The sequence below is a fragment of the Papaver somniferum genome, chromosome 5 (genome assembly GCF_003573695.1).
Source record: "Papaver somniferum cultivar HN1 chromosome 5, ASM357369v1, whole genome shotgun sequence".
Taxonomy (NCBI): Eukaryota; Viridiplantae; Streptophyta; class Magnoliopsida; order Ranunculales; family Papaveraceae; genus Papaver; species Papaver somniferum.
In genome coordinates, this window is record NC_039362.1 from 24,172,009 (window position 1) to 24,244,097 (window position 72,089).

Consider the following 72,089-nt stretch of genomic DNA (forward strand, 5'->3'; position numbering starts at 1 on the left):
CTCGCCTTTTCAATTACTATATAAATATTAAATACAAAAGTAGTATTAAAAAAGAGATAAAACTCGATAATGCGCAATTATCTACGCTAATGTATTTACTATGCGCATTACTACTAATTTAATTGCTGAAAATATCACTGTGTGTTAAAACTTTAATTCGTCATAATATTTTATTACATGTAACTTTTTAAGTACAATATGATTTTTTTTTGTATTTTTATATATATATATATATATAAATATATATATATGTACATATGTTTGCATACAATATTTTTATGATTTTTTTGGTAAGTATTTAAAAAAAAATTCTCTAATTTCAAATAATCCATCTAAGAAACAAATATGATTAAACAGAAGAGCCTTTGTCAACGACTTATCTATATCTTGTAGCAAGATTGATTAGATTGGTTACCAAACATATTATTCCTTTGCTTTTTGGAATACGATCCAAATGACTTGTTATTCACGTTCTTGACTTTAAAAATTGAAGTCGCATGGATACTGAGGGAACTAAGTATCTAGGGGTAGTCTGCTTGGTCTCAACTATACGAAGTTGGTATTAGATTTTGTATAACGACTTAATTTTGAGAGTATTCATAATTGGACTAGGTCCAAGGGTTTTTCTGCATTTGCAGTTTCCTCGTTAACAAAATATTGCAGTGTCTTTTACTTTGATTTCCGCATTATAATTGTTATTATAATTAAGTAAAATAGCCAAGTACGTTAACTCCGTAATACTTAATAGTGATCCAATAATACACTTTGTTGTCGCATTGTCTCGATCTCGTATCCATAGAAAATCACACGAAGCATGATATGAATTTTCGTATTCTCTCGACTTTGTTCATAGACGATCACTTTCGGTAGAGGGCTTATAGGTTGAAATAAAAAGATTGTGGTGTTTAGGTACCCTCGTCTTTTCACATCTAATGATGTGTTGAATTTTTTCGTTATCGAGGTTGTTTTTTCCTATATGGTTTTGTTACTTGACAATGTTTTTAATGAGATAACAACAAATACCAGGAATACAATTTCCAAGTTAAGGATGTTCTTTTCCCACGAGGATTTTCTATCTTAGGAGTTATAAAACAACAAGTCAACTTCAACTGAGAAATTTTACTTGGATTATCATCTTGTTCTCTTTTCCCTTGGTCATGATTTTGTTCCACTGGGTTTTCCTTGTCAAGGTTTTAATGAGGCAACATTTATGGTCCAACTCTGTTATGAGTTTAATAAATATTGCTCCTTTTTCGTAGTTCAGTTTTTTCCCTTATGGGTTTTCCTAACGAGATTTTAACGAAGCAATAACTTAGACTCGGTGGGCTTTGAAGACCGTAATACATGTGATGAACTACGTGTAAAACAATGCATAAGAAGTTCTATTGGACCGTACAAGGGGGAGTGTTACTGGGCCTACGACCCATGGATGTGCGACCCAACTGGATACTTAGGGTTTCCGTTTAATGTATTTACGCCACTAATGACTCTTCGAAGAAGATAACGACTCTTTTATAAGCAATAACGACTGTTTAAAGTCGTCATTGAAAATTAACGACAGTTTAGAGTCGTCACTGAAACGATAACAACCCTTGAGGGTCGTTTTTGAAACAGTGACGACTGTTTAGAGTCGGCATTGAAACACTTCAATACCATGATGACTTTTCATACAAATCTGGGCAAATAAAATTTTAAAAAAAGAAAAATAAATGCAAACAAAAAGTTTGAAAAAAGAAAAAATTAAAATCACATTAAGTAAAGTTAATACTAATTAAGTAGGATTACCACTAATTAAACAAGGGCAAATTAGCCATTACCTCAAGTATTTGGATAAGGGGTTATTGAAATTAGGTTTGAGTGACCTTTTTTTGTCTTCTAGTGTGAAGCCCATGGTGTTTTGGGACCCCCAATTAAACTACTGAAATTTGACATGATTAAACTCCAACTCCGATGAAGAGATGATTTTAAGGTCTTTTTTGCCAACTTATCTGCAACCTGGTTACAGTTTCTTGGTGTGTAAATAAATCCCAAAAAAATTATCACAACCGAATGAATTGTCACACTCGTTTTTAGAGAGGTTAAAAAGGAAGGCTGTTATTAGGGCGTCACACTCCAATAGAGGGGCTTCACTTGGATTTTTAATGTCCAAAAAAGTAGTTATGGGATATCCTAACACATATACAAAATGTTTAGCTTACCCTTTAACTAAAATAAAACTTAAAAACCGTAGAAGTGATTTTACGTCCAGGTTAGGATTAATTCCAACCGTAAAATTTTATTTGCATGTTGTTTAACGTCCAGGTTTGGATTAGTTTCCAACCGTAGAAGCTCATTTTACGTCCAGGTTTCTTTTAATTCCAACCGTAAAATCCGATTTTACGTCCAGTTTTCTTTTAATTCCAACCATATAAGTGATTTTACGTCCAGGTTTAGTTGAATTCCAACCGTAATTTTCAATTTTACGTCTAGGTTTAGTTGAATTCCAACCGTAATTTTCAATTTTACGTCTAGGTTTAGTTTACTAAATTTTCCTTTCGTCAACCTAGCCGTAAATTTCAATTTTACGTCCAGGTTCCTTTTAATTCCAACCGTAGAAATTGATTTTACGTCCAGGTTTTAATTGATTCCAACCGTAGAAATAGGTTTTACGTCCAGGTTTGGATCGATTCCAACCGTAGAAATTAATTATTATCTAATTAAATTAAATAAAATTAAAATTAATTAAAGGATTATTTGGTCATTATAAAATTATTTGAAATAAGAAATTTTTAATATTACTTCTGGGTGATCCGTTTTTATCCTATTAGGTAATACTCCTCTAATTGAATGTGACGCCGCAGTAATAACCTTCTTAAAAAGGCAGCCAGGCAAGAAATTTTGTTTGGTGAGTGCACAAATGTGTTCACAGGTGTCATTATACCCTATGACACGTTTAGTAAGGGCAACGGCCCCAGTTTACTTGGAGAAGAAGGGTTTTAGAAAGTCACTCTCTTTTGACTTTCTATTTACTTTCGTTTTCATTTTCCTCTCCGAGAGAAGGTTCTCACATTTCTTTACTCGTCTCTAATTTGCGCACTTTCTTATATTACTACTATCCTGCGCACACCTCTGCTTAACCTGCACCTTTAATTATCAGTTTTAATGGCGCCAACAAGAAGGAAGAAACGTATGAGAGAAGAAGAAGATACTCAATATCAACACTCTAAAACTAAAAGAAAGCTTTTACTCGGATCTAGAGTTGAGGTGATTTACTTACTACTAAATTTTTCTAGGGCACACTCATTATTTTGACTTTGATCTCTGTTTGTGGTGGTGGTGGTGAGGATAATGCTGGTTGTAATGTTTGCATTTTTTTAGGGATAAAATCATTAGCACCACTATCAATACCACCGTAACCAGCAAAAACCACCGCCATTACTAGCTAGTGGCTCTGATTTTTTGATTTTTTCTGCTGTTGTTATTGTTGTTGGTGGTGGCGGTTTCAAGGAAGGTGTTGGTAGTATTGTACACCACCACCACCATCGTAAAAGTGGTACCAATCCTGATTAACTACTATTTACCACTAAATTGATCGATTTCCTATCCTCCCTAGTTTATGGGTAAATTCGAGATTTCATTTGGTCCAGTGGCAGTGGTATGATTGTTTCTTAGGGTGCCGAGAGGTTACGAGTTCGATTCTTGCAGTTCCCCAGCTCAAGCACAATAGGAGATTTAATCATTACTGCTGAAAGAACAGTCCGATTTTAATGCATAGCAAGTGGTGTCATTTGTGCAAAGGATTCTACTAGCCGGAGTTATAATATAGTTTTATCTTAATGCTTCATTATGATGTTAGTTTGCAGTTAATTTCTTATGCGCCTTTGGTTTTTTACTCGTCGGATACCTGTGTGGCTGTTGTTTACTTTAGGAATCTACTACTGAGTTGCATTAATTTTAAAGCATGCTTAATTGTTAGTTACGCTGGTATGCTTATTCTTAGTTGTTGATGTAACTTTCTGGAGAGTATGTTTGAAGGCTACAAGATGTTCGAGCCGCAGTATTGATGAAGTAGAGGTTTTTCTTTTTTGTAGGTTAGAAGTCTTGAAGAAGGCTTTGCTGGTTCATGGCATTGTGGTACGGTCATTGCATGTAGTCATCTCTGCCGTGTTGTTGAGTATGATCATTATTACGTAGATGACCAGGGTTTAGAGAAGCTCAAAGAAAAGGTTCATGTTTCCTCATTACTTGAAGGAATCTTATTACCTGAAGGTCTTAATTATCGTGGTATAATTAGGCCAATTCCTCCTCCTTGTAAACATGAAACCAGCTGTCTAAATTTTGGACTCTGTGTTGATGCATTCATCGATGATGCATGGTGGGAAGGTGTAATTTTCAGTTACGAAGATAAATTATTAGAAAGATTAGTATTCTTTCCTGATTTTGCTGATCAGCGGATGATAAAAATTGACGAGTTAAGAGTAACTCAAGATTGGGATGAAATCGGGGAATGTTGGATAGTAAGAGGAAATTGGAAGTTCCTTGAATTGATTGAGGTATTCCCAAATGCTGTAGTTTCAGCTGCACAGATCTGGCATGACCTAAGACTAAAGGAAGGCTTCAAGAATAATATTAAAGAGTGGACTTGTAATTTAAAGTCAATGTGGGTTGATTTGGTTGTTGAATCTGTTTCTCAGAATTTGGATATATCTGCTGAGCTTGCTTATGAAGTTATCTCTGAAAAAGTTGGTATTTATTCAGTTAATGTCGAGGAGTGCTTGACGAATGGTGTGCCTTTCGGTAATGAAGAAGCTGTAACCACACAAATACAAGATTTGTCGGTTTTCCATTCTAACAACTTGAACTTATTATCAAAAAATGATATTAGTTCTAGATTGATTCGTGAAATAGATGATGGTGCTCAGGAAGCAAGGGGAGTTGTTATGTTTTCAGGTAAGGGTTTTTTCCAATCTTGTTATACTGCCGGTGAAGAAGATGATGTTCAAGGTGTTGGAGCTGCTGTTGAATGTCCTGTAAAAGGTTCCTCGAGTGATGATGAAGACCCGACTTACAATGACCCAAGCCTTGGATGCCCCAGAGGTATGGGGTTAAGTCAGAAAAGAATACATGCACCTACAGATTCAGGATCAACAGGGAAATGGATGTGCTTACCTCTGGGCACAAATGAACTTCCTGAAGCTAAATACTTCCCTGAAGCATTAGAAAAATATTTAGTGACAGACAATGATGTATGCAATCATGATTTACAATTAAAAGCTAGGATGCATCTTTCTTATATGGGTTGGAGAATTGAGTGCAGAAGTAGAAGGTATATGTGTTCAAGTAGTAGGACTGATTTTCGCTATATATCACCAAGGGGTGGCACACCCTTGTATTCTCTTCGCGGTGCATGTCTGCAGGCTATGGAATTTACCCGTCATTGGCGGGTTCCTTTATCAAAGATCTGCAGAAACGATCAAGGTTGTGCTTCTCCTCCTCCTTTTTGTCTGAAACCTGATTCACTTTATTCAAACACTTATGGAAGTCATAGAACACCTTTTATTCGTTTCAAATCGGATGTTCATGTTGAACCCGAATATTGCCCTCAAGCTGTGTGCGATTATCTGAATGGATATCAGAGTAAAGGATGGCGCTGGAAACATGATAAAAATGTAAAGGACTTGCGTGAAAAGGTAAAGAAGCACCTCTCAGCTGAAGGTTGGACTTTCTCTCTCCATTTTCTGAAGGATAACCGGAGAGATCTTCGTTATACTAGTCCAAGTAATTCTGCATCATTTAAATCTCTTGTGACTGCTTGCATAGGATATGTTAAAGAGGTATGTGAGTGTATGAGCCCATCTAGTCATGATAAATTCCTTTCTAATACTATGCACCCTGAGGTCTTAGGCAATATATTGGCTCAGAATGGGCTGCTCTCTAAGTGTTATACTGAGCCATCTGGCTCATCACAACAGTCAAAAGACAATCCAGAAGTTGGTATTATGCAGGAAAAGAGATGTAGGGATGAGCAACGGAAGGGACAAAGAAACAGTTATCCCCATCTTGATAAAGAAAATATGGTGAATGCGAAGGTGTCTGAACTTCAATCGGACGACAAGTATAATAATACCCATGTTCCACGTTCAATCAAAAGGGCACGACAGGTTGTGGTACCGAGTTCTGGACATTGCAGCCCTCAAACTATTCTCTATTGGTTGATCAAAAATGATGTGGTTTTGCCAAGGGCAAAAGTACGTTACTTAAGTGTAAGAGATGATTCTGCAATTGGACTAGGAAAGATAAACCGCAATGGAATCAAGTGCAATTGCTGCCAAAATGTTTTCGGTCTGTATAAGTTTGGACTTCATGTTGGTAGCTGTTATACCCCGCCATCAGCCAGGATTTACTTGGAAGACGGAAGATCGTTGTTAGATTGCCAGAAGCAGCTGCAGGAAAAATGCTCAAATATATATGCTCAAAAAAGAGATCTGGTGCTCAAAATGAACGATTATATATGCTCAATTTGTCACCATGGAGGTACATTGTTGCTGTGTGATCAGTGCCCATCCTCATTTCACTTGAACTGCCTTGGGGTAGAGGTGCGTTTCATTATTCGAATATCTACTTCAAATTAAGTTTAGGGTGTTTCGTATTTGCTTCTATCTTAAACTTTTGGATTCAATTTAACAACTGGTGATGCTGTTTAGGATGTGCCAGACGGCAAATGGTTCTGCCCATCTTGTCAATGTAGAATATGTGGCCAACAGAGCAAGCTTGGCAGTGATTCTGAAGAACATCTCGCTGAAGAGAAAGTTCTATGCTGTGACCAGTGCAATCATGAATGTAGGTTAGATGCCTTTGTTATCCAAGAGCATGTGTTTTGTTTTGCCTAAGTGTTTAGTATTTCACCATTTTATCTTTACATCTTATGTAGATCACATAAGGTGCATTAGAAAAAGAGGATTGAGTAAGCTGGACCATAACAACCTGATCATTGATTGGTTTTGCAGTATGAGATGTGAAGAGGTATACACCCTCCTACATTTCTCGTGAAAGTCTTATTTGCTGGTTATTTTATTTCATGTTGGCCAACATTGTTACTTTTGTGATTCGTCTAATTTTTAAAGGGAGTTTCATCAATGTCCTGAAGCATGACACAAAGAAATGGCGATACCTAACAGTTTTATATAGCAGAAAAAAAAGACTTTTTGTTATAGGACTTGGTTTAGATGGAGCTCTTTTTTTTCGAACTATTAGTTCGTTTCTGGAAGTGATTGCCTGTAAACTTGGGCGAACATTCTTGTAAGGCAAGGTTCCACATTCCGCAGGGTGTTCATTTGGCTTTGCAACAAATTATCATCACAATATTCTGTATTATTAAGAGTTTAGTGTGGATAGTTAGTATGCATTCTCATTTTACAATTTTTGCATGCAGATATTTGCAAGTCTCCACAAACTTTTGGGCGAATCTGTTCCAGTTGGCAAGGATAATTTATCATGGACGATATTGAAATCCGCAAGAGATGCTTCTCAACCTTTTGCTACGTCTGAAAATGAGGCTGCGATGGAGTTTCAGAGCAAGCTCAACGTAGCGCTCGCTGTAATGCATGAATGTTTCGAGCCCATTAAATATATGAGTAGAAATCTTATTGAAGATGTCCTTTTTAACAAAACGTAAGGCATCCTCATTCTTAATTATTCAGATCAGTAGTTATTAGATTGATGAAAAAAGCAGATTAAGGAAGTAGGTAAAATGTTGACAATGACCCGCACTCATCAACTTCTAGATTTTTTTGTTTGTTTGTTTTTGTCAGAGGTGCTTGGACTACATGCTACTTTGGAGGATGGATTCCATCCTTCCTTTTCTCCACTAGTGATTAGCTATTCTTTTAGTTTTTTAGGTTCTAATTATATCTTGCTCTCCGGTATCATTGCGTTGATTATTCTTATTTATCACAATATCCAGGTCAGAGCTGAACCGATTGAATTTTTGGGGATTTTACACTGTGCTTTTGGAGCGAGACGATGAGCTCATCTCTGTCGCAGCAGTCAGGTATGCTATTCTATATCATAGTTACTAGTGAGTCGACTGGTATAATAGTCCACTATCTAATTGGTTGAGCTCACAAATCTTTTCCAGGATACACGACGAAAAGCTTGCAGAAGTACCACTTGTTTGTACGCGTGTCCAGTATCGTAGGCAAGGGATGTGCCGCATTCTATTTGATATTCTTGAAAAGGTAATTTATTCCTCTTCTTTTTATTATTTTTTTTTAAAATTTTTTTTGCTATAGCTTCACTTGATTCAGGTTCTGCTTTTATAACCACAGGGGTAGTAGTTACTGAAGGAAAGTCCGGTCCAAATTGTTTGAATTTCCATATTTTTCGCTGGCACTACTATTTTTTTTCTATCGGAGTGCTGCATATTCTGGTCCTGGAATTCTTTTCTTTTGAGAATTCATAACAGAATGATTCATTTTGTTTCTCGCTTTTGTTTTTGCAGAAGCTCAGACAATTAGGAGTGGAGAGAGTGATTTTACCTGCTATACCTCAAGTTCTAGGCACATGGACTACTTCCTTTGGTTTCTCTAAGATGACAAATTCTGAGAGATTAGAGTTTCTCCACTACACTTTCCTGGATTTCCAGGACACCAGAATGTGCCAGAAAATTCTAAGGATGTCGTCACCTACATCTGCAAAACCAACAGCAGAAGCACCAAAAGGTATGCAATTTTTCCCTTCTGTCAATCAAAAGTAATAATTCTCATCTGAACTAGATTTGTCCACAAAACCTTGCTCCTGGACATGTTAATGATGTAGAAACAACTAATTTTAACAGAACTAGCGAGAGAATCAAATGCAAACGTGCAACAGTTTGCTAGTACATGTACTCCTGTGGATGCTGTTGCTACTACAGAAGAATCAGAACAACCAAGACCACAATGTGCGAGACTAATAGCAGAACCAAGAGGTGCATAATTTACCTCCTTGTCAACGCAAGTAATTCTTATTTGAAGTCGATTATTTGTATTGTTCTAAAACAAAGTTTTGCAAATTTCTCAGGGAACCGACCCAAACTTATATTAAAGATTAAACGAAGGAAAGAGAATGATGTAGAGTCTATCAGGTATTGTTATGGTGCTGTCCCAAAACTGGAAACAAATCAATGTTGAATTATATAATAAACTTCAAGTATTAAGACTTTCTTGGTTTCTTCTTGGGTAATTTCCAATTTCATCACTCTTAATATCTTATTGCTGAGAGACTACAAGAACCTTGATTTCGTTGGGTGACAAACATGTTATTATGTCTCTATAGATACGAATGAATAAGAATAATCAATGTCATGATTTATTGGTTACACACATTAAGAGAAATGAATATCATTGGAAATTCAAAATATCCTGGTGGATTCGTATCTGCATCCATGTTGATCGTGTTATAGACTCATCATGTACAGACCATGGAACTAGTATTATGTTACCAAGGCTTCCTTAACTAGGATCACTGGAAATTCAAAATATCCTGGTGGATTTGGATCGCGTCCATGTAGATCATAACTAGGATATTCTGTGACTAAGTATTTCCTGAACATCTTTTGGTTTTTTATTGATGTATGTTATAATTTTCTTGTTTGGAGTTAGTTAAATCTAGTTCAGAATACACCTCACAAAATTTTCTTTTGTCAAAAGCGGCGCAAAAAATGTTGTTCCTGATTTAGCCGTGGCTGCTCGTCCTCTCGATGTGGTATGATTTTCCTCACTGAAAGAAAAAACTCATTACTTTCTTTTTCCATATCACATTATTTTGTTTTTACTTTTTAGTGTTTACCATGTGTGTGTGACAGAAGAAGCCACTGCAAGACGAGTCTGACCGAAATTGGCAAATCTGTGAGCCATGCATTGCTAAGAGCTTGTCGAATGGTAAACCACGTGATTATCAGTGCACACAGGAAACAACACTACAAGTTGATTCTGAGCAAAATCCGAAAAATACAGAATTGGGTGATTCTGAGAATTCTGCATTGGCAGTTTGCAATGAAAACCAGCAGGAAAAGAGGGGGTCCTGTGTCAAGTTCTACACACGAAGAAAGGTATTAGAAGCTTATGTAAATACTCTTCCTGCATTGGCAGTTTACAACGAAACCCAGCAGGAAAAGAGGGGGTCCTGTGTCAAATTCTACACACGAAGAAAGGTATTAGGAGCGCTTGTAAATGCTCTTCCTGCTGCAGAGAAATCAGAGCAATCGCCGCATATTGAAGAAGATTAGTACGTAAAGTTACTGTTGCGCAGGTTTCTAAAAGATCTTAATGTGTACTCTGAAACTTAATGCGGATTTTTTGTGAACCCTGATCCATCAAAGTTGGGAAATACTGGTAATTTAGTTTCTCCCAGTGATCCATCATTTTGTTCTAGTGTTTTCCATCTCCATCATTTACTTGTAAGGCCTGAGCTTTTGGCAAGGGTTTGACAAGAACCTTGCTTTTTTCTGAATGATGCTAGCTCAGTGTATGATTTTTGCTTTTGATGTTTTGGAAGATTAAAAATGTTTGTTTGTCAGTGATCCTTCCTGCAGCATAAACTTAATTGATGGATTGAAAAATATACAAACTAGAAAGTACAGTAAGTTGAAAAAAACGGGCCTAGATTTGTAGCTCTAAAAAGAACAGGCCTAGATATCTTTTTACCCATTTTTATCCTGGCATTTTTAGGGGCGACCCAAAAGGAATTAGGGGCGACACTAAAAGACAAAAAAGGTCACCCAAACGTAATTCTAAGCTACCCCTTATCTCTGATTTTTCGAAATGGCCAATATGCCCTCATATAATCGGGAGCCTACACCATAATCGGTAGGTTGAATTGAAACTATACCTACCGATTATAGTGTAGATACTTCGACTAATAATCCCTTGTATAATCGGTAGGTTATTCAACTTGTAAGACTACCGATTATAAGGAGCCCCATATTCAACCTTGGCCAAATTCCATAGGTTCTGAGGGGGGCAGAGCCAACCATAACCACTTGGCTTAAGTTATGGATGTAGCCATAATAGGAAACTAAATAGGTTACAAAAAAAACCGATTATAAGTTGCCCCAAAATGAGTTTTTTCTAAAATCCTTCACGTAATGAATTTTGAAACCTGTTATAATCGGAAGTTTGTACAGCTTCACAACCTACCGATTATAAGGAGCCCTAAATCGAACACTTGCCAAATTCCATAGGTTTTAAGTGTACACAACCATCCACAACCACTTGGTTCGTGTTTTGGATGCAGCGGTAATCGGAAGTTTAATATGTTCCACAACCTTCCGATTATAAGTTGCCCCAAAATGAGTTTTTTCAAAAATCCTTCATGTAATGAATTTTGAAATCTAGCCTAATCGGTAGGATATATTACTTCTTACCGTCCGATTATACGAAGCGTCAAATCCAACCTTTGCCAAAATCCATCCGTTTAGAGGGTACAGAGCCAGGCATAACCATGTGGCTCGTGAATTTTTAAATCTGCTATAATCGGTAGGATATACAACTTATAAAGTTCCCGATTATACATATAATCGGAAGTGTAATCCTGTAATCGGTAGTCTGGGGTCTATATATTAGTGTTTGGAAATTGTTTTTGGGTCATTGTGAGATATCTTCTGATTGAGTGAGAGAAGAAGAGAAAAAAAGAAGAAGAAGGGGTATATGTTGCCAACTTCCGATTGTTTCCAACTTCCATAAACATGGATGAGTACGAAGAAGAACGTGAAGTTGTTGAAGTTCAAGGTACCGTTTAGAGATGACGATTTGGGGTATATGTTGAATGATCCAAACTTTAATGGAGATGAAACCCTAGATGACGACGCTTTCATGGAAGAATATGGAGAATCACCCGAGATCGAAGCTAACGATGCATCAAACATACATGTATGTTGTTATCAAACTCTAATACCCAAGTTATCCATGTTATGTGCATTTGTGTGTGTTTTTGAACGTGAAAATTCGATTTCTGCATGCATTGAATGCCATGAACGACATATATTCGGTAGTTAATTTAGTACCATATCTACCGATTATTGGAAATCGGATATCTGTTGATGTAATAATCTGCCGAATATGGAAAAAATCCCCAAATTGAAAGCTTCAATTTCTCACAATCGGAAGTTTTATACATCCACAAACGTCCAATTGTAAAACTTTGCCCCAAATACGAAATTCTCCAAAAATGAAATATTTGTGATTCTTGATATTTCATAATCGGTTGTTTATGAATTACTTTTACCTCCGATTATTGAAGTTTTCTTTACAGGAAAATTGTTCGTTTGTCTATTTCGTTAATCAGTAGCTTATGGTCTTAATAGGCTACCGATTAATCTATAATCGGTCGGTCTGTGTCCTAATGGTACCCGATTAATCTATAATCGGGTGTGTTGTCTCTAAACTATCTTCCGATTATTAATCAACAACTTGTTCTTATGGTGCGTAGGCGATTGTAGCGGTTAATGACGATTATTATTTGAGGCCGGATACTTCCCTACGCTATGGAAACGATTTGGTATGGTCATGAATCATCTTTTATTTTTCCAATCATGTATATTACATGGTTATGCTTATTATTTTTGTTTTGTTATATGCACATTTAGATATTTGGAAGTAAGAAGGAGGCAAAGGTATGGCTTGTGAACAAGGCAAAAGAGAATATGTGCGTGGTAGTTCAGAACCCTTGTGTGAAGGACGTTAGATTTGAAATGGTGTGTGAGCGAAGTGGGAAGAAAAAGAGTCACGAGGGAAAGAATAATAAGTATGTAAGGAAGACGCAGAGGAAGAAGTACCGAACTCATACAAAGAAGATTGAATGTCCATTTAAGATTGTCTTCTATAAGCCCTATGGTAAGGAAAGTAAAGAGTGGAAAATGTCTAAAGTTGCTAATGGTTGTCACAACCACGATGATCCGGATACTCTTATTGGACATATAATGGTTGCGAAGTTAAAACCACATGAAATGGAGACGGTGAGGTCTATGCGTATCTAAAAGGCGAGTGCGATCTTAAGTAAAATAAAGGCGGACGACCCCGACAACTTGTCTTCTTTGTCTACAATTAAGTCGGCCCTAGCTACGATCAAAAGGACAGAATGGGATGGTAGAACAGTCATGCAACAATCGCACTGGTTAGCTGAGTTACACGACTACACGTTGAGAACGAAAGAAAATGATGGTAAAGTGGTACGTATTTTCTTGGCACATCCCAAAATGATAAAATTAGCTCAGTGTTTTCATCAAATTTTGTTGATAAATGCCACATACAAGACAAACAAATATAACATGCCGTTGTTGAACATTGCTTGTCACACTTCGGACAAAAACACGTTTATCATTGCATGGGGTTTAATGGATCATGAGAACAACATGAGTTTCATTTGGATGTTGGAGACGTTGAGGTCCATTTATAATGACGATAATTTTCCAAGGGTTATTGTAACGGATAACGATCAATCCTTAATGTATGCAATAGCGGTAGTGTTTCCTGAAGCCCGAAATTTGCAATGTACGTGGCACATTCAATGCAACATCAAACACAATTGCCATCTCCATTTCCAAGCTAAAAAACCAAGGAAGGGTACCAAGAAGTCGAAGGAAGAGGACGAGCGCATTAGTAAATTAACCGTGGGACAAAGAGAGGAAGAGAAGAGGTTATTTGATGAAAAATGGAAGGAGGATGGAATGATTTGGACAGCGTTCATGAAAGCATGGGACAAGATCGTTTACCCCTTTTTGGAAAAGCCGGAAACGATCATGAACTTTTTGGAGTGATCTTTGCTTTGGATTTCCATACTCTCGCACAAATTGGCTATATACCCTCGCCCAAAAGACTTCGGGTGTTGGCCTTCCTGCTATCACATCTTCACGTCTTGTTTCATGATACCATGTTTTCACAATGACCAAATATTCAACTGCGTCAAACGTTGCCATGCTTGTTAGTTGAGATATAGAATGAATTCACAAGAGTAGATGATGGAAAATGTATTTGTAGAAAACACGATGCTATATATGTGTTGTTTGGTGCATAAATAAGAAGAGTTTACCCTCCTTATATAGATGAGAGTCCCAACGTCTCTATTTTTTGAAAATATGGCCGTTGATGCATACTTTTACAAGACTGTACTGAAATTACGCACAATTATTCCACACAGTCGGTAGGAAATTGTTGAACCAAAGAAACCGATTATGAGTAATCGGTAGATATTGATAGTTATATACTTCCGATTATAGGCTGTTTTGTCAACAAAGTTCTCAGTCTCATTAGAGTAATATAATCGGAGGTTTATCAATATGTACAATCAACCGATTGTGTGTGGTTTTCGAGGCACGGCTAGATTCTTTTGAAATACGTAGCCGTTGGAGTATAATCGGTAGGTATATAAAGAAATCAAACTTCCGATTTTCATAAATATTTTGAAATTCATAAAAATATCACCTACGTATCATCATAATTTTACATTGAACTTCCACAATTCTATTACAAGGTATTATGATTAGCGTCGTGGACGTGTTGGACGAGTCCTAAACGGATTAAATCTTTCCATCGTCCTAAGGATTCTAGAATGAGCTTGATAACGGAAGCTTGATCTTTTCCATCTCCGCCATTTCCCGAGAGATCGTTCTATAATCTCATCGTTGGTTTCACCCCTCAATCGATATTGATTCACAAGATAAGTTAAATGGACGAATTCTTCGACGTGTCCGTTTATTGAACCAATTCGGCAGAAAAGATCAGCGGAGTGGCGGTTGTTTGGGTTACCGGTGTCGGCGCAGAATTTTTCGTGAATTCTCCCCAAATAGCTCATACCCATTATGCCGCCTTGCTTACGTTCTTCTCCTCGTCTCGGATAGAATTGAACATAGCGCCTACATAAAGATAAATCTTCTTCAATCTTGAACTCCGTTGGATTGATGAATGGTTGGGGCATTATGTTGAAGATGATGTTGGAGAGAGTTTAAAGGTTCCATAGAGGGTAAAAGGATACAATCCTTATATAGAGTTTAGAGTTCCAACGTCTCTATTTTGTTGGGAAACTGTATAATCGGTAGTCAAATAAGGTGATGTAACTTCCGATTACACAGTTGCCCCAAATTTGGTTTTTGCAGAAATCTCAAATTTTTCGAATTTGAGAACTAAAATAATCGGTAGATAATAGGACTTCCGATTATACAGTTGCCCCAAATTTTGTTTTTGCAGAAATCTCATTTTTTTTCGAATTTGGGAACTAGAATAATCGGTAGTTAACCTGCCTACCAATTCTAAGTTGCCCCAAATTTCTTCTTTGACGAAGTCACCAATTTTGGGAATTTAGGAGGTATTATAATCGGTAGCTTCGTGAGGTTCTCAGTCCTACCGATTGTTATAGAAGCCAGATACGAGTTAGGCACAAAAACACACTTAATCGGTAGTATAGTCACGTTAATAAGCTTCCGATTGCGGTATATTAATCGGACACAAAAAAGCTTCCGATTGTGTAAGGGCATTAACGTATTCTCCGCGTTTTTGGACATCCCTTAACGTTGTGTATGGGTTGGCAATAAAAAAATCGCCCCTAATTCTTTTGGGGTCGCCCCTAAAAATGCCAGGATTTTTATCTGTAGACCCTAAAACTAAATCGCCAAACTGTTTCTGAACGAAAATGGATTCCTCTTTACATCATCAAATGATTTCGTTTTCATCATTTTTAGAAGATTATTATTAAACTGATAAACAAGATATTGTCCAACACATTAACTCAGTGCCCTTGCTAGCCACAACATCTCTTCCCCACAAGTCATTTTACTAGAGATTCAAGAAGATAGTTCGTTCCACCGTCAAACCACCATCAATGTCTGGAACAAACCACCATCAATGTCCACCGAAGTCGATAGTTCGTTCCACCGTCAATGTCCACCAAGATCGATAGTGAACGTACGAATTTCCATTGGGCCTAGTTCAACGACCAATTTCGCCGGGTCAAGCGCCCCACCCTTCACCACCTTAGGTGGTTTTACCTTCGAGGAGCCTTCATTTTTCCAGACCAATCTCTTTCTCTCCATTTCAGCTCTTTCTTGGTTAGCTGATAAGCTCATTTCTGTTACTTTGCCAATCTGGCGAGAGCCCAAGCAGTGTTACACAAAAAGCTGTGAGTAATATGAACTAAGGGCATGACAGATTAAATAATCGACCAGGTAGCTAGTTTCACCTTCTTGTATGGGAACAGTTTTTTTAGTTCCACGTGCGCCATCCTTGATAAGTCCTTGTCCTCACCCATCTTAATTTGACATATTGGAGTTCATGACACAGCGAAAAAACAATTAGCAAGCTAAATGGCTCAAAGAATACATTCAGTTATATAAGACACAGCAATGCCTGGTAGTTATAACCAAGACAAAAATAGAAGACCTCGTATAGGTGAGCCATTCGTACAAGTACTTTTCCGTCTACAAGCTCCTGCAAATTCGACAACATTACGAATATCTCTAATACGAAGCTGGGAAACAGTTCATCAGCAACCAACACGGATGCCATATTGAAAATGCCGGCCCTTACCTGTAAGGTTAGCATTGCAACATTATCAGGTAGACTGTAAGAGGGATCCATCCCTGAAAAAGACGTAACATGAGAACTCCTCCAATTATCACCGTCCTGTAAATGAAAAAGAATTCATCAAAAAGCTATAATGCATGACATGCCAGAACAAGGTCGATTTTTTGTTAATGCACCTGTTCACTGAAGGCTAAGAGAAACGGCGAATATATTTCTTGACCAAATGAACGGCGCCACTTGGCTCCCTCCCCCAGAGGGTCAATCCTGAGATAAAAGTTGCCTTGAATCTGCAAGTAGTCCAGTTATGTCATAAGGTGTCATATGGTGCACTTGAAGTCATTTATCGTCTTTTTGAAGACTCCTGCAAGAATTATGTACTGATTGCAAAACCAGATTTTGTAGAAAGATGCTTGTCAACAAGAACAACTAGGCAAGTTGTGCTTACTATTAACCCCGTGCATTTATCAGCGACACAGACTGTTTCACTCAGTGCTTCTGCAACACCTCTGAAATCATCATAAACCAACCTCCTACACAACATTATAAGGAAAGGCATGGTACGCGTCTAAGAAACTTCAGTTAACAAACGTTGCACATCTTTCATTTCTTGCATTTTGTGGACAAAAAATGGAAATTGAAGAACAAACCTATGGAGCATCAGCTCTACTTGTCCATCCATTAAACTGGATCCACCCACTGACCGGTCTACCAGAACCGAAAGCTCAGTCTTGTCATCTTCTATATATATTCCAAGATTAATCTGTATGCAGTAAGAACTTCATTAATCACAGTAAAATGCATAATAACAGCTAACCTTAGAGCCAGAACGCTTAGATTGAAAGTTTTGCAAGTGATGAAAACATACTGGATAGTAGTTTCCAGCTATAGGTTGGTTTACTTGTAAGTCCCAATCTGCTCTGTAGTCTCTGACCTGCAATTGAAATGAAATATTGGCATTGGCATTGCTGGACCAAGCACATCAAAACCACTTTCTCCCTTTCAAAGAGCGTGTAGACGTACCCTTTTGATAAAATCCCGTCCATTTGAATCCGTGTAGAACGTTTTGTTGGTCTTCAAGGTAGTCGAAATTTTAGTTGTAATTTCTTTACTAAGTTTATCTTCAATAGGTATCGGCCCAACCTGAAATTTGAGAACGTCACCAGGAATTAACATTCTAAAGTTAGATTTCTAGACCTCGGGTGAATGGATGTACTGGTACTAGTAGGAGCTTACAATGAATTCCACTTCAGCATGTTCCTTCCCCTTGTACACTCTTGTGATCTGCAAAATGTTTTCATTTGGATTAACCCTCACATACTACTATAACATTTTTGAGCTAGTACGGGTGCATTCGCGAAGTACCTGATGTATCCATTCATTAACCTGTTGGTGTACTTCATCTAATACTGGTCCTCGTAGAACAGTCACAGGAACCTGACAGTGACAAAACATTGACTACAGTTCAGACACTATTTCTTTAAATAATTGTAAACTATAGGAACTAAGTGGAGCGCCTTTGATGAACCTGGCAATTGCTATATTAATGAATGGGAATTCCTTTATTCGTAGGCAAAATATATGTATACCTTTGAGCCAGATCTAAGCGGAAATGTACCATTAGGACGAAATATATATGCTCCAGATGCCTTCACCAAAAAATATATAAAAATGCAATGAAACTGTCAGGCATAATTGTACAAAATCAAAAAATTAAAACCCAAGAGCTATATTGTGTGAGGCACTAGGCGATGCAAGGCACTTCGTCTTGCCTAGCGCCTAGGCTCGCCTAAGGCGCTAAAGGTGACCAGAAAAACAAATTAGAAAGGTAATGGCTCACGTTCTTGGCGCCTTGGTGGGGTTTATTAGTTAGGCGCCACCTATACGTCCCTTGCACCTAGGACAGCGCCTAACTCGCCTTTCACAACATAGCCGGAGAGCAAAAAAAAAAAAAAAAAAATTCAAGAGGAATGCTGCATTGACAGAAGTAGTCACCTGAGGGTCTTGAATATCACTGTAGTCATAACCAGTGTAAAAACTATATGACTGATGCAGAGGAGCTTTGACCTTGACAATGTTGATAACAGACAAAAGATATCATCAAAACTAAATGTAAGCAAATGTGGAGATTATTAAACAAAAGCCTAGATAAATAAGGATCGATGTCGGTGCACACCAAGCTTCTTCTATTGATATACTGAGTAAGTTTTCCTTGATGAACATCATATATAAGTTTCAAGTTTCCTTGCCCAACTTCTAAAGTTCCATTTCCATTTCTTTTTGATCCATAAACTGTTGACTTGGACAAACTAGCACCTGCAATTTCACATTAGAGAAATTAGAACAGCCGAATGTGAGTAGCTTGCAAATGCCGCGGTACATCAGAAATGGCAACTTGGTCAACAAACCTCCTGTTTTGGTTCCAGAAACAGTGTAGGTGCTGAAACCAAGAGGAGGTACAGATGCAGAAAATGCAAGCCAATACTTGGGTGTATCACTTGGTGATTTACCCAAGTATGCCTTGACATGATAGTTTCTTATGTTCAAAGAAGCACTGGACAGTGGTAAGAGCTGTGATTCAATTTCTCTTCCACTGGAATCCCGGACCGTCACTGATTCGCTGGTAACCTGACACAAGTTAGACAGTGTTAGTTGACAGCTTATAAGATCATGGACTGCCTGCAAATTTCAACTGGTCTCTCAACTTACAGGAATCCGGACGATATCCTCCCTCTTCCACCCAAGTGCGTTGTAGACAACAATGACCTACAAATTGAATAAACAACACCAACAAGTTCATAAAATTGAAGCTTGTGATCTAATGGCACAAATAAATCAAACAAAATGGAATAAGGACTTACAAAACTTTTCCCACGAGACAAATCGACTTCAGTCGGTGGACAATAACTTATGTTTAAAAGTGGGCACTGAAAGAAACTGACGCACGTTATTGCTTTATAACAATGGTTACAATATAAACAACTATACCGCTAGCAGGAGCTTCATTAGCTTGCCTGCTCAACTTTAGTTGCCGGTTTCCCAGAACTTCGATTTCTAGTTGAATCTGTCAAGCTAGCAAGTGAAGATGCAACCAAATCCTCAGCCTGCAGAAAATAAAGACGAATAAATGAGATTTTCTTACATAAAGGGTAACTATGATGCAATGGTCACACAATTATCGAGATGCTAAAAGAGAATATTCACCTCGACATAACCCATTGATAGTCGTTTTGCATAATCGTTAGCTACATGCTGCTTAGATGTTCCACTAACTGCATCATGATGCTGAGCAATTGCCAATGCATCGGCTAAACTGTCCGTATTAGGCCTTGATTTATTCCTCCCTTTAAAGAATTCCAGTTGCCTTGCTGCCTGAGAATATACATCGGAAACTACTTATAAGCAAGCAACCAAGGTTACAGAATTCAAAATAAATGTGTGAAGAAAAATAGACATAGCTTACCAAATAGTAACCACTCAACACCCTGACATAGCGTTTCAAAGCAGGTCTACTGGTGAAGTATCCTGTCCAGTAAGAATTTGCTCGGTCCGCGTAGCTGATATACATGCGTCAGTGCTTAAGAACACATGAACATGAGAAGTAATTAACTGAATAATGAGCTGCATCTTTCAATGTGTTAAACTCACGGAAAAAAATCGCCGGTCTTGAGCGGCCAGGATTCATGACTTGCCCATTTTGCATCGGTGTAAATGGATGGAGTTGAATAAAGTGCATTGACACGCCCATCCTGAAATCGTTTAAGCCAAAAAATGAGGTAATTCGCTTCCTAAGATGCCAAAACAGCTTCTATAAAGGAAATGCGTATACTGCAGATGCATTGCTCCAAGTGTTTCAGAGAGATATTATTGCGAAAGGCATACCATATTCACATAGTGTATGAACTTGTCCATCTGACGGAACCATGAATTTGCGTATTGGTACTTAAAGTCTGTCCCCATGGTCCACATTATATGATTTGTTCGAGTTACATTTGCCTGAGAAAAAGAAAGAGCTTCCTCAACTTTGTGTATATGGAGTAAAACATTCAACTTAGTAGTGAGCCAGTGATATCGTATTAGCTATTCGAGAACGGTACAGGCATGAGGTGCATACCTGTGATATCGCATTAGCTACAAAATCATCGACTCTCTCTTGGACATTGTAATCAAACAAGTCATGGTCATCCTAAATCCGAAAAAAACACAGACAAAAATGAGTTTCTGAACAAAAACGCTCTTCAAAGGGGGTTTAGGCAGCTGATATTATAATTTACCTGTACCACAGGAGATGCATCATTAACTTCGAAGTAGAAGTTACTGCTGGGAGGTTCATAATTTCTGGTCAGTGCACCAGCAAAAATCTGCATATTGCAGCAAGAGCTTGGTGGTCAACACATGATAAGGGAATATAATTCAGAAGTGCACCAGTAATAGATTAAGTATCACCTGAGCTGATGAAGCAAGGGTCTTAGAACCTTGCCAGACAAACTCGAGGCGCTTTTCATTTTTACGCTGTTGTAAATCTTGGTAATCGATCCTACCGAAGAAAAAAGAATCGAATCCTACCTACAACCACCAAGGTTTGGCTTTTTACATTACAAGGAAATGTGCATATATTTTGCAAGACATGCTTGAAGTATCCTCTTTAGCTGTACCTCGGCTCCCAGCAAGTAAGCTTGGACTGCTGAATGACCAAACGGATCGATTTGCCAACCGATTCTAGGAGTCTGATTAAACACTTGCTTGATAAATCGGTGCCCAAGTGTTGTTTGGTCGATCATGTCAATGTAATGTGGTGCCGCCTCATCGTGCATACACATTCCCCCATTTCTTTAATTGCAAAACATGTACACACAATCTATAATCAAATCCAAATTGGTACAGCTATGTATAAGCTGACTGTTCGGTGTCCAGATCTGACTCGGCTCCTGGCTAGGCACGAATCAAATCTCAAACCGTTCTTTGAGTCAGACCTAACTCGTGACCTGACTCAGACCTAATATCTAACTCGGACTCATTTGAGTCAGAAAATAAAATACATACTCCTGACTCATGTCATTGACGCCCATATTTTTGAACCAGTTGAATCATATCCGACTCAAAAAACAAATACATATATTGAGTCAGATGATTAAAGATCCAAAAAAAGAAAAAGAAATAACATGATGTAAAATCTAGCAGAAACAAAATTGAGTACATACATTAGTTCTAGTTGGCCTGAGCGAACTAGCTTCTTAACTATATCTTGCACAGTATCGCTTTGTTCATTCCACCAGCGCTGAAAGAAGGCCTGCATCAACCAAGTATAGCCACGATAGCGTCTTAATTCTTCGTGTAAAAAAGTATAATTCATAAAAAAAGTATAATTCGGGGTAGCCATTAGTAGGCCAAAACGATCATCTTGCCTGCTCAACATAAATGAACTTGCGATTTTTATCAGCTAATAACGCCGGAACCATAGAATCCAAGACATTTTGAACGCAAGCTATCTGAAGAAAACAAACAGCAAAGGAAACGTTCGTTACGAGCTCTGATAACAACCGAAATGAAATAAAAGTACTTTTTCAAGGAGAGACAATGGAAACCTGGATTGAATTGTTAGATCCAACATAATACTGATCAACAGTCTTTAACCAACCAACATCATCATGAGTATGAGCAACTAAATGAACATTAAGCTTCCCATGAACTATACTTTGAGAAGTATTATACGCTATGTACTTCGATCTTACACCGGCAAAACTTGCCAAAAACAGCATAAACACAACAAGTGCAGCAGTGGTGGTGATATTGCTAGCCATGGAAGTTTCAAAGTTGAGCATCCGAGATACCAGCAATGCGGAGAAGTGTTTTTCTCTTAAAATGTACCAAGTTATATAGGAAATCAATAAGAAACTAGTAGGAACATTCACTGCCTGTCCTATGTATGTGATCTGTCCCTTGTGAATTCATTTGAGATTGAGAACATCGAAGAAACAATGAAATTCAAATAGTGTAGGATCAGATTTTCATTTGTCTTCTAGTAATCATTGTTTTGCTTTATTAAGTTTTGTTACAGATACATGTGAAGCCTACAAGAGAAAACAACAAAAAGTTTAAAGTCAGTTTTTGTGTACACATGATTGTTGGCACGGACGGAAACGTTTTTACTGCTATCTTTTCTTTTTCCATGAAGTCGGGTTTATTTTTCCTGGCATATTTTTCCTAGCTTGATCGGGGTATACCCAAATTAATTGGGGTATATCTAATGAGATAAAACTCAAGACATTTTGAAGTAAAAGAAGCCACCCCTTAACCTTGTATTTTCTAAATGGTTAATATGCCTTGTTTAATTAACACTAAAACAATCTGAAGGTTAATTAATTCCGTTTAGTTGAGTTAGATTAAAACTTATGAATTTAAGTTATGAAATTTTGTTTTTGATTGAACTTTTGTGGGATTTTTTCTTTTTTTTTGACAATATCTCTTGCAAAAAAAATGAAGTACACAACCGAAACACTTCTAAAAAAGGGGATTGCAAATCTGTGGTATGAAATCATATACTCAAAATCAAAGAAGAAATCCACACTTTCAGTTTTGAAAGTATGAAAAGTCGGCAAGGTCGACTTATGAAGATCATGCCGACCTTCTTAAGCCGGCAAGGTCGACGAATGAAGACAATGCCGACTTATTATGGCTGGCTAGGTATACGAATGGAGAAGGTGCCGACTGTAATATATTTTGACACACAGGAGACTGTTATAAATGCGTATGTAGTCGGCATGGTATTGATTTATTACCTTGCCGGCTTTTTGTAGTCGGCAATTATTAACTTTCTTACCTCGCCGGCTAGAATTTAGCCGGCACCTGTAGTAATCTTATAACCTTGCCGACTTTGGTTATCCAAAAAAAAATTTGAATTCTAATAGATACAATTCACTTTATTCATGCAATTTTGGTTACTACATTGATTGAAACATAAAATACAACTCCTTGTCGACGGAAAAACGAATGCACTTAACATGTGTTACTACATGGAGTATTGTTTATATGTCTAAACGTTTTTGCTATAATAAACAGTTGTGCTTGGACACAAAAATACTAGCCTAATTATAGTTAGATGATACATTTCACTCTGTAGTGCCACCTGCTTAACTTACTCTGTAGTGCCATTTTCTTAACTCAAAATTATTGAGAATGTGAGCATGTAAGAATATACTTCTATATAATTTATTATTTGGACCAATTGGGCGGTCTTCTATCTTAGTGAAAATCTTGATTTCTTCTCCTTGCTTGCGCTGCATATATTTAGGTTAAACAATTTCGCGTTTTCATTTTATTAGATTATTAGATCACAAGCACTTTTCCATATTATCAATTCCTTAAGACCGAAAGGATTTTTCAATATACTGATAAATCTTCTGTTTTTCGGGTCCCGTGTAATACATTTATTGTTACAGACGTTTTGCACTTTTTTTTATGCATTACTTGCTTCCAAGTCCCCTCACAGCCACTATTTAATGAATTTAATGGAACGAACATTCATTTGCAACTGCTTTTGTAGCATCTAAAAATATCCATTTGAAGTTCGTAAAAATGCAAACACCACGACAGTAAGAAACTGCCGGATCAAAACCACTGCATTGATGGGTAATTTTTTTTTGATCGGTATTGATGGGTAATAATTCACTCCCTACTAATAATTTGTTGTGCATTTATGTGGATTTGTTGTTGTCACTACAATCTCGTATTATTTTTTCTTATATGTAGATTTATTCTGAAGTGTGGGTTTTACAGTCCACTGTTGGCCGTTTGTTATTCAATTATACCGTGTCTGAGATTTAGTGGTTCATACCAAGCAAGAACTCATATGATTTTAATTAAGCTTCTATATGAGTAATCTAGCCATATCAAAGGCTTTATAGTATGTATTAAGTTGTCTAATGAGATGATTATATTGTGTTCCTTGATAGTGGATCTCACTAATAGTGCAAATAAATTTTTGATAAACAAATATTTCTATTAGTTTCATGAAAGTCAAGTAGAATGATGATTTATTATGGACAATTTCGAGTAAATATGACTTAGAATTTAATATTTTAAATTTATATGCAGGTTTCATTGGCAGCTCTAGTGTCGGGAATAGTTTTTGTAGTTGGAGATAGGAAAATTCGTGCGGTAGAATCCAAATCAATGATTGATTCGAGGATATGTGGTTTCCCTTGGTACTTAGGTACCTATGGTATAAAGTTGGGAAAGAGGTGTGTAACCAATGCTTATAACCTTATTAAATTCTTTTTGCATCATCCAGAGAGATCTTTTTTTTTATCGGTAAAGAATTTGGTGTTGGAGAGTTTCGAACTCAGATATCTGGTATCATCACCCAGTGACTTTACCATTGTACTATAGTGACACCGTCTCATCCAGAAAGATGCCTTAGGATTTAATAGCTGACCGTAATTGGTTTATGTGGAATAATCTAGAGGAGAGACAGTGTAGATCAAAGATTACCATGCGGTTCCTTCGTTGACATGTAGGTATTCCCATTTATTTTATTGTCTGAGCATCTAAGTTTCATGTGGCTTTGAGATGATTATATTTAGATTCCATCTTTGTTTATATTATATTTTGATTTTATTGTGGCTTCTCTTAAATATAGTCCATGCTTTTAATAACTATAATCCACATAAAAAAAGTCATTAATATAACCAAAGAGATTCTTATAATTATCAACATAACCCATAAAATTTTACACAATTTTTATATATATCCCAAAATAAATTATCAAATCCCTAAATCAATAAAATAAAATAAATCTAATTATATAATTCTCATAATTAAAGTTATGTAATATCTATGGCATAATTAATGATTTTTAAGAATACTCAATTTAAGGTAATCATGGTTGGGAGAAAAGAACATCATCTTAGAATTTTTTTAATAGATTAATACTTTTTATTGAGTTTTAGAAAATTGATTTTTTTGGAAAAGAATCAAAATATTATTTGATTACGTTTCGGTTTTCAATTGATATTGTATTGTTGTGGAGAAATTTTAAGGGAATAATTAGAATATATAACCTCAATCGATATTACTACAATCATGATTTGGGGAAACTAACATCATTTAGAGAAAATGTGAAAAATTGGGTTTAGTTTGTTTTAGGGAAAAGTAAAAATTTAGGTTTATAATTGGGAAATTTGTAAGAATTATGAGAGAACGATTAAAAATAAATTGAAGTATAATTTAGTTTGGATTGTAAAAAAGAAAAATAGCTATTTTGATTTTGGGGAAGAAATATATTAAGACATGTTTGGTAATTTGTCTTTTCATTTTAACTTAAACTTTTTGGGATATAGTTAATAAAGTGTGGGCTACAATTAAGAGAAGCCTTTATTATTAGATGTCCAAAGAATGACTATTTCTAACGTTTTTATTTTGTTCATACATGAAGTTAAGATTCGAATTTGTACAAATATCCTTCTGATAGATTCAATGGATGTGGAACATTATAATTCTGTCTTATCAAGGATGCTTGGGATGTAAGAAAGCAATGTTTTCACTGATGTCAGAGGAGATGTAGGTTACATGGAAATGTAACAAAACACCAAATTTGAAATTCGTAAGTTTAACTGTGAGACTTTCTTTTTGGTACTCATGTCCTGGTATCAATTATTATGCTTTTACAAATTGTGTTTCTCAATTCAGTTCACATCCAAGATTTCTCACTAAACTAAGATTTGCTGAACCAAGCTACTTTCCATCGCTGCTTGCCATGGTCGAATGCTCAGCTGCCAAGGGTTGCGAGAGATTTTCGAGGTCGGCATGGAAAATGAATCAGTAATACTAATTTATGAAAGATTGATTTTTTTTTAACTCAAATACCATAAAGATAGATGGAGTAATATTGGTGTTACTTCCGTTGAAATAACGAAGATTGGGATATGGAATTCGAAGTCAGGAAGGAACTGGAGTTTGGGTATGAATTATTCACTGATTTGGGTTGGAGTTTGATAAGCTTTTGGGGGCACTTTCAAGTTGTGGGAACTGTTCTTGATGCCATTGATTTTTATGGTGAATGGACAGGTTTATATATCTTTTGTTTATGATAGATTACCTATTCATGACAAGTTGTGGAGGAATTGAACCATACCGTACTATACTGAACCTGTTGATAATCACATTTGGTGTTACTATAAGGCATTGAAGACACTATAAATTTTGTTATAGGATGTACTAATATGTAGAGAAGTTGTTTTCTGAGCTCTTAAACATGCTAATTTGACCAATGATGATACGATTATTGCTTATAAAGGTTATTACTACTAACGTGGTACGTCAGCTTATGAAAGCTTTTATTGGGGTAAGAAAATTTGAACAAATCAATTGTAGTCTTTCATCAGATTGATCAATAAGAATATTCGTATTCTCAATTTCGTGACCCTAGATGATTTTTCATTAATACCTAAAACCACTAGGTTGAAACTTTAATATATTTAGTTGAGTGCACATTTATCTTTTGCTCCTCTAAAATGTTTTCTTTTCTTCGGATGCACATGGGAATAAAGCTGATCAGGTATGTGAAAAGCTTCAAGGCGTTTGGGATTACTTAGTGTTGTTGGATATATTTTTACAACTTATAAGGTAACTTAATCATCTGTTTGAGGGCTCATACTTGGTTTTTCTATCAATTTGGATCAGTGTTTTTATGAATGTGTTTTCAGCTACATAAATGTTTTTTTAAGACAAAAAGAATATTTTTTTTTTCATTTCTGTTGGATATATATTCGCTCACAAATCTAGGAACTGCTAGAATAAATATTCATTCATACCTATGATTCCATACATTTAGAATACTCCAGGTGATAATACATCAATATGTATTTGCTATTGATTTTTTTTTTTTTTTTGGTTTGTTTGTAATGCTTTGTGAAACATATTGAATATTGATTATTGATTCGAAACAGGTAAGAATAAATACATCTAAGGAAATTCTGCACCTGTAAGGGTACGTAAGAGAAGAGATTTTTATAAAACAAAATTGATTCTGGTATGTCTTTGATAACTTTTTCAAAATAAAATTGGAGGATTATTATTTATTTTTTATGGGCATACGTCTAATTAATTGTGATTACTAATATCTTTAAGTGATGTAACATAACAACAAAAAAGTATATCATATGAGTTTGAGATGGGTTGTCATGATAATGTACATACGTAGAGATCTTGAGTTTATTTTCCTACAAAACTCATGGAGACAATTTTCTTAATTCCAAATTCAATCATATTATACCTATAGGATTGGATTATTAATAACTTCATTGGCTTGGCTTAATCAGACTTCATAAAATTGTTTAGTACGTGTGAAACTATGTACAATCCTATCAGCAAAATGCATCAAAGTTGGTAAGCTTCACTTCATTTTACATCGTAAAATCGTTACTATGAACTGGACCCTCCAAGGGGGTCAAGCTTTCAGAAAATTTTTTCAGCTCTCTTTGTGAATTAGTATAGATGCAGTTGATCTCCATCCATTTATTATGAACCATTTTCAGGACTTTCGACTATACTATGAATGTCAACTCTAACAATTATATGGATCAAATACAGTAAGGTATGAAGATAAGAATCAGAAAGACCCATTGAAATTTGTTGAAGCCTCGGATACAATACATGATCAAGAAAATTTGAAACTACAATTTGGCATCTTACTGAAACTCCTATCCCGCAGGGTTTGTGTGCACTTGCCTAAAAAACTATCTGATCTCAATCTATTGTTAGTTCAATATGTAGTTCAAAGGGTATGTATATCCTTCCTTTTACAGAACACTGCAGGCACCAAGTTTTTTTTTGCATTGATTTTTAAAATAGATTTTGTTCTTAATATAAATTGAGGTTACGTCATAATTACTGTTTATGCTATGGAGGGTCTTGCCGATGTGGGGCTTTGGTGAACAAAATGAACCATGCAAGAATAAGTTTGTTTGATCAATGAAATCTTGGAAGCACCTGGTTTCACATTTCATTGAAAAACAAAGGTATAGTCAACTTAATAATGATTATGTGTAAGTTATTCTCATATTTTTTTTTCCATCAATTTTGTTCTCGAGTTTTTTTGCCATCAGTTCTGTTCTTGGAATACATGTAGATACCCGTGGTTCATGACCAATACAAACTCTAAATCGTCTAGAACCATCATCTTTCTTTTTGTACATTAGTTATTCAACATAAAAAACAACTTTGCCTTCCGCAACAAACTCATTTTGTTTTGTTTTGTTTGTATTTGGATTATTAATTATAGATAGTCTGGATCATGTCATAACACGGGTGATTGAGCCCCAGTTTACCAGGATCGGCGTCATAACACCGGTTGGGGATTGATCCCCAAGTTATTGGATTGATGCTTTATTAGTTCTTTTGCATTTCTATATATGGTCCATGAGATTCTGCTAAAGTAACTGGGGATGTAATAGAGTGGAGTCATGTTGTTTCTTTGGAGTAAAAGGAAAATTCTTGCATAAATAAACGATATTAAAATACTCTACGATTAGGTATCTGTTGTTGGTTATTGAGCTGCTTAAACCCCAAACTGTTCTCATCTACACTCATTTATAATTTGTATAGTTTGTAAAGTGTAAAATTAGTTGATTTGAAAATACGACTGACAAAAATCGGAAAATAGTGGGATCTTACCTACTGATTCGACATGGATGGGTGTAAATTTTGGAACTATGAAAGATATTCGTAGTTAAAAGGGAAATCAAGATTTCTTGACTATGTTTTAAATTTGCCTCATGATATTTCAGATGAAAAATAATTGAACTATTTTCCGTCATTAGATATTTGATCTCTTAGCAAATTGAATCATTGATTAAACATCACCAACGCTATAACAATTGAAAATATTGACTTATTTGAGTGAAAAGCTTACGGGTAGATGGTGTTGAATGGTCAAAGAAGTTGATGGAGTATATGCTAATGTTTTTATGTTATTTTTGAAGAAAATTAGGTCTTATGTTAATTTAGCTTAATGAATTTGGATGTACTCTTTTTTGTCCAACATATGGAACAGTTGGAAGCATTTTTGGCTGCAGGATTGATGACAAAATGAATAAAGAAACTGATAAGTGTGTGGTAGAGCAAATATTTTGGATTAGGTTGAGAATAATTTACCTCCTTGGAAAAAAAATTAGCATATAATTTTTTAGGAAGTAACGAAAATTTATGCACAACATCATCCAAGGAGATAACTATTTGTTAAACTTTCCCAAATGTCTCTGACCTGTTTAAACTTTTCTTTCACATATCATGATCATATCTTATGTGTATCTTTTTGTGCATATATGCAGAAAATGTAAGTGTTTTGATCATGCAATGTTCGAGCAAGGTGTATCAACCTAGATTGTTGGTGGAACAAAAGAAAACAAACCAATGAAGAGGGTCATCTGGTTATGTAACTATTTATCTTCATTTTCTTTATTTTTTGGCTATGTAATTCAAGTGGGTTGGCGTTGTTTCCGAGAACCACCACACCATAATATAATTTATGTATGAAAATAAACTTATCATACTTAAATGAATAAAGTTCTAATTTTTTTAAACTGTTATCCAGCTTTCCCCTCATTTAACAGTTAATCTAAGTGAAAGATTTGTGCATTTGTGTTCCATGTAATTTTATATTACCTATTTATCTTTGTTGTTTAGAGTTCTGCGAGTGAGAATAAAATCACTCATAAATGTTAATTGTACAAACAAGAAACACAAATAAGCAGTGTCGTCGATTAATCCAACCAGAAAGAAATTATCACACAATGGGAAAAATTACACATATAAATATAAAAATATGGAATTTGATATCAAGGCTTCAAGGAGTATAATCAAATTTAGGTTTAAGTCGTGGAAATTTTGAATTAAATGAATTTTATTGTAATTATTTAAGGACGATATTCAAGTTTAGGCTTAAGTTGTGACAATTTTTAATTAAATGGATTTCATTGTAATTATTAAATTATTAGATGGTATTTATGCCTCAATTATACTTTGATGGTATTTATGCCTCAATTATACTTTGTGTAGTTTCTAATATGTTTGTTCTCATGTTGATTTAGACCGGCCCGAGCAATTTAAAAGAAATTAGATCTTTTTAATTCTATTCCTTTGATGATGCAGAATGAACAATGGTGAACAAGTTGGTAATTAATCAACCAACGATGTTTGAAAATCCATTTCAGCTTGGCTACAATTCAAACAAAATTTTAGGGTATTGCAATATATAAAATATTTAGTTAATGCTTTCAGTTGTTATTGTCAAAGGTGTACATAATAGACCTACCCAGAATTCATATTTTTGATGTGTACAAATCATTTTAAACTATACATATGACATTCTAATTACTAAAATATAGTTTGAGGTATCAAATTTTTATATTCGTATAAAATAGTTCGACTAATCAAGATTTTTATAAAGATGTTTAAATGCATTCGGGCAACGGGCACGGGCGAAGCCCCGCCACACAAATCGACAATTCTCACCAGCCCGGTGCGTAGCACGGGTTACATACTAGTATGTATAAATACTGAATGACAATCAGGTCTATACATTTGTGAGACAATTAACACCTAAAACCTAGAATCTTTGATCCTGCTCGTTTCCGCGAAGAAAACCCAATACCTACAATCGAGCACCGCTTTCACATTGTGGCAGGGATCATGATGAAGGTGGGGAAGTTAATGGAGGAACTAGAGGTACAGGATTTAAGGCTCCTATGAACACTCGTGATAAGATTTGCAAATATTGGATGTCTGATGAATGTTCTTTCGGTGAAAGTTGCAAATTCTTGCATTGGTGGTTTGTCAGTGATGATTTCACCATGTTGGCGCAACTTGATGGACACGAGAAGGAGATGGTCATTAGCGGGATTGATGTACCAACGGGTCTGAAAAATTATATTCTGGTAGCAAAGATGGAACTGTTGGGGTCTGGGACTGTCAAACTGGCCAGTGTGCTGCTGTAATTAACCTTGGATCTGAAGTCGGATGTGTCATCAGTGAAGGACCCTGGGTCTTTGTTGGAATTAAGAATTGTGTCAAGGCTTGGAATACTCAAACTAATAGTGAGATCAGTCTTGGTGGTCCATCTGGACAAGTTTTTATGCCTTGGTTGTGGGAGATGAAATGCTATTTGCTGGAACACAGGATGGTAGCATATTGGTCTGGAAATTTGTTGCCGCAACCAATGGTTTTGAGCCTGCTGCTGCTCTTAAGGGTCATAGCGCATCTGTTGTTACATTAGTCGTAGGCGGGAATAGACTCTACTCTGGATCCATGGATAACACAATAAGGGTGTGGGGACTTGAGACATTACAGTGCATTTATACTCTGACAGATCACACATCAGTTGTAATGTCTGTTCTTTGCTGGGATCAGTATTTATTGTCATGTTCTCTGGACAAAACAATAAAGGTATGGGCTCTTAAGGAGAATGGAAAGTTAGAAGTCATTTACAACCGTGAAGAAGAACATGGTTTGTTAGTGCTCTCTGGGATGCCTGATGCACAAGGAAAACCTGTGTTGATATGCTCATGCAATGACAACACCGCTCGTCTCTATGACCTGCCATTGTTCACGGAACGAGGAAAGATTTATGCCAAAGAGGAGATTCGAGCTATTCAAACTGCTCCTGGTGGTCTATTTTTTACTGGGGATGGAAATGGTGATCTAAAAGTGTGGAAATGGACTGAACAATCACCCGTTGCTGCAGAAACACTAAAACAGTGATGTAAACTGCATAATGACAGTATGGAGTGGAGTTCTGGACAATATAAAGCATCTCAGGCAGTAAGAAATTTTGTATCTGAGCAGTAAACACGTAACGAAGATGTTAAGGCAGATTGAAGATTGTTGTCAGCAATTAATATTTTTCAGTGAAGTTCAGAAAAGTGAAATATTTTTCCGATGAACCAAGAAAACAGAAAAATGCGGCAATCAAAGACATGAAAATGATGTCAAAGCTTCCATTCTTTTAGTTTGGGTATAATTTTTCATGAGAGTTTGTAATCTTTCGAGTCTCATTTATATGTAACATTGTATTAAAAACAAAAAGCAGAAGTATGATGATGAATGAAAGCAATTCTTTGTTGGTTCTAAAAAATGCTTTAAGAGACGACACCAAAATTTATACTTATGCATCTAAGTTCATTCGTGTTCTAGTGCTCAAACAAAAACCTAACAATTTTTGATAACATAACATGGTTTTGATTTGGAGCACAGATACTAAAGGTGACAGTAAAACGCAAATTAGAAAAAAGAAACAACTAGTTGAGAACAACTTTGTAGCTGAAAATTCTCTAACTAAGTTATATATTTCACCTTTTCACAATGTAGTACATTTTAATCCTTTTTCGTTTGAATTTAACGAACAAAGGAATCCGAGGAGAAACAATTACAAAAACATAGTATAAAGTAAAAGTACAAGTACATACATGAGAACTACAGAACTGTACCTAATGAATTTAGGCAGGAACAGCTTCAATCAAATTGGCGAAGTAAAACTGCGTATTAGTGAATCCTTTCTTATTTACTTTCCACCCAGCCTTCTGTAGAGCTCTTTCTATATCCGCCTCTCTATGTAGGTATGCTCTTGTCGCCTTTGATGGCCCAGGAAACAGCTCTCCTATTCTCTTCAATATATCATAGTAATATGTCTTAGGCGCAAAACTCAGTATCAGTCGTTTTTCAGCTAATGATGCTAAATGCGCAATCATTCCATCCGCTTTACTTTGTGGGTAATGTATCAATACGTCTAAGCAAACAACTGTGTCATATTTCCCATCCAAACTCTCTAAATCACTCACTGTAAACTTTGGCAACACTGGCACTACTGATGACCCATCACTGCTCCCTCCCAAAAGCTCTTCTTTTGCCTACACAACAATGCAAATGATCGAATTTAAACAAAAGAGGACAGCCAGTATCTACAGATGATATCCTGCTAAATGCGCAGAACTTGGATTCTGGGGTTTGGGCAAAAATTACAATGTAATGCCAGAAGTCAGTTCAAAATTACAAAAACCAAACCCCTCTATATAATTCAATTTGCAGGAAGATTCGGTTCAACAGGTCGATCAAGCCGGTAAAAGACGGCATTGTACATTCTAAATATGCCCTTAATTAAGATGACATTGTACATTCTAAATATACCTACATGTTTAGAATCTCGGTCCATTCATTGGACATAAAATTAGAAAGTTCATAACTAATAACTGTGAAATTACCTGTTTCTCAGCTTCCGAAACCATAGCAGCAGAAATATCACTGGAATAAACAACCGCACCTTGTTTAGCTAAAGGAATAGACAAACAACCAGTACCACAACCAGCATCACAGACAGTAACTCCTTCAAGAGACCTATCCTCGGTCAAAATCTTCATAACATTTTCGACAGTTTTAGAATGTCCCAATCTGATATCAAGCTGAACTTTATTAACATCATCAGTCTCACCATAAATCTTCTTCCATCTCTGAAACCCAGTACTATTAAAATACTCTCTTACAACTTCTTTATCACCACCACCAACTTCTTCTGCTTGAAGTTGTCGTCGCTTTTCGGGGTCTGCAATCGACAAAATTGCAGCTAGTGCAGCAATTGAACCACCACCGAGTACTGCAAGTGTTGTACTGTCAAAGGTGGTCGTAATGGCTGAGACATCAGTTGCTGTTGATAGTGGTGGGAGTGCTTTTGTTTGTGTGATTAAGGGTTTGTTAATTCTGGGTTTGTTGTTTGATAATGGAAAACTATGGGTTTGATTTTGAGTGTGGAAACAAACTGGAGAAGACACAATTGTTGAGAATGCCATGAATTTTTCAGTGATGAAGAAAACAAAGAGTCTGCTCACTCACTCAGGAATCTCTCTGAAGAGCTGATAATGTAATCCTCTGGATAGGATAATATCCTGGATTTCCTCTGAGTTTGGTGGTGGGTCCAACTTTGGCTGTGGGTCCTAGGAGTACTTTACTGGTAAGAATGGAATGGTGTTTCGATTCCAAGGTCGTGCTAGAGCAACCTGATTATTAGAGTTCCTGCGGGCTTGGTTTTTAAGACGAGCCTGGTTCTGGTTCCCTTTTTTTTTTATTAGTTTGCATAAAAAAAAAAAACTAAGGTTCAGTAGCAACCAGTCTTGGTGCAGTCATATCTCTTGTATCATTGTGAAAATCTGAAATAAAACTTGGAATGCTTCCTATCCAAACTCCTTCATATTTTTTTTCGCAACAATTAGCTACTGTATCAGCAATTCTATTAGTTAGCTTCTTTATATCTTTGTTTAAACTTCACTTGATAAAATGCACGGTTGAGCTTTGCAATCTCTCGGACAAGGACGCCAGTATTCCAGTGAGACTCATCTTTATCATTTAACGGTGGAATGCAAAAGTAGAATCACTTTTCACTTCCACACGATGTATGCCCAACTTAGCAGCCGACTTAAGACTATCTCTGAAACTTTTGCAATATTATTGTTATTCTTGGAAATGTGCTTCCTAATATAGGCAAGAACGGCTGCATCTTCAACTATAATGACTCTACCAGTCCCTGCAAAACCACACTCATTCATTTGAAGAGCCATCAGTATTTGGATTACAAAAACATGTACTAGGCCCATGCCAAGCAATATGAATCTCCTGCGTCTCCTTACTTCCTGCGTACAAGTCTGAATTTAACATTATGAAATTCATGATCCGGTTTCATTGTTTAGCAAGCTTTTGAATTTCACATTTTCAAAGACTACCATACACTCTATAAAATGAACGAAAAATGGGTCATTTGTCCAAATATTTTTAAAACATGGCTCAAATGGACGAGTAAAAATTATTATGGGTGAAATAGACACCAAAAAAATAGCAAGGATGAAACTGGATGCATCCTGACTTAAACTTAAAAAATAGCAAGGATGAAACTGGATGCATCCTGATGTAAATTAAAAATAAGAAAAAGTGTTTAAAAATGGGTAGGACACCCAGGAATTGTTGATTTTGGTCTTTTTAACCAATTTTGTGTAAAATGAAAGGTCAAACATCTTTCTATTTCAAATCCTCCATGCAAGCGTCATAATTCCACATCTTTCGTAAGAAACTAGTAGAGCATATATCAAAATTAAACAGTAAGCTAGTCCAATTACTTACCTTATCCAAGATTGGTCACACTTTAGAGCACCCAATTAATAAATAAATGAAATGGAGTTTCAAAAGCAGAGTTACAAAATATACATCTCGGATGAGTATATTTGGTTTTACGATACAAAAATTCATTCAAATTTAAATTGTTAAAAAGAACTTATACTTGAAAGGACGGTGAAATTTCAGAGAAATCTTCATTCCTTGTTAGAAGCAAGAGTATCACTAGCTTTCACATTCAGGAATCTATAAGCCTCTTTGACTGTGACGACACCAAACTTACTGGTAATCCACAATACAGTTTGTCAAAATTATTATTAGCATTCTTGATAGGAATAGGAAGAATTAAATACACAGTATCATAATTATTATAGCATTCTAGATTTCCAACACAAGCTACTATTTCATATTTTCTCAGTGTTATCACTAACTCTACCCCATTAAAGAGGAGCACTGAGGTACTTACTTGGAATCTTAGGAACTTGTACTCTAAGTGCATTAGCCATGCCTTTGCAGAAACTTCTTCGGAGATAAGAGGAAGTTAGCATAGTGGACTTGCTCTTATTGATTTTCTGACCCGTCTAAGAACAAAAATTCTAAGATTAAGAGCATTTTTGTCCGAAGCCTTCAAAAAGATAATAATATCATCTGTAAAAAGGGAGTGAGTTATTATGGGTGCACCTGTAGCAACTCTAAAAAAATTCAAAGCCATATTAGCTATACTTGCATTAATAAGCATGGAAAGAGACTAAAGGTTGATGTGTCAACTCTACCGAAAAGCATACCTTCAAAAATTGGTGATCGCACTCCTTAATTTGAAAGTACAATCATTGTTATCACTTTAATCTATAATCTCTAATCATATTTTAGGTGATATAAGGTTGGGGTTTCTGATTGTCTTTAAGTCGGCTAGGATGTAAGGCTGTTAGAGATATATCCAAAGTATGATTTCTATTAATAAAATGATATTATCCACATTAACAGTCTTTCTGGATATCTATATATTGTATGAACATGGGGATTACATGTAAATGAATTTCATCTTTCGTAAGCACCTGACAGCTGGGACCCAATTAATTTTCCTTCCTTGCAGTTGTTATAACCTGGGACAACTCTTCAGTATGACTATCTCGTTTTCCATGTCTTCACTTAGCTGACAACGTCGCGGTTCTTCTCAGCTTTGTTATTAGACGCAAATCTTTCTCGTTTATCTCTATGTTTTTTTTGTATTTGGCAACCTGTGGTTTAATCCTTGGACATTTGGTTCAGATCTTCGACATGACCTTAAATCTTACTTCACGTCTTAGTTGTATTACTCTTCAGATGTCAGTTATCGTCTAGAAGCTATATTTTGTCATCTACATATTGACCCCAATTTGATTAAAATAAGTATTTTGACTTTTTTTTATATTAAACTTAATTCATTTTTGCTTTGATAGCTCGTAACTTTATTTGTAGCGACCTTTATCAGCTTATTTTGTGCTGATGTTTGATAGGATACCTGGGTATCCTATTTAGGTGTTTATTGACTCTATTCCACCTTTCCGAGTTCCTTCTGGGTATTTAGGATTTTTCCAGGTTATACATATATCCCATTTCCTTTCCAAAAGTTAAGTATCATCTATGAAGATATTAGATACATTCATCGATCCAGTATTTTATCTTGTCATGTCATGTCAGATAAGGTGTTGTATACCTCCTTTAAGACTTAGTTACTTTCTACAAATTTATATTTTTCTCTTCCATCGAGTTGTTTATACTATTTAATAGAGCTAATCAGTCTCGTGATATTCAAATATTCTAGAATCTTCTTTTATATAGTTGCTAATTATGAACACAATTTTCTATTTCTCGGGGTGTTGTTCACTTCGATGGAATTCCAAAATTTTGGTAATTAAATAATTTTATTCGCTCATTCTCAATCGTGCACTTTTTTGACTTGTGGTAATAAGATACCAATCGCATGTCTTTGATGTATGGAGAGAAGTGGGAGTTATTCCCCGTTAACCGACTATTACGTTTTTTCTCCCCTCGCTTGTGAAGTAGTGAAATCTGTTTTTCATAGATTATTTGTATAATAATCATCTTATTCTCATAGACAACTAAAACTCTTTTCCAGTTCGCCTTCCTGATTTATACTTTTACGAGATATCGGAGATAAATAATGTTTCAGAAGGTGAACTTTTGATCGCTGTCGTATGCGTCAAAAAAAATATTACTTTCTCACAACTTAAAATATATAATATAGCAAGGGTAAGAAAGGATCGTTCCCACAGAGAGGTCTTAGGTCGTCAAGTTGTTTCGATTTCTTATATAAACAAAGGGGGGATTTTTCTGTTTTTTATAAAGTAAATTAAACTAAAAGAAAATAAATAAACAAGCACACAAATCAAGATGTGAAGATATTGATTAAGGTTTTCGTCTTCAATCACAATTTGTGTCTAATCAACTTCAGTTCTTCATCATATTCCGCCCCATATCTTTCCTGTGATTTTATCCTCATCATCTCCTTGAAGTCTTCTCTTGATTTCTCTGTAACAAATCTGCAGCCATATATTCTCACTCGTATCTGAATTTTAGATCGAGTGTAATGAGGAAGAGAAACACATTTTCTTGATTTTAGGGCTGAGGTAATGAAGAGAAAAACTATAGGCACCCAGCAAATTAATACAAGCCACCAAAAGAGTTGTTGTAAGCAGCTGGTTGACCTTTATCCTCCGTTGCGCTCCCAATAGCATGTGCACATGAAATGATGCTTTACCCTTCCAGCTCAAGATAGATGATTTCAGCTTCTTTCGCTCCAAATGGCTATTTCTTCCTTCTTTTGCTCCCAAGGACTCCATTGCACCTAATAACTCAAAACCAAACATAAGAGATGCAATTCACAAGGATAATAGCAAAGAAAGTATATGTACTAGATATAAAATTAGGTGTTTTAAAACACCTATCAAATTTCCCCACACTTAGACTTTGCTAGTCCTCGAGCAAATCAAACAAAATTTATTCTAAAGGATACATACAACTCCATCTCGTGAGGGTTTACTAGAGATATACGCACAAAACCTACTTTTCTAACTTACTAATTCTCCGTAATGATATCATCCAACGCGCTAAGAAGACATAGAGATTCTGCATACTAGTCATAAGAAGTTAAGCACATATATGAACACAATCTCATCCTTAAAAGTTGAGAGAGAAATAACCATCCCTTATCGAAAGAAATTCGGGTTCGGAGTGATCGAAAGTCTCGACTCTGCCTCACAAGAAATGGTTTTATGAAGTTGCTCTCAATAATAAATAGATTTTTATGGGTCACACATGTGTCCAGGTAGGAATGAAGAGAGAATCCTGCGACACGTTGAATGGTAGGAAGAAAAAACCCTCCGAATTGTTTTGAAAACCCACATCTTTTATTCATTTTGAAAACCCTTTTTCTGACGATCTCTAAGAAAGGAAATCAATCACTTAACGAAGGTGGGAATATGCTTACTTACCTCGTTATCCGTTCGATGTGCAGCTAGCACCACTCTCACAGCATCCATAGAAACGTCTTTGGTCTTCAATCCTTGTCTTCATCTTCGTCTTCGGTCTTCAATTCTTGATGATGAAATCTTGAACTTCGTAGAATCTTGACAATGTGATTCTTTCCTCTAATTCCTTGTTGCTTGAAACTTCATTAGAAATATTTCTTCTTCCATTGGCTTTATTGAATGAATATAAAACCAAAAACAAACTAAACAAAACCATAATATGATGCAATGAATATTTTTTTTTTTAAATGAAAGATAAATAAAAGTAAATACAAAATGAAACAAACAAACAATATAATAAAACAAATAATGTACCTAACAAAATTTCTCTTGTCTTTTTTTTTTAATTCATTATTTTTTTTTTCATTTTTCATTTTTTCTTGAGACAAGAGAAAATAAAATAAAAATAAGATAAAATAAAATAAAAATGCAAGTACAAAGGCCATGGTGCAAGTACTTTACCGCTTGATTCTTCACAACTTGTATGTCTCGATATCATAAACTTCTTGAATTCTCATCTTAATAATCTTCGCTCTTGTACAATAGTCTTGTAAAAAATATGCTCTTTGTCTTGTTGCTATACTTGAATATGAAATCTGCTCATTTCTATATTGTTGCTTGTAAACCTTGAACGTTTCCAACTTTCCTTTCGAATTTGTGATGCTCCTCTTGTTGATGATGATGGTGTTTCTATGGACCTGTTGGTGTAGAGAGAGATAAAGTGGATGGTGCTAACTGCGAACAAGAATACAAGTGGTATGTAAGTTAGCAATTCGATGTCACCATCATGATTGATAAAATAGCACTCAAGAGATAAAAATAGTGTTTCTATTGGTGGGAGGTTGGGTAGCTCACCATCCTACCCGGAGTTTACGTACGGTGACACACACTCTAAAAGCACAAATTTAGACAGGTACAAAGAATTGAAGGTCGGTGCCTCTCATTATGTAACATGGGTAGTCTCCACTATATGGGACCACAACTCTAATACCGAATTCTGTCTGCACCTCATTTGCCACTGGGATGGTTAAATCCAACTTTAACTCTCATACAAGCAAGAAACCTGATCATGTTCTCTGTCATCTCTAAGTTCAGTCACTCTTATGAGAATCTCGATGTAATCTTAGCAACATGTATACTATGTGACTCTAAACTAACCACAAGTTGGAGTTTCTTTTATTCACTATTTTACACAAAAGTTGAAAATATCATGAAAAATTTGCAATGCAAATACTTAACCACTCCCCACACTTAAACTTTACATTGTCCTCAATGTAAATTGAATCGTCCAAAGAAATTCAAGGTGGGAAATCTCATATGAAATGTGACAAGAAATCAGAAAAATAAAAACAAGACAAGAAAAACTAAAAAACAAGACAATAAAATGAAAATAAGACAAGAAATACTCATACCATGGGTTGCCTCCCATTTAGCGCTTGGTTCAAAGTCATCAGCCCGACTATCTCCTTGTTTGTTACGCCTTAGCCGGCTTCCAACACATTATGGAAATATGATTGAATGTTACTTGGTTGTTTCCTCGCCTCAAAGATGTTGAAGTGAATGACTTCTTCATCAAACTCCATAGTCAAGGTGCTATATGGACATCAGTCTTCGTTCTAGCGCTAATCATAAATGGTCTACCCAACAGTAAAGGTGTAGACGAGGATGTATTCACATTACTCATGTCTAAAACGTAGAAATCCACTGGAAATATTAGTCCTTTTACCTGCACCAAAACATCCTCAACAATCCCTTTCGGGTAAACATTAGATCTATCGGCAAGTTGAATAACTATGCTGGTTTTCTTGAGAGGGCCAAGATTTAAAGCATCATAAATTGAAGTAGGCATGACATTAATAGAAGCTCCTAAATCTAACATAGCTTTTGTAAATCTTGTTTTACCAATAGTGCATGGAATAGTGAAACTATCGGGATCTGTCAGTTTAGGTGGGAGTTTCTTTTTAAGATACGCCGAAGCGTTTTCCCCCACACTCATTACCTCATTACCGGTTAGCTTGTGCTTGTTAGTGCACAATTCTTTTACACACTTTGCATAGCGAGGAGATTGCTTAATTACTTCAATGAGTGGAATATTGCTTAATTGCTTAATCACTTCTGAAGATCGGCATATGCTTGATGCCACTCCCACAGCTGAAGAAATAAAAGATACAGTTTTCTCAATTGATTCAGACGGCTCACTGGACCAGATGGCTATTCTGGAATCTTCTACAAAACTTGATGGGATATAATTCAAAAAGATCTTGTGGATGCAATTCAATTTTGTTGGGACAGAAAATTTATTCTTAAAGGTTTAAACTCCAGTTTTCTTGTTCTTTTACCAAAATGTCAAGGTGCCAAAACTGCTACTCAATATAGACCAATTGGGTTGAGAAATGTCATCTTCAAGATCATCACTAAGATAATTATTACAAGAATGAGTACTTTAATTGGAAAACTTGTCTCTCCTCAACAAACATCTTATATCAAAGGGAGAAACATATAAGAACAAGTCTTGTTAGCATCTGAAATGGTGAATGAAATGAAGAAAAAAAGAAGAGGGGAAATGTAGGTCTGAAATTAGATATTTCACAAGTATATGATGTTGTTAGCTGGGAATTTCTCATAAAAGTTTTGCTTAAATATGGCTTCTCTTCTTCTTGGTGTCAATGGCTGATAACTATTCTTAATTCTGCAAGAATTTCTGTAATGGTAAATGGTGGACCTTGTGGTTTTTTTCCAGTTGGAAGGGGCTTAAGGGAAGGTGATCCTTTATCACCTCTATTATTCATTCTAATGGAATATGTTCTGAACAGAAACATCTCAAAGCTGGTTCATGAAGAAAAAATCATTCATATGGTAGTCAAAAAACGTATTCATCCAACCCATTTATTTTTTGCTGATGATGTATTTATGCTCTGTAATGGATCGAAAAAGAGCTTACAAAACCTTATGGAATTCCGGATCAATACCAATCTAGTTCAGAGCAATGTATCAATAAAGTCAAGAGCAAATGTTTCACTGATTGAGTAAGTAATGCACAAAAGCATATAATTAGTACAAGAATAAATACGGATGTAGCTAAATTTCCTGATAAATATCTTGGAGTATTGATTGCTCCAGGGAGAGTTACAGTATCCATGGTGTGGCCTATGGTAGAAATACTTCAAGACAAATTAGTTGTGTGGAAAGGCAAAATGCTTTCTTTTTAAGATAGGTTGATTCTGATAAAGTCTTTCCTGAGCAGTGTGCCTTTGTATAACATGGAAATTTACAAGTGGCCAGCTTCAGTAACTAAAATATGTGAAAGAATCATCAGAAATTTCTTATGGTCCGGGGATGGAGAAGTAAGAAAATTCAAGACTTTATCATGGAGAAAGGTATGCACTCCATTCAGTGAAGGTGGCTTAGGCATAAGAAGATTGGAAATAGTAAATAAAGCATTGTTAATAAAAATGATGTGGAAAATTCTAAATTCAAAGGAGGAATGGGCACTGTTCTTCATTGCAAAATATACTGACAGAAATGGCCAATGGAATACAAATTGGAAGCAATCATCTGTATGGCCTGGTCTTAAATGGGCTTGGTCTACTTTGCATGATGAAGTAAGATGGTGCATAGGTGATGGTTCAAGAATATCTGTACGGTTTGATACATGGTTAGGTGAAAAACCCCTCATAAATGATATTGGTTTCAATGACTTTGTGAAAAACAATATAGACATGAAAGTCTGTAATATGCTTGAAGGCAAAAACTGTAAACTTCCAAATGAGCTGAGTCATTACTTCAATTCATTTCTCTTCCTGATGTAAGTGGTGGTTTAGATACTATGGTGTGGAGTGGTGACTTAAAAGGTAAATTTTCAACAGCTGCAGCAATGGAAAGAATAAGATCAAGAGAGCCTAAAGTTAACTGACCTGTTTATATTTGGAAGCCATTTCTTCACCCAGCTACTGCAAGCAACATCTGGAAACTTCAATACCAAATTTATGTTGATGATAAAGTAATGATAAAAAATGGTTTTGAAATAGTCTCAAGATGTTGTATATGCACTGCAGAGTAAGACTGTATATGGAACACACACTGTGGGAATGTGAATTCAGTCTAAATGCATGGACCTGGATTTTTTCAATTTTTGGTTTGGAATTCCTTAATCCTTTAATGATGTCTGCAAATCAGCTCAACACAAGAGTTCCTTGATCAAGTAAATTTGGATGACTGTTGCTTGCACAATCATAAAGGAGCTATGGTTTCAAAAGAACAAGAAGTTATTTGAAGAAAACTCTCCTCAGTTCTATGAATTTAAAAAGAAAATATGGAAATCTGTGTATGAGGGTGGATTTAGGATGAAAGGAAATAAATGGGGGCGGATTTATGATCAGAATATTATTGATCTCTTTCAGCTGGGTGTGAGGCATATCAAATACAGCTACATCAGAGAATGTTACTGGGAAGCTCCAAATCAAAATTTTATGTTATTCTGCTGTGATAGTTCTTCATTTGGAAATCCAGGTGCAGCTGGTATTGGTATTATTGATAGAAACTCTTTATGATAAGTTATTGGAACAATGTCAGGGGGAGTTGGAAATGCAACAAACTATATAGCAGAAGTCCTTGCTGTAATATGTGCACTTGAATGGGCCTTTGTGCTGAAAGCTTCAAAAGTAATTATCAGGTCAGATTCGAAAACTGTTGTTAATAACTTTTGCAATGATTGTATTCCTTGGATGTTTAAAGCAAGATGGCTGAATGCAAAGCAAAATCTGGAGCACATCATCTTTGAACATTGCTTTCGTGAAGTAAATTTTTCTGCAGATGATCTAGCCAAAAGAGGAGCGGGCCTGAGAGATGGTGAAAGAATAATTCATACTCGGAGGTCCAGTTTCTTGAAAAGGATTGAAATGCCCAATATTGTCTATTATAGGATTTGCTAGTATGTTTTCTGCCCATTGTTTTCTTTGAGTTCATTTTTGCAAGTTTAAAGACGTAACTAGCTTTTTGTAATTTGTCCTTTCTTATTAATAAAATATATGTGATTAAGCAAAAAAAAAAAGTTGTTTCGATTTCTTATATAAACAAAGGGGGGATTTTTCTGATTTTTATAAAGTAAATTGAACTAAAAGCAAATAAATAAAGAATGCGAAATTGGGGGATAAAAAAAGGAATTGGGGGATATTGATTACTTCCCCCAACCCATGGCGTGTGCTAAGGGGTGATTTTTGGGTATGAAAATACTAAAATACCCTTTGATTAATTTAAAAACATTATGAAAAGACCATTATACCCTTTCCCTTAAAACATTAAAATCAAAAACCAAATTCATATATCCCCCATTTCAGTACCAGCACTGATCTAGGGTTAGGTTTTAAAAAAAAAATTCATCGTTCTTCATCCGTTCTTCGTCGATTAATCGTCGGTTCAAAAATTTCTTCGTCGATTAACCTACCCGAATCATAAACAATGCCTCCATGAAAGAAAACAAATGCCCAATCGAACTCAAAATCGATTGCTCAACAAAAACAGGAACAAAAAATTGCTAAGATTGCTCAAGAGAAAAAAAGAAGAAGATTCGGACAATCAACCTCTCGCAACCATGGCTTTTGTGAGAAGGTAAGTGATTTTAAACTACTTTATGAGTGTTTAAATCGATTTATAACAATGGGTTTTCGTTAGAATCGCGAACCCTAACTGAAACAGTTGAGTTTCAGTGAGTACTGGCACTGCAATATGTATGAATATAGTGCCGGTTTTTGTTATCCTACATTCAATCCTGGATGAATGCAATGCCGTTTCCAACCCAAGATTGACCTGAAACTGAATTTTCTCTACCGGAAAAGAATTTGGGTCGAAGTCTATGCCGGTTTTTCGGTACTGGCAGTCTTTAATAATAATTTCTGTATGCCAGTAGTGGACTAAAAACATACAGGAGAGTTTATGAAATTGTCACCAGTACCGGCATAGAATTTGGGTTGCATTACATGCCGGTTTTGGCTACCGGCATTCGTTTGTAATTGTAGTTGCAGTAAATCCTACACTACACCCCTCATATGATTTCATTGTTGATCAGCTCATTTAGGTTAACGCTCTTAATTTTATTGATTGAATTCTGAATGTTCTTACAAGACAAGGAAAATAAAGAAGATCAAGAATGATCTTTATTCTAAACTCTCTCTCTCTCCTATTTACTTGTCTCTCACTCAAAAAAGATCTCTCCTCTCCTTTACAACTCGAATGACTATTTATAAGGGAAATACATAGTGGATGACAACTAATCTGTCCTTTATTTTCGGATATGGTTTGCGACATTCTCGCAACCTTACAAATGTTGACTTCGCAAGATTTCTAATTTTCGCGAGACTATCACATCTTTCTCATGATCCTTGCTGATGTCGTTTCTGAAATTGTTCTGCGACACTTTTGTGCGATACCATTGATAACTTCGCTGAGACATAACTGTTGCGAGATTCTGATCCTACATCTTGCCTCTTCTCATATCTTCTCTGCAAAGTAGAGAATGATGTGAGAAATGCCGCAACCACTTATTTTCTCATATTCTGCATTTATCACACGTATTCTTTCTTCCATTTATTTCTCGACACGTCTTATGTAACCGTTCTTTTTGACCGCTTAAATCTTTCCGTATTAACCATGTTTATTTTCTCGAGGAAAAATTCCCTCTATATATATTTCTTTTCATCCTCTTCTTCTTTCTTTTTATTCTCTCTACAACTTCATCGTTCTTCTGCAAACTCCATTGTTGCAACTTTTCTTCTTTCTTCTTCAATCTTTTTAAATTCTTCTTCATCTTCAAATTAGATCTTCATAGTTCGTGATCTTCTTCAAGATAATTTCCCTGCTATCATTTTTCATGGATTCATCAAGGTTAGTCTTCTCTTTTCTTCCTTATAAGTTTTTTCTGAAACTGATATATTTGAAATTGATCTTGTTTATTGCCTTATGTGATGTTGTTTATGTGATTCCCATACTCTTGTTATTTCAGCAAAAGCGGCTCCAACACTAAATTTTCAGTTCAGAATCCTAACAATCCCAAATCACAGCATAAAGTTGTCGTTCATAAAAGAAAGTCTGCGAATGAGAAGGTAGTAAGAAACACTATCTTTTTCTAATAAAAATATTGTTGCCTCTGTTTCTTATCTAGATTGTAATTGGCAGGATGATAAAGATCTCCATAGACCTCACAAGAAATCTCGCTACCTCAAGGCTGTTCCAACTTCTGTTCCCTTCCATCTACTCATTTCTTCCAAATCTCCTGCGACATCTTCGCAAGATAAACCTTTATCTCCAATTCGTGAAGACGCTGCCTCTGACTTCATTTCTTCCAAATCTCCTGCGATATATTCGCAAGATAAACCTTTATCTCCAACTCGCGAGAATGCTGCCTCTGATTTCATTTCTCCAGTTGATCTTCCTATGACTGAAATTCCCCTTGTGGTTCCTTCTGCGAATGAAGCCTCTTCTCTTCTCATTGAGAATGTTTCTCAACCTTCTGTCTCTACTAGTTCTCTACCTAAGTCTCTTCCTCTTTCGAAAGAAACCGTGGAAGGGATAGATATTGCCTTCAAAGTTTTATCTGAAGTTCTGGATGATGTCAAGAAGTCTTCTATTGATCCTATCAAGTCTAATGTTGCGAAATTCTGAGCAAGCATTTGGGTTCTGACAAAGCTGCTTCGCAGACAACTTTAGAAAAAGAATGTAATTCTCTTCGTCTTGAAAATCAAAAACTTCATAATGTTTTGCTGGATCGTGATAATCTTCGCAAGAAGAATGATGAATTAAGAGGTATGATTTCCTCATCTATGTCTTTAATTTGACTTTTCGATGGTTTTATCCTTCCCCTGCTTAATTATCCTTTAAATCCCTCTTTCGCATGTTAAGCATTAAATCAGAAACGAGTAATGGAGAGATATCAATTTGAATCTGCTGTTGAAGAATCCCGTGTTGATAAAGAAGTCTTAATGGATCAATATAACCAATTAGATAATCTCTATTCATATTCTCTTGATCAAATAAATAATCTTACCAATGAAAATACCCAATTAGTTGAAAAACAAGATCTATTAAGTAATGAAGTATCTCGTCTTTCTTATTCTTTAACCAAAGCTAATTTAGGGATGGAAACTTTATCATATGAGAATAAAACCTTGTCTCAAGAGAAGCGAGTTTATTTAAACAAGATGGCGATATCTTCGCAACAACTTAATGTTCTCCAAAAAGTATGTGCTGACCAAGAGAAATCTCTTCGCTCTTTAAGAAATGAACTTAAAGAAGTAACAAAATCATCTATCACTGAAAGAGATTCACTCATTCAAGGTATAATAGCTTTAAGTGTGAAGGCAAATTAGCTTAAAGATTAATATTCCAAATTAGAAGAATCTTATTCTTCTCTTGCGAAGAAAAATGCCTTGTTTCTAAAGAGAAAAATCTTCAGTCTCGACTTAAAGGTTTAGTTGGAGATAAATTTGATGACGCAATGGATCATTGGGAGAATAGTTGTCTATCCTTGATTCAACATCTTATTTCGTAAAAGGAAGGTAGTCATAATAGTTTGACTGCCTTAATTATCTTTTCTCTGTCATATCTCTCCGAATTCCTTATCTTAATAAATTTTTGTATTCTATTTTTCGCAGAGTCTGAGAAGAATCTTCATTCTTCTATTTCTGATTTGGAGGCTAAATATGCTAAAATTCGCAAAGAGAATGCATTACTTATCTCTACCCTTACTGGTTCTCGTGACCGGGCAGAAAGAAGACTTGATTATCTTGCTTATTTTAAGGATATTCAAGATAGGAATCATCAAAGATCACTTCTTCGCCAAGTTCATCTCCGGGCTGAAGTCCTTGTAAATGACATTTTATTGTCCAACTCTCTTCCTCCTACATCAATTGATCCTTTAGAAGTAGATAATGATGAAGTTCCTCGTCCTGCTGATAGTGATTACGATTATGAAAGCGGTGCAGAGGATAATTTCCTGGAAGATGAAGAAGAAGTTCCTTCTAAAGAAGTATATGCCGATGTTAATCAGAATGAGAAAAAAATTTCTCCTGAAGAAGTAAGCGATAATCAAAATGCTAGTCATGGCGAAGATCAAAGCCAAAATGAAGGAGAAGCTTGCGAGAATGTTGGCGAAGAACTTCTGTCATCTCCTGCTACTGATATTGATATTGAAGCTTGAGCTTCTTTTCTAGCTTTGTTTTCTTGAGCTGTCTTATTTTTATTACTTTTGAGAGCTACATTTTTCAATCGACTTTGGAGTCAACTTTTTCTTTTAATATTTTGTTGATAAGAAAGATAATGCTTCTTGTATATCGATTCCAATACTTGCCTCTCATTATCTTTCTTGCAAAAAATAATCTGTTATGAATGTTTATAATTAGTTTGTTTTATTATATGGTCTTATTTTTCCTTCCTAATTAAAGGTATTATTATGCCATCTCTTGTCATTGCGACAAAATCGCAGGACGTCCTTGCACTTTCATACGAAAACCCATTGATCTTGTCTTAACTTTTTCTTTTGTATTATGGCCTCTTCAGGAATGTTGCGACAATATGACATGCCTAAATATTCTTGCGAAAATAAAGCCCCATGACATTGCCGCACTTTCATGCGAAAACCCATTGATCTCATCTTATCTTTTTCTTTTGTATTATTACCTCTTCAGGATTGTTGCACAAATATGACAAGCCTTGATTATCCTTGCGAATAATAAGCCTCATGACATTTGCATCTTAAGACACTTATCAGCTCCTTAATGGAGGGTGCCGCCCTTATCTTCCCCCTGGTTGCCCCTTCAAGGAGGCGTACTTCTACCATACAAGGTTAGCTCCTCCCATCCAGTCTTAACAACAACCAGTTGTTTTCGCAGCCTCTTATCCCTTTTACCTATAGGGCTTATGGTTACGAGACTGCACCCTAAGTGGGTTTTCTTCAGGCCGAGTGCAGTATAAGTCAAGACTTGTCAAGAATGGCAAGGACGCTTCAAACGCCCTCGACACTCTTGAATCAACCGTGTACCTCGGTGCCTTGATCAGATCTGCACTCCTTGGGAGAGTCCTTATTACCTTAGTCGCCCAACCCAAGTCATATGCTCAAGTTAAGAATCCAAGGTGCCTCTCCCGGATGGGTTTTATTGACCCCAAATCTCCATGACTCAGGTTCCGGTGGCGGTATAGCCTTTCCCTGAGTCATGTAATAGGTACCCCCTAATATGACGTACTTTAGGTCTTACATTTGCCTCTTGCGAAATTTTATTCGCGAACTAGGGTGTACGCCATAAAGGTTCGCCCCTTTCTTTTATGTCATTGTTCTCTGCGAAAATTTCGCACATCATGATCTTGTTTTGTCATGAATAATCCTGCAATTATTCTTTCAGAATTCATAATTTTTCAAAGCTTCTTACGGATAATATCTTTTCAAGTAAAACCTGTTCCATGGTCTATCTAATCTATGACCAACATATCTTCCTTCTGGGTCCATTAATCTATAAGCTCATGTTCCAACTATCTCCTTTATGATGTAAGGTCCATCCCATTTTTTCGCTAATTTTCAACCATTTTTTCGCTGATATATTGGTGTTTCTCGCAGAACTAAATCTCCTGGTTGAAATTCACGTATTTTGACACGTTTGTTATATTCTCGAGCCAATCTTCGCTGATAATTCTCCATATGTCGTAAAGCTTTTTCTCCTTTTTCTTCTAATTCATCAAGTTTGTTTAGAATTAAACCTGCACTAAGATTTTTCTCCCAAGCTTCTCTTTTTGTTGTCGGAATAACAATTTCTGTTGGTAACACCGCTTCAACTCCATATGTTAAACAAAAAGGTGACATTCCAGTAGCTTCTCTTCTAGTTGTATTATAATCCCATACTGCATTATGTACTTGTTCGCACCATGATCTGTGATGTCCTTCTAATTTCTTCTTTAATGTATCTGCAATTGTTTTATTTGTTGCTTCTACTTGCCCATTAGCTTGTGGATATAAAGGAGTGGACTTTCCACATTTTATCTTGAATGCATTGAGTAACATTTCTATGTTCTACCCCTCAAACTGTTTCCCATTATCAGATACCAACTGTGCAGGAATTCCAAATCTGCAAATGATATTTTCGAATATGAATGTAAAGATATCTTTGTCGCGAATATGTTGTACTGCCTTCGCTTCTGTCCATTTTGTGAAATAATCTGTTGCGACTATTAAGTATCTTCTTTGTCCAGTTCCTGGTAAAAATGGCCCCACAATATCTAAGCCCCATTTTCCAAAGGGCCACACACTGGTTGAAGATGACAATGGTGCTCCTGGTGCATGTATCTTCTTTCCATGCCGCTGACAATCTTCGCAACGTCTTGATATTTGTTTTGCATCTCCATGCATGTATGGCCAGTAATAACCTTGCATTTTTTCTCTATGTGCCAAAGATCTTCCTCCACTATGATTGCCAGCGTCTCCACTATGTAACATTTTCAGCACCTTTTCTCCTTCCTCTCGTGTCAAACATCTGAGTGATGGTCCACTAAAATATTTTTGGTATAACAACCCGTCTCTTAATTCATAATTCGTTGCTCGGATTTTTAACTTGTGTGTTTCCAATCTATTTCTTGGTGTTTCTCCTTTCGCCAAATATGCGTGAAGCTCCATTCTCCAGTCTGCGACATTATTTATCTGTTCTTCTTTTTCATTATCTATAACCATCACATCCACATCTTCCTCTTCTTTATTGACTGATGGTGACAGAAGTGTTTGTATTTTTATGCATCTCGCAGTTGGATCTGTCATCATACTTGAGATGAAAGCAAAAGCGTTTGCGAGTCTATTATCCTTTCTTGAAATGTGTCTCCATTTTATTTTTGGGATTTTCGCTGACAATTCCTCAACCAGCTTCTTGTATTTCTTCAGGGATGGTTCATTTGTAGTATAATCTTCTTTTATTTGGCGAATAACTGATGTATTTTCAAATGTTGTTGTAAATAGTGGTTTTAAACTGGGTTCTTTTCGAACTTGTGAAGGTAACTTTTTTCTAGATTTAAATAAATAAAATTATATGCACAATATTAACAAAATATGGGAGAGAATTTTTACTGAGGATCAGGATTCCACCATCCACCAAAATTTATGTGATTCAATAACAATTCTTATCATGCAATTCTAGACAATATAACTCCAATCAAAGGAAATTGTGATTCTAATCATTGCCTAAATTAGATTTTGAAAACATCCATTGTTAATCGCGAGCATGAAGTATCAAAAGCAATTTACTAAGCATACTCCATCAAGAGAAAACACAATTAATTAATAAAAATCATTTACTCCATATTTATTCGGTGCAATTAATCATAAAAGAGTTGCATAAATAAATTTAAATAAATTTTACCACATAACTTTTGGAAGAACGGCTTCCTCTGTCACCCCTGGGATTGGGTTTAGCTACTCATGATGAAAAACCTCTCAAAATGATTCATTGATGCTCAAAAGTTGTTTACAATCAAGAGAAAATGTAAATATAATCGGGTTTGGAACGCATATAAACGTTACACACTGCCGTTACAAGAGCGACAGAAATGAAAAGCTGTTCCCTGGTTGAATGCGACCCACAACTGAGTGTCGCAGACGCTTGCGAAGAACGACTGCTGTTGCAAGTCTGTTCTTCGCGTTCTTCCTCTCTCGCACCAGCAGAAACTTTCTCTCTGTATGTTTTTTTTCTTTGATTCTCTCGACTCCAAACTCTCCCCCAAAACTCTCCAACTCTTCTAAACTCTTTAGACTTGTATTTATAGTGTTTTAGAACAAAAATATCCGACCATAACACCGTATAATCTCCCATTAATCCCGTCATTGCTCGCTGCCCATATTTAACAATAATTTCCATTTTTGGCTTCTACACACGTAAACTTTGATCCTGCACGCTCTAGTTAACCTTCCCCACGCCTCCGAAGTCATCGAAATCCTCCAAAACACTTCATGCATGGAAAACACACAATCAAACTCGTGTTACAGGACACGTTGCTCTGTTTTGAGCTCGTGACTCAAACCAGGATTTTCAGCCAATTCCGATCGAATCCGATGCCCACAATGTGTTCCCCATCCCATATCACAACTTCCCACCAAATTTCAGCTATTTAATCGCACTAAAACACCTTCATTTTCTCGATCACAAATCTGCCAGTTTTGAATATATTTTTCCCGCCAAAAAGCTGTTTTTGAATTTAAAGAGAAGATGGATGCCCCTTAACCAGAGCTTGGGTGCGAATAGCAATTGGGTGGAAATAGTAATTTTTATGGATTCCTCCGGGACATTTCTGGGATGCTTCCGGTGCATTTTTGGGGGTGCCTACGATACATTTCTCCGGGGTGTAAAACACTGCTTTTTGAGCCCATTTCGCCGCAAGGGCTTATTTCTCTAAAAAAATTCCTACAAAGACATAAAGGAGCACAATAAATACAAAATTGAGCACTAACAATACATACAATATAGACATATTAGACACATAAATGCATCTATCAACACCCCCAAACTTATTATTTGCTAGTCCTCGAGCAAATTTATTCTAGAAAGGAAAATCATTTGAACCCCTAGGTGGCCCTAGTGGCGGAGTGTTGTCTCCGGAGGGTTTACCAGAGGTGTACCCACAAAACCAATACTCCAGACCCTAGATATCTACGCAGAACCTTGGAAGGCACTAAAGAATCTCCTTGGTTGGCATACAATCATTGACTATAGGAGGAAGTACCCTGATGCGAAATTCCAATTGATGTACACGAGTTTGCACTCAAGCATACTAAAATTCATATATAAGTGACAGAGCTCTACTCAGATAGTTGCACTATGGACATCATATTCGGAGTCAAACTAATCACATGGAAAGATTAAGAGATGGATATAGAAAAACATAGATGGTTTTGATGTTTACTAAGTGAGTGGCGTTTCCCATATCTGTCTGAAGGCCTCCGCCAAAATGAACCTATCCTAATGGATTGAGATACTAGTCTGACTAATATCAACATACTGGCATATACAAGGGTACCAGTGGTCGATAACCTAACTCTAGGTCAACACAACTGGCATATACAAGGGTACCAGTGGTCGACTTTATTGAATTTATTCCTTTTGGTCAAATGGCCTGGTCTCAATATTTTCTTTTCTTTTTTTTTTCAACTTTTTGGTAACTACCATTTTTTTTCATCTCTTTTTCTTTTTCAACTTTTTTTTTAAGGTATCTCAATCACTTTAATTCACCCTAGCATTGATAACAACTTGAATCGTGGGCCCCACCTATCACTTAGAGAAACATAGTTTAAAAAAAATAAAAATAAAAATAGAAGTGAAAAGGACTCAACGAGATATGGTGAAACTATCATGTTATTTCTAACACCTGAGCTCTGTGCTTTTATGAATAGACTCTTCTAGATGTTTCCATCTAATCAGATTGGTTCCTCAACTCCTACAATCAAAATGCTTCCATCCACTTAGATTAGTTAGTGCAATCCTAAATAGGCATAAATTTCTAAGCTCTGGAGTTTATTTATTCATACTAAAAATTTTCTCCCATACCCCCAAACTTAAACCTAACATTGTCCTCAATGTTCTAAAGATAAAATTAAAACCATATGAACAAGGAGAAACTGTTACCATTTGAAGCAAAAGAGTTAAGGAAACATATTACCGTGTCGCATGAATATTGGGTTACCTCCCAAGAAGTGCTAAGTTTAAAGTCTTCAGCCAGACTAAGCAAGGATTAGTCAACTCGAACCGTATAACAGTAGCCGGAATAATTGTGGGTCTTTAAAACCAAAAAGAGCTGACAAAAGGAAACTGCAGTGAACCAAGAAAATGTACAAGACTAGCATGCCCTTATCTAGTTTCTGGATAACTATCGCTAATTGCGGTTCAGGTTCAGGTTCTATGAAGGGGTCTAAATAGACTATTTTCCTCGGATGCATTTCCTCATAGGTAGGATCCAAATTATTAGGTTCTAGAGTCTGGAAAAACTCAGATAAGAACCTGGAGTCACAAAATAACCTAAATAATTTAGGATCCTCTAAGTCAATTAGGTATGACTTACAAAGTTGACCACAGTCAGAGTAGTGGTCATTCTGAAGCAAATGTGTCGATTCTAATTTCCTAAAGTAATTAGGCTTAGTCGCTGAACTTAATAAGTGACACATTTGAAATCTATACGTTCCCACAATTGGAAGAAAACTATTTGGTGGGAAAACAAAGTCAATCTGGGTATCATAGCCTGGGCAAACCACATCAACCAGAGGATGGGTTTCTAACGACTGAACTTTTTTCAGGACATCATTAGGTTCGGGAAACCTAGTATGAAGATAATCTTGTAAGATGGTTGAGGCATGGATATTAAGTCTTATGTGAGGGGACTTTCTGAGAGTTAAAGGTAAAGCACTAGGAAAGTGATAATCACCCCCAAACTTAGAGTTTTCAGTGTCTCTAGATAGACTAGTCACAATCTCCCTAATTTCTAGATCATCAGATTCTTGGAAGTGGTCAATTGATTCTTCTAAGTTTTTATCAGGTAGTGCATCTTTACTCATCTTTACGAGTCTATGTTCTTCATTCAAGATTATTGTTTCTAAGTCGCTAGACTCTAAAACAGCATTTTCAGAATAAAATCGTTCCTCTAAACCACTATCGGCTTCGTAATCAAAAGGAAATACTACATCGTCTAAAACGGTGGTATTCCTAATCAAATCCTCGTCCTCTTGAATAGGTGAATAATCATAAAAATTATTTGGATTTGAAGTAGAAATAATATAATCACTATAAAGCTCAATTGGATTACTAGATTCCTGATCACTATGCCTACATATTTCAGATTCTTCATCACTACTATCCTCATCATCATAATAGTACGAAGATGATTGAACCTTATCTAAATAAGTAGTGTTACCAATTATAACCTCGTTCTCTTGATTGTGTAAATAACTATCTTCATTCTCAAGGGTATTATTGGATACACTATATTGTCAATTCAAGTAATTTCGAGCATTATTTCGTTCGTCTCAGCTATCCGCTTGAGGTGGTCTTCTAAAGAAGGTTCACTCATTATTGTAGTTCTTTCGTCTATAATTATACTATTCATATCAGCTAACTTACGCGTCGACTCAGCTAACTTACGTGTTGACTCTAGTAAAGAGGAATTATCAGAAGGATCATAAAAAGGACTACTTTTCAATAGTTTGATTGTATCCTCTAGAGACGAAGAACTAGTACTATAATCTTCTTGATCGTAAGACTGATGCATGTGTGGATAGTAATTGGGCTCACCATGGTATGAACCATAACCTTGAAAAGGTTGGCGTTCCCAACTACTATTCCCACCATGGTCATAAAAATGATGATGTCCATATTCAAATTCAGATCGATACTCATTGTATTGGCTTCTATCATACTAGTTCGACATTCTTAATTGCAAGTGAATTCTACACAACCACAAACAAGGCCTACTCGACTCCACCAAAACAAACCTAAAGATTTCTAGCAAACAAAAAGCATGATGGCTCCACTTAGATTGTTTCTAGACCATCTTCTATCTTTCGAAAGGGAATTCGTTGCAATTTGAGCAAAGCCCTCTGGAATCAATCCGAGTCAAAGTAAGTTGAACTGAGGCGAGGGAAGCTCAGTGGAGCTTTGATACCCAAGGCCTCACGCTATCACAAGGCGGCGCAGTCACGCATTCAACTCACAGAAACCATCATGAACTTTGGAGTGTGCTTAAAGAGCAACCAATATTTTTCGAACGAGTTTCCTATTAAGCTCGTTACCCTATCGGTCTCGTTCTATTCCAAATTTTAATCTTGGGTTCGCATTAGGTTTTGTTTTCCTAAGGCGGGAAAGAAGGGAGCGGTGATGAAATCCGAACCCTTATCTTGTATTAGCCAGGCCTTGCCCTTTACTAGGAATTTAAAAACAGTCCGGTTCGTCCTCAAACAATTATCACCTTAAGGAAGACAGTAACCCGCTTGCAGGAGATTCGCGGGTGTTTCGATTGGACTTACCTCCCGTACCAGACGGGCGATGAACCGTTGTCGTCGACTCGGGCCACGACTCCTATGCCGTGTACGAACCCGAGGGGCCGAGACGATATAGTAATCGTCGTCCTTCCCTGCAAACAGTTTGTATTTAAGGGTACCCTTCCGTAGGGTTTAAAAAAATAAATAAAAATAATGTCCCGATTGTCCAGTCCAAAGAAAAGAAAAAAAAATAAAAAAAATAATAATAATAATAATTACAAAAAAAAATAAAAATGGAAAGTCTCTTAAAAAAATAAAAAAAAATTCTCTCTTTTTTTTTTTCTTCTTTTTTTTTTTTTTTTTTTTTTTTTTTTTGCTTTGTCTTTTTTCCTTCTCTTTTAGCTTTAAGCTTTGATTCCAAGGTCTTTAGTATCCAACTTCAAACCTGTAATACAAAGACATACCAAAGAGACGTAAAAAGAACAAATGGAATAATAAAAAAAAATAATAAAAACCTAAAAATTCTACCTAAACACAAATCCGCGTCGGCGGCGCCAAAAATTTGATGTATTTTCAAATGTTGTTGTAGATAGTGGTTTTAAACTGGGTTCTTTTCGAACTTGTGAAGGTAACTTTTTTCTAGATTTAAATAAATAAAATTATATGCATAATATTAACAAAATATGGGAGAGAATTTTTACTGAGGATCAGGATTCCACCATCCACCAAAATTTATGTGATTCAATAACAATTCTTATCATGCAATTCTAGACAATATAACTCCAATCAAAGGAAATTGTGATTCTAATCATTGCCTAAATTAGATTTTGAAAACATCCATTGTTAATCGCGAGCATGAAATATCAAAAGCAATTTACTAAGCATACTCCATCAAGAGAAAACACAATTAATTAATAAAAATCATTTACTCCATATTTATTCGGTGCAATTAATCATAAAAGAGTTGCATAAATAAATTTAAATAAATTTTACCACATAACTTTTGGAAGAACGGCTTCCTCTGTCACCCCTGGGATTGGGTTTAGCTACTCATGATGAAAAACCTCTCAAAATGATTCATTGATGCTCAAAAGTTGTTTACAATCAAGAGAAAATGTAAATATAATCGGGTTTGGAACGCATATAAACGTTACACACTGCCGTTACAAGAGCGACAGAAATGAAAAGCTGTTCCCTGGTTGAATGCGACCCACAACTGAGTGTCGCAGACGCTTGCGAAGAATGACTGCTGTTGCAAGTCTGTTCTTCGCGTTCTTCCTCTCTCGCACCAGCAGAAACTTTCTCTTTGTATGTTTTTTTTCTTTGATTCTCTCGACTCCAAACTCTCCCCCAAAACTCTCCAACTCTTCTAAACTCTTTAGACTTTTATTTATAGTGTTTTAGAACAAAAATATCCGAACATAACACCGTATAATCTCCCATTAATCCCGTCATTGCTCGCTGCCCATATTTAACAATAATTTCCATTTTTGGCTTCTACACACGTAAACTTTGATCCTGCACGCTCTAGTTAACCTTCCCCACGCCTCCGAAGTCATCGAAATCCTCCAAAACACTTCATGCATGACAAACACACAATCAAACTCGTGTTACAGGACACGTTGCTCTGTTTTGAGCTCGTGACTCAGACCAGGATTTTCAACCAATTCCGATCGAATCCGATGCCCACAATGTGTTCCCCATCCCATATCACAACTTCCTACCAAATTTCAGCTATTTAATCGCACTAAAACACCTTCATTTTCTCGATCACAAATCTACCAGTTTTGAATATATTTTTCCCGCCAAAAAGCTGTTTTTGAATTTAAAGAGAAGATGGATGCCCCTTAACCAGAGCTTGGGTGCGAATAGCAATTGGGTGTAAATAGTAATTTTTATGGATTCCTACGGTACATTTCTGGGATGCTTCCGGTGCATTTCTGGGGTGCCTACGATACATTTCTCCGGGGTGTAAAACACTGCTTTTTGAGCCCATTTCGCCGCAAGGGCTTATTTCTCTAAAAATTCCTACAAAGACATAAAAGAACACAATAAATACAAAATTGAGCACTAACAATACATACAATAGAGACATATTAGACACATAAATGCGTCTATCAATAACTAGCTGCGAATCACTAGTGATCCTGGCGTTTTCTAGTTTCATTTCTATTGCGAATTTTAATGCATGTATCACAACTTCATATTCTGTTTCATTATTAGTGGATTCAAATTCCAACCTGAATGAAAAAGCCATCTTTATTCCTTCTGGCGAAATTAAAACAATTCCAACTCCATTTCCTTCTCCATTTGATGATCCATCTACCAGTATTTCCCATCTATTTGGTTCTGTTAATAAATCTTTTGGATCTCCATGTTCGTCTTCTACATCCATCATTTCTTCTAATGCTTCATCTTCTTCTAAAGGAAATTTTGCCAAGAAATCCGCAACAACTTGTGATTTTTGTGAAGACAAAACTTCATATTTAATATCAAAATGGCCTACTTGTGCATTCCATTTCTCTACCCTTCCTGATATTTTAGAATTCTTCATCACTGATTCAATTGGTACTTTTGTTAATACCTTTATCTTGTGTGCTTGAAAGTATATGCGGAGCTTAAATGATGCATAAACTAAGGCTAAGATTAACTTTTCAATCTTTGAGTAATTCTTCTCTGCGGTATTAAAAGTTTTACTAATGTAATAAATGGGTTTCTCCACTCCTGCGTCTACTCGCAATAATACAACACTTAATGCATGCGACGTTGTCGCAAGGTAAATCAATAATTCTTCTCCTGGTTCTTCCTTTTGTTAAATAGTTGTATTCATAAGATGTTCTTTGATTCCTTGAAAAACCTTTTCACATTCATCACTCCATTTAAATTTCGCACCCTTCTTGAGTATATCGAAAAAATATTTTCATTTTTCTGATGATCGGAAATGAATCTCCCCAGCGAAGCTAGAAGCCCATTCAACTTCTGTACATCTTTTATTGTTGCTGGTGTTGGCATGTCACGAACTGCTTGCACTTTTTACGGATCAACCTGTATTCCTTCCTTTGATACAATGTAGCCTAAAATTTTTCCCGATGCAACTCCAATAGTACACTTCTCGGGATTCAATTTAATTTTATACTGCCGCATTTGTTCAAAAATCTCCCTCAAGTCTTGTACATGGTCTTTAGATTACTTACTCTTTACCAACATGTCATCCACGTATACTTCTAATGTTTTGTGTATCCATTTTGCGAACACCTTTTCTACCATTCTTTGATATGTTGCTCCCGCATTTCGCAAACCAAACGACATTTTCGTATAACAATATAAACCTATAGGGGCAAAGAAAGCAGTATGTTCTTGATCTTCTTCAGCGAGAGGAATTTGGTTATACCCTTTGTACCCATCTAAAGATGATACCCTATCATTTCTCGCTGCAGATTCCACCATTTGAGGAATATCGGGTAACGGAAAACTATCTTTAGGGCAAGCTTTGTTCAAACCAGTAAAATCTATGCAAATCCTGATTCCCTTGTTTTTCTTTGGGACAATGACCATATTCGCTATCCATTCTGGGTATTTAGCTTCTCTTATAATTCCTGCCTCCAGCATTTTCTGTAATTCTTCTTATATTTGGGAATGGTAAGTTGTTGTGATTTTTCTTATTCTCTGTTTAAATGGTCTCACATTTTTGTCAATCTCCAGTCTGTGGCAAGCAATTGTTGGATCTATTCCTGGTATCTCATTCATGTTTCCTGCGAAAATATCTTTATATTCTCGCAGTAAATTGACAGTTCTTTCTTCTTCTTCTTCTTCTATATCCATTTTGGTTCCAATTCTCAACACTAGAGGCTCCTCTTCAGTCCCAACATTTATTTCTTTTGTTGGTTCTGCGGCAGTGTAACTGGGTTTAGGTTCTCCCATTGGTGTGGGTTCTTTAATTGTTTTTATGGATCCTTCTCCTTCTTCCGAAATTTCGCTGGGTATTCTTTTGCCTTCTTTCGCCCTTATCATATATACTCTAAATTCTTCTTCCTTCTTTGCTTCCTTTATCAATTTTCTGCGAAATTGCTTCCTTTTTGCTTGTTCTTCATAACGCCTTACTTCAATTTGATGACATAATTTCGCATTGTCAACATCTCCTCTGATTTCACCTATTCCACTTGGAGTGGGGAATTTAATACATTGATGCAACGTTGATACCAAAGCTTTTATCGCATGTATCCATGATCTTCCTAATAACATATTATATGGAGATTCCATATCCACCACGCACAATGTCACATGTGTTTCGATTTCTCCAAGTGGAATTCGTACCACTATTTCTTCTTTAGGTTTTGTTGTGGATTTTCCAAAGCCGTGAACAAAATATGTTGAATTGGACATTTCTTCATCTTTAAATCCCATTCCCCGAAATGCATGATAAAATATTATATCAACTGAACTTCCTGTATCAATTAAAGTTCTGTTCAACATCCATTCTCCTGTGGATTTTATTGTTGTCCTTCTCTTTTCGTGTAATAGGCACTGTGATGACCAATGGAGATGTATGGTTCAAATTTTTTTTTGGTATTTCTTCTGCCATGAACACAATTCTTTGCTTTTCCCAATCTTTCAAAGGTGAATTTTTTTCTACCGCCATAATTTTCTTTCCTTCAAAATTTCGTTTATGTATTCTTCCTTTGATGTTTTCATGGAATTCATTAACCAAACTTTTTGTTATCATATTACACTCCAATTTTTTGCCATTTTCATTAATTCTATTCATCTTTCCTCTAACTGATTCACTGATTTGTTTAATCACTTTCTTGATTTGAATCTTCTCAATCAACAATCTTCAACTTTCGATCTTCAATGTCCCTGTTTCTAGCGCCATTATGTAGTTGCAAGAAATCCTACACTACACCCCTCATATGATTTCATTGTTGATCAGCTCATTTAGGTTAACGCTCTTAATTTTATTGATTGAATTCTGAATGTTCTTACAAGACAAGGAAAATAAAGAAGATCAAGAATAATCTTTATTCTGAACTCTCTCTCTCCTATTTACTTGTCTCTCACTCAAAAAAGATCTTTCCTCTCCTTTACAACTCGAATGACTATTTATAAGGGAAATACATAGTGGATGACAGCTAATCTGTCCTTTATTTTCGGATATGGTTTGCGACATTCTCGCAACCTTACAAATGTTGACTTCGCAAGATTTCTAATTTTCGCGAGACTATCACATCTTTCTCATGATCCTTGCTGATGTCGTTTCTGAAATTGTTCTGCGACGCTTTTGTGCAATACCATTGATAACTTCGCTGAGACATAACTGTTGCGAGATTCTGATCCTACAGTAATAATTCGAGCATGCCGGTAGTGGACTTAAAACATACAGGAAAACTTAAGAATTTGTCACCTATACCGGCATAGCTTTTATATTGATTTGTTTGCCGGTACGAAGTTACGGCATGGAATTTATTTATTTCGAGAGTGCCGGTAGTAGTCTTTTGATATCCAGGAGAATTACATACGACTACCAGCATTTTCGATAGTCAATGTTCACTGCCGGAACACTTAACCGGCGTGGTTTGTTTAAGTATGTCAGTGCCGGTACAAAAACTGAAAGTGAGTTGTCTCACATTTATTTCGTGTGCTTATGATATAGGTCAAAATCCAAGGAAGCTAACAAAAGAAAAACTAAAGATGCGGTCACTAAGAGAAGAAGGAAGGACGGTCTTGATACTCCTCAATCTCTCCCTCCTCATGGGAAAGATGAAGGTCGCAAAAAGCGTTTGGGGGCTGAGACAAGAGGGATACTTTGGGAGAGTGGTGGTGACCGTAGTCGAGCTGTAATCCGTGACCACGATGATCAAGATGAGAAAGATGAAGAGGAAAGTGAGCATGAAGATAATGTGGTTCCTTCAAGTCAATTAGCAAGCCAAAGCGAAGTTGGTGGGCCAAGTCAACAACCAACACAAGGCAATGGCAAGAAGGGCAATGGCAAAGTGAAAGTTAAAGGTTCCCACCTTGCTCATATTAATGACATGATACCTGACCTTGAACGTGGTAGAATTTGGGGTGAAGCTCCGGAATCGAAAATACTATTTGGATACAAGCGCTCGTGGGCTCGTACTATCTATCAAACCTATGTAAGCATTTTTTATCTTGTGCATATATATTGTTGTGTATTTATGTAAAATATCTTAATCTTACTGTCTCCTAATTGTAGGATCATACGAAGGTTGTGCGTGTTTGCCGAAACCAAGCCGCGGATTGTTGGAAATTGTTCGAGGAATGTGAAGAGGTCCAACAAATAGTAATGGATTCTGGTCTATATGCTTTGTGTTAGAGCATATCTCGGTCAACCTCGCATGCGTTGCTATATCAAGCATGTTTGTCAATGTTAGTGATCAAAACTTTAAAGTCTTGATTTCTAGCCTATTAGCTAAGTCTCGGACTAGGATAGGAAAAGTGTATTTGAGCTCAAGGAATTCATGGTGATTCAACGAAAATGACGAAAATCTACACCAAGGAACCGTGGAACTTCATCAACAAAAAGGTATGTGAAGACTTGAACTTATCTATCACTCGAAAGTCTATCTATTCTTCTCCTACTTCTTATGAGACAAAAGTCGTATGCTATATAGACTAGATCATATACACTTGATATTTCGAGCTGGGTATTCATTTCTTATCTTTTACCTGAAATCATGTGTTGGTAAAGCGTTTCGCTTTGATCAGGTTTATCTTCACCTAGTGACGAAAGTCATGAAAGTTTCAGTCACTTTGGGAATTGCTCTGACGAGAAAGGTCTGTTGTTCTTCACGACTGAATATCGCCCTCTGAGAATGTTTCAATGATTGGAATGAGAGTTTAGATTATGTAACCATGTATTCCTTGAACCGAAGTTTTCGAACTTTGTTGATCAATAGAAATCGGTAGGATTGTGGAATTGGCTTGCCAAGTCCGCGAACTCAGTCCGCGAACTAACGGAAGTTCTCGACCGAGAATTTCTGCTGGGATTTCCAAAACTCTTTTGTGTGCTAAGTCCGCGAACCCAGTCCGCGAACTGGCGGAAGTTCTCGACCCGAGAATTTCTGCTGTGTTTGGAAAACTCAACCGATTAGCTTAAGTCCGCGAACTTGTTTGTGAGCTTAAGAGGTTATGATCTAAAGATGTTCTCTGAACATGAAACATTAATTATTAAGGAATGATTTATGCAAACCGTGTCTATAATGTTCATGAACCGATTCTAATCGAATCGAATCATCTTTGTTTCAATTGTGTCTTGTGTAGTTACATAAGATCTTATAGCAGTTGAAAAACTCTTAACTAGTTCATTTGAGTCAATTGAACTAGTTATGGTGAAGAAGAACATGATTAATATGAGATGCTCATATGGTTGACCTTTTGGGTTATCATGTTGAACCAACATACGTGTACTCGTTTGGGCATGGTTTTCACGAACCCAGTAAACGTGTATCCAAGTGTGTTTGACAAGCTATGTCTTTCGATCTAACGGTTGAGAGATATTTGCTTGAATCTAAATCAGGTTTTCATCTAACGGTGAATAAGGATTGCTTTGCACCTAAGGAAAAACCCTGATTTGAAGGATATATAAAGGAGACGTCTAGCATTAAGCAAACCTAATCCTCACATGTTTGTGTGCTACTAGTGCTCTCGCTAGAGTCGATCTCCATTAACTCTTGAGTTTCTTCTCTAAACTCGAGTTAATGACTTAAAGACTTCATTGGGATTGTGAAGCCAGACCGATACTACTTTTATCGTAGTTGTGTGATTTGATCTTGCATCTTATATCGTACGAGTACAATCGATTGATTGGCTTGAGATCGTGAGAGTTCTCCGATGGGCAAGATAAAGAAGTCACAAACATCTTCGTCTCACTGTTTGTGATTCCTCGACAATCCGCTTGTGTAGTCAGGAAGGATTGTAGAGAGGTGATTGATTAATCTAGGCTGTTCTTCGGGAATATAAGTCCGGATTGTCAATTGGTTCATGTTACCTTGATTTTATATTTAAAGACGGAACAAAACCTAGGGTTTATCTGTCGGAGACAGATTTATCCTTTCGATAGACTTTTCTGTGTGACACAAATTCGTTTATTATCAAGTCTGTGATTTTGGGTTGCAGCAACTCTTTGTTGTGGGTGAGATCAGCAAAGGGAATCAAGTACGCAGTGTCCTGCTGGGATCAGAGGCGTAGGAGTACAACTGTACCTTGTATCAGTGGGAGATTGGTAGGGGTTCAACTATAGATCAGTCCGAAGTTAGCTTGGAGTAGGCTAGTGTCTGTAGCGGCTTAATATAGTGTGTATTTAATCTGGACTAGGTCCCGGGGTTTTTCTGCATTTGTTGTTTCCTCGTTAACAAAACTTCTGGTGTCTGTGTTATTTCTTTTCCGCATTATATTTTATATAAAAGAAATAATACAGGTCGTACGTTCGTGATCATCAACTTGTCTAATCCAACTTTTGGTTGTTGATTGTAGTTGATTGATCCTTGGACATTGGTCTTTGGTACCGTCCAAGTTATCTTTCTTTGATAAAGACTCGCTATTGATTTTAGCTTGAGTAGAAATCAAATCGAGAGATTGAGATATAAACTCTTTGATATATATTTTTATTGATTGAGTCTGACTGTCTAGTTGATTCTCATAAAAAGTATATTGGAGTTTGTCCATACAGACTGCTAAGAGAAATATTGGGTGGTGTTATTAGACCCCCGCTTTTTCACTTTGGTTGAAAATTATGTGAAGCCTGATTCCGTGACTGTCAATTGCTTCGTCGAAAGGTATCATGGTGAAACCGATACCATGCACTTACCTTTTGGGGGGATGACCTTCATCCCTGAAGATGCTCAGAACATTCTAGGCTTGAATGTTACCGACAAATCAATTACAAAAGGAGTTGAGTCTCTGGACCTAGAATGGTCGAAGTTGCACGCTCTGACTAACAAGTTGTTTGGTTGGGACTGCGAAACTTCTGTGCAGAGATTTTATGAATCCTTGTCTGGTAAGATAAAGACAATCAAGTTGACGCTGCTTAAGAAGAAGTTTGAAAACACAAAGCAAAGAAGTTTGGAAGGTGGATGGGACCCTGAACAAATTCGTTATACTGCCGCTGCATACCTGTTATACATCTTGGGCACTAGGGTATTCCCTGACACTAATGACAACAGGGTTAGTGCGAACTACCTTCAGTACCTGGATCCGTTGGAATATGTCTATGGGTATTCTTGGGGCACCGCGGTAATGACACATTTGATGACGGAGATGAGAAGGGCCTCTAAGTCTAAACCCAACCAATTTGTCGGGAATTTCACTCTACTGCAGGTAATTTTGTTTTTAAACTTATGTTATTATGTATAATGTTCACATGTACCCTTATCATGAACTTAGAAACTAAACTTATTGCTTCACCTTGGAATAGGTGTGGGCTTATGAACACTTCCCCACCTTGTTCAAGGATTGGACCTCCTTGAAGATCAAAGACCTTCCCGAACCCTATACGCCTATAGCTAGGAGATACGAGTTCAAAAATACTCCGAAGCCCGGTAACATAGGTCGACTGATCGATATGAGATTGGCTTTGGACGCGATGAGTACCAAAGATGTTGTTCGACCCTTACAATGAGGTTAGAGGAAACCGCCAAGTTTTGAGGTATGCTAACGTTGCATTCTACCATGGGTCGTTGTTCCACCCAAAAGGATACGTTATGGCCAATCCTACACGTCTAATGCACCAACTTGGATATAAGCAATTATCACATATCAAGACGGACTCTTTTCAATGTTTTGTTCTTGACCTTTCTCGGTGATTTTCAACTCCTAATCGGTTGCATGTAAAGTATGATCCAAAACCGGATCCAACAGATTGGATGGATAGGGAACCACGTCGTTTGGTAGATATTAGTCAGTGGGATAAGTGGGAGCTTGCAGAAAACGGTGATGAGGTTGATGCCGACTACATGTAAGATTACCTGCAATGGTCACATCCTTCTGTCGTCCTCCCGAATGACGTCCAAGTTCCACCCCAGAAACACCCTCCCGTTCCAACTCCGCACCGACACCACCTACGATCGCCCAACTTAATAAGACCGTTGGATTGATAGTAATAATTGTTATTTACTTAGTCGTTTAATGTACACATAATCTTATATTAGCATATATATACTAATTATGTGTTGTATGTATGAAACTAGCGGCGTCGGCTTGGCAAGTTGAGGAAGCGGTTATGTTGCAAGTACGATGAAGGAGAGCGGCTATCCAATGAAGAAGTGAAGGAAGTCGTGGAGAAGCTTGATAAAATTGAATAAACCGACCCTAGTGCAAGAGATTTGTTCGGGGAAATTAAGAAGAAACCGACACAAAAGAAGCAAAAGACCAAGTGATCAACTATTTAGTTTTGTTTCTTTTTCTGGATGGTGGTTGTTATATCTTGAACAATTCCGAACTTGTTTTCGTTTGTACCTCATGGTTAACTCTTTAGTTGTTTGGTTTGCTGTTAGTTTATGTTACCTGGATTAAGAACATTTAAGCAGAATCCAGTTGTTTGGTTTATGTTGAACATGTTTAGGTTTCCAGTGATTGCTTTATGTTGAACATGTTTAGATTTATAGTGAAATGTTATTTTTGCAAGCTTTATTTACGACTGCTGCCGGCATGGAAAAGCTTAGGTTCAACAACGCCGGTACTGGTACCAACATGCAAGAAAATTACAGTTCATTGCCGGTTCCTGGTACCAGCAAGGAAATGTTTTATAAAACCATACCGGAACTAGAAGATTAAAAATTTCATGTTCCTATATAGAAATTGGAAGGTACCGGCATAGTCGTTTTTATACAATCTATGGCGGTTTTATGATTTTTTCCAAATTTTCATATTTGACAGAAAACCGACACTGTAAGCTTGTTTGCTTCTATGCTGGCACTCTGCTAGTTTTGAGTATAAATCCATTTCGAATGCTCTTTTATTTCATTTCTAAGTAGTCTATTACATTGGATTTGAAACTTTAAATTAAAACATGCTAAAAAAAACATAGAATGGATTACATTTGGTTAAAGATTATCTATTTCCATCCCTTTTCAACAATTGCAGAACCTTTGAGCGTTTCCCGAATCTGTTCGAAGACATCGTCTAGGATGGGGGTGTCAAGGATCATCTTCATTGGTTCTTCTTCTCTTTCAACATATTCCTTTCCATTCATATAACACCCATCACACCCATCGATAGGCTTGCATTAGCCCTTGTGGTTTTCTCTTGACTCTGCTAGTTCAACAGCTTTGTCAAACCATTGAAACTCATCGCACTTTGGGTGATTCAAACACCTTAGAAACATTCTTCCATTTTCAGCATCATCAGTTTTTGCAATCCAAAACCGGCGTGTCCCATCACAGCTTCTACACTTTGAATAAATAAAAGGACAGTCCATGGCTAGATGAGAAGGTGACTTGCAAATTTGATACTTGCAATGATGACTCTGTAAGAGAAGATTATATTAGTTATGCGTCATAGTAGTGAAGATTATATTGTTAGTAATGTTTAATCTACTTACTTTGCAAATAGAGCTAAATGATGAATCTCTCATCCCTTGTGAAGTTTTAACCGTGCTTGCTTTCTTGAGAGAAGGATTTTTGTTATTTGGTGGGTGGTTTGTGTAGATTTTTCCCAAGGAATGGGGGTATTATATACAAATGAATCACCAGAGGTCTTATTTTTCAAGTACAAATTCATTGATTGAGTACAATAACGGCCATATTTGGGCACCATCCTATAAATACACTTTTTCTCCCTACAAAACAACACACACCTGGTTCCATATACTCTAAAAAGATGATATCATGGCTAGATGAGAAGGTGACTTGCAAATTTGACACTTGCAATGATGACTCTGTAAGGGAAGATCATATTAGTTATGCGTCATAGTAGTGAAGATTATATTGTTAGTAATGTTTAATCTACTTACTTTGCAAATAGAGCTAGATGATGAATCTCCCATCCCTTGTGAAGCTTTAACCGTGCTTGCTTTATTGAGAGAAGGATTTTGTTATTTGGTGGGTGGTTTGTGTAGATTTTTCCCAAGGAATGGGGGTATTATATACAAATGAATCACCAACGGTCTTATTTTGCAAGTACAACTTCATTGATTGAGTACAATAACAACCATATTTTGTCACCATCCTATAAATACACTTTTTCTCCATACAAAAAAACACACACCTGGTTCCATATACTCTAAAAAGCTGATATCATTATATAATATTTCTAACTCTCCCAATACCTCAACATACAAAGCAATGGCATCCTTTAATTCAAATGAAGATTTGGCGATCACCAAAGCTTGGTACGCGGAAACTCGAGCTAGGAGCCAGTCCTCCGTAAGGGTGGATTCTGTAACCTTTTGGGGTAAGGTATACAACAAATATATGCAAGCGTTTGGGAAACCGAATAGAAGAAGTGTTCAACAGATTCATGATAGGCACCAAGTCACTGAAAGTGCGATACTTGCTTATTTAGAAATCCAAGAACTAATTTTCAACGATCCCCACTTTAACTTGTCAATTGACCAATTTGTAAGTATTGTTGTGGTTTATTTTACGTGATCCATTTTTTTTGATCTTCATACTAAACACCATTAACCAAGTAAGTTTGTGTTATGTTTTTGTAGCATGAAAGTCGTCAAAGCGCGCTACTTGGAGGAAAAGGGGGAAGCATTCGCATTCGACTCAAGCTACCAATTCATGGAATCCAAAATCCCGGAGTATGCCCCGGAGATGATGGAGGGTGTATCGTCCTCGGACGAAGATTGATGGCTTTAGAAGTTTTAGTGCAGGTTTTATGGGTAGATCTCTGCGTAAACCCTCACGAGACTATAACTCGTCCACTAGGGTCTCATAGGGGTTCAAAGGCTTGATGCACATGCTAAGTGCATTCGTTGTTCCGTCGACAAGGATTAAATTTCAAATAAATTACATTTCCGGCATTCTATGTTTACATAATTTCGTGCCGGTACAGGGTACCGGCGTAGATCTTGTATATACTCTATATTATTGTATGCCGGAATTCAGTGTCAAAATTCTGAGTGCAATAAACAATGTTCCGGATTTTTAGTTATATACATTAGCGTGCCGGCAACTGATTCCGGCATTGTCGACAATCTAACGTTCATTGCCGGAATAGAGCATTCAATGCATAACGGCTATTTTTTTTGAACCATAAACCAGTAAAGACCATTTCCGGCGTGGGATCTAAGATACTGACAATACCGGAATGATAAAGTGGAAAAGAGCCGTTGTGTCCTCATCTATTTAAAGGAATAGATACACTTATTGCAGTTGATACCTCAAAAAAAAAAAATAGGTGAGCTCCAACACATTTCTCTCATGGCAAAGAAATCACGAACTACCGATTTCAGATAATTTTTATATGAAAAAAGAAAATCCACTCCGATAGGGAATCAATCATCATCCACCACCAACTCAATTCCCATGATACTGGAAAAACTTAAAAGGAAGGAGCCAATGGGAGATGCGTTAATAATGAATCAAGAATCACTACCGGCGTTGAACTGTAATCAGCATACTATGTCGGTTTTATGGTTACCATTGAAACTTATTGTCAGAATGCCGGCATTGAATTATGCCATCTTCCCATGCCGGCATCCTGACGGTTACAAACACAAGTTATGTGGCAGTTACAAACTCCTTCATTCCACTAATTTGACGGTTACAAACTATTTTATCCCACTTATTTGACGGTTATAAAATCCTTAATACCAGTTTATGCGCCGGTTACAAAATCCTTCATTCTATTTAAGTAACGGTTATAGAAAGGAAATTATTCAATCTCCCTTTGTATTCACTCTCACTTTTTGTTTCATCTTCAATACCAAAGACAATGGGTCGTCGCAAACCTCGAGAAAAAGTGATAACCAATCCTAAAGAATTTGCTGATGACGGTCTGGGAAGTGAGCCTGAAGAGTCTGTTGGTGAGGCTGGAATAACACAATTGTTGCAGTAAGTGATGTATATGTTGAATTGAAGTATTTTTAAGGTTTATCCAAAGTGAAACTTGGTTGTTTAGTCTTTCTACTACACTAGAAGTAAATTTTGAAATCGAAATTTGTAGTTCAGTTACATGTTTGATTCGCGGTAGAATTCAATTTTAAAATCATGCCAGATTATATGTCTTGAATCCCTATTTTATTGCATGACCCTGCCGACATGAATAATTAATTGAATACCATGACGGTTGCAACTGCCGGCGTTGTATATTTGATCAATACTATGTCGTCTTCATTAGCCTCTTTTGTTAAAAACTCTGTACTAAAATTTAAAAGTTCCGGCATACACAGTACCTATCTTACAATGCCGGCAACAGTACCGGCAGTGTCTATATGTGAAAGTACTATGCCGGTTTTCTTTACCAAAAATTGTTAATTTTCTGTCTAAAATTCAAGACAACCGGCATGGATTTTTAATTATCTACAATATCGGCCCTCATCCCGGAATTGATGTTATGTTCAATATATATGTCGACTGTGATTATTTAACTCAGTTTACATATTGGAACATAGGTCAACAGCAGAAAAAAAGAACAAAAGAAGGTAAAGTTGTTGTAGAAGCAAAACGTAAGTCTTCTCGACGTAGCCATCCTGATCCGGCTACTGCTAAGGTGACAATTCGGGATCAACCTATAAGCGACTCAACCAGCAGTTATGATGATGATGAGTGGAAACAATTACCTGTACCGGAACAAGCAGGTGGCTCATCCTCACAAGCAGGTGGCTTAAGACAAACTGGTGTCGGAGTTGAAGTCCCTAATGATAATGAAAAGGCACCCCCGGCCCACCTTCCTGATAAATATGACATGATTCCAGACCGCGATGATGGCAAACATTGGGGTGAACCCATAAACCCACAACTCTTATTTTCTTACAAAGACTCTTGGGCTCGTTGGATCTATAAAACTTATGTAAGACGTTTGCATCTTCTTATTATATTATTTATCTGTGATCGAGTGAATTTAATTAAGTTTGGTGTATTTTTATAGGACCACAAGAAAGCCTTCTGTGTTAGACGCTACCAACAATCAGATGTATGGCCTTTGAAGTTTGAGTGTGGCGTTGTTAAAGCAGTAGTCAAAGCATCTGGGTTTTATCCCGCGATAAAAAATTATGTGGCCACTGATACCGTCACGGCGAACTATTTTTTGGAGAGGTTTTTTGGTGAAACTGATACCATGCATTTTCATTTTGGCGAGATGACCATTATACCTGAAGATGTCCAGAGGATAATAGGTCTTGAGGTTCTTGGGAAAGCCGTTCAGGTTGGAGATGACTCTAAGGACCTTGGATGCGACAAGATCTATGAGCTGACTAAAAAGTTGTTTGGATGGGACAAGGAAACCACTTTGGAAAATATGTACAAGACAAACCATTCCCATACAAAGACTATCACATCGTCAAACTCATTGAATTGTTTGGGAATACGAAGAACAAGGAATTGAATCCCGAACAAGTTCAGCAAACTGTCGCCGCTTATATGTTGTTCATCTTGGGAACCGCTGTATTCCCTGACGCTAATGGTAATAGGGTGCATATGAACAACCTACAATACTTGGATCCGTTGGAAAAGGTTCATGAGTATTCATGGGGCACTGCTTTCTTGGCACATTTTTTGGCAGAAATGCGTCGAGCTTCTAAGGCGAACGCCCATCAATTTAATGGGAATTTCACTGTAATTCAGGTATAGTGAACTACTTATTTTGTGATCGTTTTCGTTAAATTTGTTAGTTTCCAATTATTTATTTTCTTATACATTTCATTGGAACGATCTTTCATTGGCATAGGTGTGGGCTTATGAACACTTTCCAAAATTGTTCATACGGTATAAAGGATTG

At 36.5% G+C, this 72,089-nt stretch overlaps 3 protein-coding genes and 1 pseudogene across 5 annotated transcripts; 2 read left to right on the forward strand and 2 right to left on the reverse strand.

The window, feature by feature from the left end:
• The first annotated feature begins 3,062 nt into the window (after nucleotides 1-3,062).
• LOC113281180 lies at nucleotides 3,063-10,536 on the forward strand. 3 transcript variants are annotated; one of them, XM_026529846.1, is made up of 12 exons: nucleotides 3,063-3,243; nucleotides 4,071-6,575; nucleotides 6,684-6,819; nucleotides 6,911-7,002; nucleotides 7,412-7,650; nucleotides 7,943-8,029; nucleotides 8,117-8,216; nucleotides 8,480-8,699; nucleotides 8,816-8,947; nucleotides 9,040-9,103; nucleotides 9,669-9,723; nucleotides 9,824-10,536. In XM_026529846.1, exons 1-12 carry the CDS (start codon nucleotides 3,142-3,144, stop codon nucleotides 10,244-10,246), a joined length of 4,155 nt encoding a protein of 1,384 aa, XP_026385631.1. In that variant the 5' UTR covers nucleotides 3,063-3,141; the 3' UTR covers nucleotides 10,247-10,536. The 3 variants fall into 3 exon arrangements, with proteins under 3 accessions (XP_026385631.1, XP_026385632.1, XP_026385633.1); XM_026529847.1 differs by having other exon boundaries at nucleotides 9,827-10,536; XM_026529848.1 differs by having other exon boundaries at nucleotides 6,694-6,823.
• A 5,072-nt stretch (nucleotides 10,537-15,608) lies between these two features.
• Nucleotides 15,609-22,534, reverse strand: LOC113281181 (probable alpha-mannosidase At5g13980). The gene is made up of 29 exons (XM_026529849.1): nucleotides 22,115-22,534; nucleotides 21,935-22,018; nucleotides 21,731-21,819; nucleotides 21,185-21,359; nucleotides 20,976-21,095; nucleotides 20,804-20,890; nucleotides 20,644-20,715; nucleotides 20,412-20,525; nucleotides 20,178-20,278; nucleotides 19,993-20,086; nucleotides 19,734-19,901; nucleotides 19,544-19,633; nucleotides 19,391-19,456; nucleotides 19,239-19,295; nucleotides 18,938-19,157; nucleotides 18,706-18,845; nucleotides 18,525-18,596; nucleotides 18,119-18,178; nucleotides 17,895-17,966; nucleotides 17,766-17,813; nucleotides 17,553-17,672; nucleotides 17,398-17,463; nucleotides 17,180-17,292; nucleotides 16,978-17,062; nucleotides 16,709-16,819; nucleotides 16,536-16,631; nucleotides 16,389-16,436; nucleotides 16,189-16,257; nucleotides 15,609-16,093 (listed from the first exon to the last, which is right to left on the reverse strand). The coding sequence occupies exons 1-29, from the start codon at nucleotides 22,349-22,351 to the stop codon at nucleotides 15,887-15,889; spliced, it is 3,081 nt and encodes a 1,026-aa protein (XP_026385634.1). The 5' UTR covers nucleotides 22,352-22,534; the 3' UTR covers nucleotides 15,609-15,886.
• A 3,918-nt stretch (nucleotides 22,535-26,452) lies between these two features.
• Nucleotides 26,453-32,285, forward strand: LOC113278864 (annotated as a pseudogene).
• A 551-nt stretch (nucleotides 32,286-32,836) lies between these two features.
• Nucleotides 32,837-34,421, reverse strand: LOC113281182 (magnesium protoporphyrin IX methyltransferase, chloroplastic-like). The gene is made up of 2 exons (XM_026529850.1): nucleotides 33,782-34,421; nucleotides 32,837-33,430 (listed from the first exon to the last, which is right to left on the reverse strand). The coding sequence occupies exons 1-2, from the start codon at nucleotides 34,361-34,363 to the stop codon at nucleotides 33,020-33,022; spliced, it is 993 nt and encodes a 330-aa protein (XP_026385635.1). The 5' UTR covers nucleotides 34,364-34,421; the 3' UTR covers nucleotides 32,837-33,019.
• Between the last annotated feature and the right edge of the window lie 37,668 nt (nucleotides 34,422-72,089).

What these genes read in the sequence shown, in the direction of transcription:
- LOC113281180 (XM_026529846.1), top strand. Translation starts at nt 3,142, where the DNA reads ATGGCGCCAACAAGAAGGAAGAAACGTATGAGAGAAGAAGAAGATACT. An exon ending in GCAGTATGAGATGTGAAGAG is followed by an intron (nt 7,003 to 7,411) that starts GTATACACCCTC and finishes TTTTGCATGCAG; the next exon opens with ATATTTGCAAGTCTCCACAA. An exon ending in TATTTGATATTCTTGAAAAG is followed by an intron (nt 8,217 to 8,479) that starts GTAATTTATTCC and finishes TTGTTTTTGCAG; the next exon opens with AAGCTCAGACAATTAGGAGT.
- LOC113281182 (XM_026529850.1), bottom strand. Translation starts at nt 34,363, where the DNA reads ATGGCATTCTCAACAATTGTGTCTTCTCCAGTTTGTTTCCACACTCAA. An exon ending in TTTCGGAAGCTGAGAAACAG is followed by an intron (nt 33,431 to 33,781) that starts GTAATTTCACAG and finishes ATTGTTGTGTAG; the next exon opens with GCAAAAGAAGAGCTTTTGGG.
- LOC113281181 (XM_026529849.1), bottom strand. Translation starts at nt 22,351, where the DNA reads ATGCTCAACTTTGAAACTTCCATGGCTAGCAATATCACCACCACTGCT. An exon ending in AAGACCGGCGATTTTTTTCC is followed by an intron (nt 20,087 to 20,177) that starts GTGAGTTTAACA and finishes CATGTATATCAG; the next exon opens with CTACGCGGACCGAGCAAATT. An exon ending in GAATGGCTCACCTATACGAG is followed by an intron (nt 16,258 to 16,388) that starts GTCTTCTATTTT and finishes TGTCAAATTAAG; the next exon opens with ATGGGTGAGGACAAGGACTT.